General features: G+C 35.0%; 3 protein-coding genes across 3 annotated transcripts; 2 read left to right on the forward strand and 1 right to left on the reverse strand.

Annotated features, from left to right (window-relative positions):
- The first annotated feature begins 6,238 nt into the window (after positions 1-6,238).
- LOC143571911 (putative xyloglucan endotransglucosylase/hydrolase protein 6) lies at positions 6,239-7,892 on the forward strand. Its single transcript, XM_077057212.1, has 4 exons — positions 6,239-6,505; positions 6,640-6,740; positions 6,828-7,024; positions 7,336-7,892. Exons 1-4 carry the CDS (start codon positions 6,313-6,315, stop codon positions 7,724-7,726), a joined length of 882 nt encoding a protein of 293 aa, XP_076913327.1. The 5' UTR covers positions 6,239-6,312; the 3' UTR covers positions 7,727-7,892.
- A 9,759-nt stretch (positions 7,893-17,651) lies between these two features.
- LOC143571912 (uncharacterized) lies at positions 17,652-19,545 on the forward strand. Its single transcript, XM_077057213.1, has 3 exons — positions 17,652-18,084; positions 18,263-18,392; positions 18,518-19,545. The coding sequence occupies exons 1-3, from the start codon at positions 17,949-17,951 to the stop codon at positions 19,179-19,181; spliced, it is 930 nt and encodes a 309-aa protein (XP_076913328.1). The 5' UTR covers positions 17,652-17,948; the 3' UTR covers positions 19,182-19,545.
- A 6,204-nt stretch (positions 19,546-25,749) lies between these two features.
- LOC143571921 (uncharacterized) lies at positions 25,750-27,751 on the reverse strand. The gene is made up of 4 exons (XM_077057219.1): positions 27,643-27,751; positions 27,356-27,541; positions 26,373-27,128; positions 25,750-25,850 (listed from the first exon to the last, which is right to left on the reverse strand). The coding sequence occupies exons 1-4, from the start codon at positions 27,749-27,751 to the stop codon at positions 25,750-25,752; spliced, it is 1,152 nt and encodes a 383-aa protein (XP_076913334.1).
- Positions 27,752-58,168: the final 30,417 nt, after the last annotated feature.

The raw sequence follows: 58,168 nt of genomic DNA on the forward strand, positions 1-58,168 counted from the left end.
ATCTATCTCTTCTTTCTCTTAATCTATATTTCGCTAACCGCATATGGGTCCCTCTCAAGGGAGGATTGCGCGAGCAGGTATTGAACGAAGCTCACAAGACGCGGTATTCCGTACATCCTGGCGCAGACAAGATGTACCAAGATGTTAAAACGCTGTATTGGTGGCCCAATCTTAAAGGCGCCATCGCGACGTATGTCAGTAAGTGCCTGACGTGTTCGAAGGTAAAGGCTGAATACCAGAAACCATCAGGGTTGCTTCAACAGCCAGAAATTCCCATGTGGAAGTGGGAACAAATCTCTATGGACTTCATCACCAAACTGCCAAGGACACCTGGGGGTTATGACACAATATGGGTTATTGTGGATCGGCTAACTAAGTCAGCGCACTTCCTGCCGATCAAGGAAACCGATAAGATGGAAAAGTTAGCCCGACTGTATATTCGAGAAGTAGTTTCAAAACATGGAGTCCCAGTGTCCATCATTTCTGATAGAGATAGTCGGTTCACATCAAGGTTTTTGGAGATCGTTACAAGGGGCTTTAGGTACTCGTCTTGACATGAGTACGGCATATCATCCTCAAACGGATGGGCAAAGCGAGTGCGAACAATCCAGACATTGGAAGATATGCTACGCGCGTGCGCAATCGATTTCGAAGGTAGCTGGGATACTCATCTCCCATTGGTTGAATTTTCTTACAACAACAGTTATCACACAAGCATTAAGGCTGCGCCGTTCGAAGCTTTGTATGGGCGCAAGTGTAGATCCCCACTGTGCTGGGCTGAAGTAGGTGACAAGCAAATGACTGGTCCAGAATTGATCCAAGAAACAACAGACAAGATTTTTCAGATAAGGGATCGCCTTAAGACAGCGCGCGACAGACAGAAGAGAGCTACGCAGATGTGCGAAGGAAACCATTGGAATTTCAAGTAGGGGATAAAGTACTTTTGAAAGTCTCTCCATGGAAAGGAGTCCCCCGTTTCGGCAAGCGAGGAAAGTTGAATCCGCGCTTCATTGGACCATTCGAGATCCTGGAAAGGATCGGTCCGGTTGCTTATAAACTCCGTTTACCCGCCGAACTCAGTGGAGTTCATGATACGTTTCATGTGTCCAACCTCAAAAAGTGCTTATCTGACGAAACGTTGATTTTGCCGATGGAAGAGATTCACATCGACAAACAGCTGCACTTCATAGAAGAACCTATAGCAGTAACCGATTGGAAAGAACAAAAGTTACGCAGGAGCAAAATCAAGTTAGTAAAGGTTCAATGGAACTCGAGGCGTGGGCCTGAATTCACTTGGGAAAGAGAAGACCAAATGCGCAAGAAATACCCACACCTCTTTCAGAACATGGCTTCTGCCAGCAACGTCTCCTAAATTTCGGGACGAAATTTCGTTTAACGAGGGGGAGAATGTGACACCCGGTAAATTCCCAATCCCTTAAACTAAGTAATCAACCTAATAATTAGGTGATTGTAAATATTATGCGCGCCATGTTAGTCAGCGCGTGCATTTGTTATGTGCGCCCTGCGCGAGCGCGCCATGTTAGTCAGCGCGTGCATTTGTTATGTGCGCCCTGCGCGAGCGCGCCATGTTAGTCAGCGCGTGCATTTGTTATGTGCGCCCTGCGCGAGCGCGCCATGTTAGTCAGCGCGTGCATTTTTTTATGTGCAACCTGCGCGAGCGCACCATGTTAAGAACCAGCGTGAGCATATGTTATATGCGCCATGCGCGAATGTTTTGGCTTTATGTTTTCATGTAACTTAAACGTTATGTTGTCTATGGGTTGACCATCCCGCATGATGCTAAGGCGGGTGCATCCTACATCGTTTATGCGCGTGCGGAAGGGAACTAACCTCCCCGCATGGCGGGAACATTGAGAGCTAGTTTGTCTGAAGCTCCAAGATGGAATTGACTTCAACATGACTGATCACTATGTTGAAATACCAAGACCACCTGGAGAATCTACAAATGAAACTCAATATCCCCAACTGCGAGAAGGTTACGCACCTACCCGCAGCAAAGAAATGTCCTTCACGCAGAAAGCTATGCGCACAAAGTGATGCGCACAGAACACTTAGTCTATTCTCCAGACATAAGGAGATTACTCCGCCCCAAAAGGAAACAGTAGCGTGTTTCAGAGATTTTCCATTTTTTTACTGTACACTGACAAAAGTACCTGAAAAAGCACACTGTAACATGAAAAGTCAACTGTCAGCCACCCTATTCTCACCAACCCCAGACCTGCATGTCCTGTCCAAATCAAATCAAGATCTTTTGTCCACTCCTCCACTTTTAAGTAAACAATAAACAATAATAATTTCCATACTTTATCATCATTACACCTAGATATGAAAAGATTTCAATCCCCTAAAGCAAGGGATTGTGTTCCCTTGAGTTGCCTATAAATATGTAACCTAAACTATCACTCAAAACACACTTCAAAGAACTACAAACTTGCACTAATCCTCTCCCAAGCATCCGTTGTTTCCAGCTCCGATCCTGTTACTAGGTAAGCCGAGAATATAACCTTGAGACCTACTATCCCCACCCTTATATTCTCCTATTTCTTGATCTTAATATATATACTTGTTATTTAATCGTATTCTAGACCTTCGATTCCGAGGCCAACACCAAGAAAACCCGAATCTCGATTTAATCCCTTAACAAGAACCACAGGTGAGTCTCACAGCCCCTATTTTCACTGTTTTCACTATTTTTAAACTGTTTTCGGGGCGAGGGACACGTACTTAAATAATGTTTTATCATGGTATACTTACAAGCTATGCAAGCGATTATGTGTTTAAGTTATGTTTCATGATGAGTAATGCAAACGGTTATCTAAGGTTTTTGATGTATGTGCGCTAGAACTCGAGTAAGTGATCACTTTACCATTGGAACTCTAAGGGTAGGGACTGCTGGTTTGATCCACCCACTCGTAGGGGTCGCACCTCTTTGCGATGGACGAGTGCCTAGTATGGTCATGGGGCAGTACTATGGGTTTGAGCCCGCTCGTAGGGGTCGCGCCTCTTTGCATGGACGAGCGCCTTGTTTTCCGGCACAACGTCCGCGCGTAACCCGCGGGACGGAATTATTATTTTAGCTCGTAGTGGCAGCGCCACTTTGCATGGACGAGCACATGTTCCTGAAACGTTCGCGCGTAACCCGCGGGACGGTATTACTTATTTTAGCTCGTAGTGGGCAGCGCCACTTTGCATAGACGAGCACAGTTCCCAGAAATGTTCGCGCGTAACCCGCGGAACGATTTTATCAGAATATGTTGATATAACTATGTTTTACCAAGCATGTGTTTTAATGATGCTATCAGAATTATGTTTCAGAATGATTTGTATCAAGATTATGATGCAATACGATTTATCAAGTTACTAAGACTTGTGAACTCACTCAGTTTATACTGATTCAAATGTTTTTACGTGTCTTTCAGGAGATAACTAGGTAGCGCATGGAGTCACACTTAGAGCACCTCACGCTGAACATCTAAACTAGCTTTTTGGAAGATTTTAGTTCTATCCCTTCGATGCGCGTGGTTGTTCCCGCCGCGCATGGGGATATGGCGTGGAAATCTTCAACAATTTTTATACTTGGATGTTTTTATGTAAATTTTAAACAATGTAATGTATTTGTATTAAACTTTTCATGCGCAATGAAAATCTTACTTTGAATCTTTGCAATGGCCCGTGCTTAAGTATCAATCCCCACTCGTGTGCGCCCGGCTGTTTCCGCCGCTCAGGGCCGGGTGTGTGACAAAGAAGAATACAAATAACATATGTTGGCTTGAAATATAAAAGGAAATACTATAAAAAATGATCTCTCAGTCCCTTGAATGGAGCCTATAACGGTTACTAAAGCTGTCAATCATGCCTAAATGGGGAGATGTTGACCATTGTAATCTTTGTCTTTATTTTAGTTTTCTAACAATGTCTCATTATGTTAATTAGCCTCTCCATATATTTATATACATTTAAGGGGAAACCCTTTGATTAGTAAAAAAGGGTAATATGGTCCATCAATACTTACCTACCTAATATAATAATAAGGTATAATTTAATTAATTTGATCTATTATTATATAAATGATAATTATGACCATATATAAATTATATATATCCATATATTTACCCTTATCCTTCTTCGGAGGCGGATTTAGTGTCTTAATAGGGCGGGCACATACACCGTTCAAAACGTATTGATAGCTTAATTTTTGTGTTTTAGTTCAAGTGCACACCCTTCAAAATCCCACGCCTATACCAATTAAAAAACTAATCCTAATTTGATTTTCAATTGCATCGTCAAATCAGATTACAAACACTCACATGTCTTCCGCTTCCCATCAGGCATTCACAATTTCACGCAGATGTCCGCTGCCCCCACTGTCCTCTGCCGCATCCCATGTCATGTGCGTGGTAAATATGTTTTAGTTAAACCTATTCTAATTTTGCTACACATGATTTTAAGTATTTTTTATTGGTTTATAAATGATTCAATATAATTTAGTTAACTTCATTGGGTAATCTCGATGGCTTGTCATGTGTGTAACTTTCTTGTGTACATATTGTTTAGATCCTTTTGCTCAATTAGTGAATTGGTAGTGAGTTGGTGATGTCTTTACAAGTAAAACGAAAAGAATGTGTTATTTTTTACTCTCTTATTTAATTGTGTATCCGCTATTTTACTTCTTTAACGCTCTGTTCTTGAGTTCTTTAACTAAGGAAAGAAAAGGAAATGAGAGGGAGGAAAATTTTTTTAATTAGGTGTGTTCTTGAGTTAGAAGGAAATTAGAGGAAAGGAAATGATAACTATGTTAAAAAATAGTTATCCTTAGTAATCATCCCATTTTTGGGAGGATAACTTATTGGGAAAATACATTAATTTAATCCCTCCTAACTCCTCCTACTTATTTCCTTTCCTTTCTATAAAAAAACTCAAGAAGACCCATTTTTTAACTATTCTTAGTTTTCCTTTCCTTTCCCTCCTCTAAAAAAACTCAAGAACATAGCGTAAATGTCATCTTAAAAATTGATGTATGGGAAGTATATAAGCCTATGAGGTGTAGAGATAATCGGGCCTCTTCATGAATGCATTGGCCCACTATAAAATTGCCAGCCTTGCAAGGCCCGCCACTTATATGTGATGCCTGATGGGTGTTAAATTTAACCCGTCAAACTAAATCGAGCTTTCTCTCTTCTGTTAGAATAATTTGTCTATTTAGAAAAGAAAATAATTTTATTTGGAGACCAATGAATAGATCTTTGTCTTCATATACTTCCTAAATTGAACAAAAATCAGTTTCTTAATAACTTGCGATATATAAGATGAAATATGTGTCTAATAGTGAAAATTTTGTAATGGGTGTTTTACGGATATAGTGACAGTTAAAAAAGAGCGTATTAAACGGTTTTGTGAACGTCTTATATATTTCCATCTCAATCTAAATCCAAACACTTTTTCCTACTTTAATCCATAAATAACTAAACATTTTGATCTCGTCATGCATATCCGTAAATATGATTTCAAATATTTCCAAATTTTGAGCCTCAATCCATGCAAACACATATTATTATTATTATTATTATTATTATTATTATTATTATTATTATTATTATTATAGCTTATCGTACATTACGTACGCGACACTCTTGAACATTAATTTCAAATTCATGAAGTCGGGGATAAATATAAGGTCATCGGCTCTGACGGTATTGAAAAGATATTTTAATGTCATATACAGGAATTTCATGCATGCACGAGTCCGAGCGTTAGATTTAACTATTTAAAGTGGTCAGAGAACCTAAAAAGATATTTTTAATCTCAGGCTTTGCGTCTGGGTTTTATTACCCGTGGTCTTCGGGTGAGTGAGTTTTCTCTGAAACTGAAGATACACGCTTAAGGCTCCATACGGCTGGGTTAGGCCAGCTATTGATAATCTTTTACCATTTGATCACCTAATAGGCTAATACGGAGTACGTCTGCAATTATCTTTTTGTTGATCATTAAAAATAAATAAATATATATAGATATATACAGCTGTGTATTTACGGTTATTTAAACTATAAATTGCATTAAATACTCTTTGATAGGGAGAAGCTTGTTTGAATTATGTCCATATCCAATCAGAGTGAAGTTTTACCCGATTGGCAGCAGAAAGTGAGCTGTATGGAAAGCGAACCTAACTTTCAATACTATTAACAGCCCTACACTCTCTAAATCTAAAACTATATATATACCCACATATATTATCCAAGCATACATCATCACATAAAAACACACAAGACAAATATTTCGTTAGTGCATGGTCAAATGATACACTTGTTCACAATGAGTTTTAATAAAAGTGTTCTTTCTATTGTCCTCATAGTGGCCATGTCACTACTGGCTGTCCACGCTAGACCCGCTACATTCCTACAAGATTTTCGTATTACATGGTCTGATTCTCACATCAGACAACTTGACGGAGGTCGGGCCATTCAGCTTGTTCTGGACCAAAACTCAGGTGTATAGTTGTTAAACTAGCTTATATATATATATATATATATATATATATATATATTTGTTATTTAATATTTACATTCTTATAAGTTAAGTTAACTTGAAAACCGATTTCATTGATGTATTCTTATGATACAGGATGCGGGTTCGCTTCAAAAAGCCAATATTTATTTGGACGTGTGAGCATGAAGATTAAACTTATTCCAGGGGACTCTGCGGGCACTGTCACTGCTTTCTATGTACATGACTGTGTTTTATAAAGAAAAACAACTATTTATATAATTTTATTTCTCTATATAAGTATATATTGATTATTTTTTTGGTAGATGAATTCGGATACGGATCAAGTTCGTGATGAGCTTGATTTTGAGTTCTTGGGAAACCGAAGTGGACAACCTTACTCAGTCCAAACCAACGTATATGCTCATGGAAAAGGTGACCGCGAACAAAGGGTTAACCTTTGGTTCGACCCAGCTGCTGACTACCACACTTACTCTATCTTGTGGAACCATCACCATGTTGTGTAAGTAAATTGCCAATTATAATATTTGTTAAGTTAAATTTGTTTTTATCAAAACTTCGTATCATTAACATACTATTTTCTAAGAGCTCTACCTTTCAACATTAATTACTTTGCCGGCCTGTTTTGACCTGTATTCAATCACCATGCGCGTTGACCCGAACTTATTGTGTGCATTTTTGAATTATACTTATGTTGCTAAATTATTATATCAGTCATGCATTTTTTAATCAAATTTTCTTAAATACTAGTATCAAAGTTCATTCCATTTAGACCCGACTTGTCTAATCCGTTAATATCACCATTTGGCACAGATTTTCTGTGGATGAAGTCCCCATAAGGGTATACAAGAACAATGAAGCAAAAGGAATCCCATTCCCCAAATTCCAACCAATGGGAGTTTACTCAACATTATGGGAAGCGGATGATTGGGCAACACGAGGCGGGCTAGAAAAAATCGATTGGAGCAAAGCACCATTTTACGCATATTACAAGGACTTTGACATTGAGGGTTGCCCGGTCCCTGGACCGGCATCTTGTGCATCAAACCCTTCCAACTGGTGGGAGGGTCCAAGCTACCAACAACTCGACTATGTGGCAGCTCGTCGTTACCGATGGGTTCGCATGAATCATATGGTCTATGATTATTGCACTGATAAAAGTCGTTACCCAGTCACACCACCGGAATGTGTAGCTGGAATATGATTATGACCATTTGCATCAAGCAGGTTGTGGGCTGAGTGACAAGTTTATTTATCTTTGTGTGTGAAATATAATAAAAGTCAGTAAATATATAAAGTTAATATTGTATATGTAAATGTACCAATCAAAGCTTCCTCGATGGCGTGTTATATATATTATTGTCTACGCATTTACTACGACCTGATTAATCCGAATAATGTTTATTGTTTTCTTAAAAGCCATTTGCTTTATATTAATCTTTTTATATATAGTTGTTTTTGAATAATTATTGATTAAGACTTGTTTGGTTTTATTATTAATTTTAATTTTAATTTTTAAACGATATATTTACTTGACTAATTTTCTTGTTTTTTAAGTTTATTTATTATCTTGTGCTCTAAATTTTTCTACACAAAAAGAAAAGTCAGATGAAGTTAATATTATGTAAATATATACAAACAATCATTTTTTGTGTACTCAATTAGTATTATTTAGCTAAAACCTTATATATACCCGCCAAACCCGTGGGCTTGCCCCTAGGCGGATTTTAGGTCAGGTTTGCAACAAGGTTTTATAATCGGGGTATGGGTTTGAGATTACTTAAACCTAACTCATTGTCATCCTTACTGTTGGGACTTATATTTTAGACCGACGTATCGAATTAATCTTTGGGTGAAAAATATATTATTTTGGTCTCAACCAAGGGTGGATGGCTTGAAGACCAAGTCATGCTAGGCTAGTATAAATAGATGTTTTTATTCATTTGTCTAGTATGAGTGACTGTATTGTGTATGTGTGAGATTTAGGGTTTTATCCCTTTGAGAGAGTCTCTGCCGCCAGGATGAGCTCTCCTGGTGACGGCTGAGATATTTCTTAATTGATTGTATGTATGAATGTATGTATGAGTGTTTCATCTTAATGAGAATCATTCGGCTAATATTCCATACTACCATTTCTATCTTGTTTGTGTTTTGATTACAATTGTTCATCCTACTTTATTGTTGATTGTTAATCAAATCAGGCTCTCTCCCAATACACCTCATCCGTCCAACTGATATCATCATTCAAGAGTGAATCTGAGTAAGATTCGATCCTAACCCTAGACCCGAGCTCCACACCGTAGATTGGTAATGACTATTTTCACGCTTCCGCACCGGGGCTCGGGACTCACACTTACATATATACATACATACTACAAGGGTACACTACATTCCTTGAATTCCATACCATAACATACACATATTTAATAAGTCAAACAGGTTTAGTTATCTAAATATAGCAGCATTTCATTCAAGATCGCGACCCCCCCCCCCCCCCCCGGCAATGCAAATGACAATCGTCATCCTAATACACTACACAATTGTACAATTGCAAGCAATCAAGTTGTTGATAGCACATGCATCACAGTTATATATATGCACATACAAGGGCCAACATACGTCCATATGGGATAAAGTATATTCAGATCATTCATATTGTCTTTTCATGCTTTAAAACATACACACGTTTAGAAAACCAAACAACCCATGCATTAAACCTTCCCAGTATGCACACCACGTACCCCCCAAGTGACAATATAGCTAAGTATACTACAATCTCATATAATCTCTCTTATATGAAACTCTGTCAACTTTGTGCAAGGTTCAAACATGAAGCAATCAATCACACTATTTTGATCGAGTACTCTTATCAATCTGCGAATGCACATACATTAAAATTCACGCAACCTTTCACAATGACATGTGCATACTAACACAAGAGTACACACATACATTGAGTGTGAGAACCATTAGTGCGAAAACTTAACCATGCGAGAACTATTGAACGCCTATGCTTGGTCGGTGCATGAACTATAACGCATATAGATAGAGTACACGTAAACCATAAATGCAAGAAATATGCTACATGCATGAACCAACACTACATGCGCATACTCATACGTCATACATAGTACATTTGAAGTACACACACCCAAGGGATTAGAATGTGCAGGAGTTGGCTAATATTCTAAAAAAAACATGAGCACGTCAGAACCTTAAAAGAATTGTCAAGTGCCAATAGGCAACCAATTGGCTCAGTTGGTACATGGGATAATGGAATGGGCTTAATTGCTAAAAGGCTAAAACAATCGGCAACGAATTGACACGTACAGTTAGACAGTGTACTTTGGGCTTCATTTTCGGACTCAATTATTAAAAGAGAAAACTTCAAAGCTACTCACATGTCAATTCTCCAATCATTTTAAAACGACTATTACTTTTTCATATAACATTTTTTTTACCATAATAACAAACGTTTTTTTATCTTTATTATGAATATCATATTGTTATATAAGAATAAAAAAAACTAGTTGGTACACGTTTCTAGCGAGCTTCCACAGAGACCACGTTCCATATCCATTACGTTTATGCTTCTGTTGCAAGTGGCATTCGTGTCGATATACGATCCATAAGGCTTTCCATATAACGCAATTCACCTTAATTAATTTGTTCCAACACAAACTATGCCACCAATTTTCTCCCGCTATCGGTCTTTTGCATGATAGTGTCTTGTGAGCTGTGAACCAACAATTCTCGTCTCGATATTTCCGCCGTACGTTGAAGTGTGAAAACTCAACTCAAGAATATCTTGCAAACACTTAGTCTGGTCCATTATCTTTTGTAAGAACTGACCCAAATATTCAGAAGAATTACCTTTGTTTGGATAAGACTCAAAAATAAAACGTGCCCTCTCCTTTTTAAATGTATGATCCATTTAAATGTTTGGACCAAACAGTTTTATCCAGACCGATAAAATCAACTGGTCCATATTCAAATATCCTAGATGCCCAAAAGAGATAGCTACATGCTTGTTTGGTTCATGATCTGATTATGCAGCCGAAAGTGAATTAATCTAATTTAATAACGTTATCTTATGATTATGGTTTTATAATATAATTGAATACTCGTTATATAATTTTCTTATGTTTGTTTTTTGAATGACTATAGATGTTATATTATGGATGACCCTGAGGACACAATTAGAACGTCATAAAATTAAGTCATTTTAGTTTTTCCTAATGAAAATAGACGGAGGGACTCATAATGGTCCCATCAAAAAACCAAAAGGACTTAATCGGTTTGTTTTACTTTCAAGGGACCAATGTGGTTCTGCCCGCAAACTAAGAGACACAAATTGTAATTCTCTCTTTTAAATATATTAACTTGGCAAGATTATTTTTTGGGTTTAGTTCTATCACAATAACAAACCAAACTGACATCGTAACAAACCTACCTAATACCATCCGAATTTGGGTCTACTCGCCGCCACAATGCACAGATTTTACTGAACGAATAAATATCGTTTTAAATATGTTATAATTATTATTTTTGTAAAAACTATACATAGTATTCTGGGTCTTTAGTAATTAACTTTTTGGGCTTAGTGCCACCACCATAATAGGATACCAAATGAATTCGTGTCACATTGATCATAACGTATACATGTGCTGATAGTGTGTTTTTTTTTTGGGGAGGGAGGGGGTGTCTAAATATTTATCTTTTTTATTTATTGTTGGTACTGTAGCGAACGTAGCTGAAATCGATCCAATTCATGTGGTATCTCCATCGTAATGACGACTGGGGTTTACCTACCGAATAAATGTTGTTTAAATATGTTATCCTTATCTACTATAAGCTATACGAGTATTCTAAGCACTTGCAAATTTGATTTCTAGGTTTAGTGTCATTATCCTAACAAAGTTAACTGACTTCGTGTGGCTTTGCTCTTAAGCTGCATTTTTTTATAAATTATATGGGGGTCGTTTTTTTTTTTTTTTTTTTGCATTGATAGATATCGCTATCGTAACAAACTTAACTTATACAAACTGAATGCATGTTAATGAATGCATTTTAATGCATTGGGACAAACCTAGTTATTACAGACAATATTCATTATTTATGGATAAAAGAAAAACTTTCGCTTCCAATTAACTTCAACTTTACGGGCTTTTTAAATATCCCGACTTGGGAATTTTAAACTAGTTTCTTTTTTCTTATTGTCTTATATTGTCATTAATAACGTTAGAAGCTTTAGTGTTTAAAAAATATAATATTTAAAGTGGATAATTTTTAATTATTCGTATGCCATTGATATTGACACTAGCAACTTTTGATGCAATTAAAGATATCTATAAGTTTTAGATTTATCAATTTCGTGAAACATGAATTCAAATGTGTCCCTTTTTAATTCTGTTTAACAACTTTTACTTTCGGCCTCAAAAAATGACGTTAGCTTCACTTTTTTACTATGAAATTGTAAATGGCCAACTTCCCGTTTATGCCGCGTCAAAGTTTTTTAGAACGTGACTTTATATTGTGTTAGGTCATCATATTCTTCAATTTGGAGAGACTCGTTGTCCCACTTTGACAAAACTATGTTATTTTAGCCGGGCTCATGCTGGTTTCAGAGTTTGGCGTGGGCGTTCCCCTAAGAAACCATATACCGCCGACTGCTAGTTGACAGTCGTTGTGCCACCACAAGAGCAGAACTCTCTGGCGTAACATACGGTGGGACTAAAAGCCGGGTGGGCTGGAGATTCGAACTGACAATCTCGCAAGATTAGCTCAAACCTTTTATTTTCAATATCCGCCCAAAATACCAAAAGTGAGAATTGAACTTGGATCCCCATTAAAAATCTAATCTCCTATCAAAATCACAAGTGAAGAATTATACCGCGAAGTGACGAATACTTCTTGGCCTTATATTTTATTTGGTTGAAATTACACAGAAATTATAGAGAAAGGGACCCTCATATAGTCATATGTCTGTGATGACAAGATTTTCAAAGATAATATCATTTTAATCTAGAAATTTGAATTTTCTTCTTATTATTTAAATACCACATATAAAATTTGACCTCATTTAAATAATAGGTAGAGTTAAATTTTGAAAGACAGACAAAAATAAGAAGTGTGAGAATGATTTGTAATCACATAAAAAACTTTTTAAAAATAAATTTAAAAAATTATAACTCAAAACATAAATAAAAAACGAAAAAATTTTAAAGACATAAAGTTGAGATCAAATATATAATGAAAATGAATAAAAGATATAATTATAACTAAAAAGGATACAACAGATCACAATATATAACAAAATGTCGAACAAAATATAGCATGTTGTTGAGTAATATAACACAATATAAAGAAAAAAATGACAAAATATTAAGAAAAAAAGACACAATCAATGACGAAAATAAATATAAAACACAATGATAAACAAAAAGACACAATGATTTTTTCACTCATCATTGTGTCTTTTTTTAGAACGAGAAAGACGGTGGAAACATTTTTGTGTTTTTTACTTTTTTCGTTTTTTTATTAAATTTTAAGTTATGATTTTTTTATTAATTTTTTGAGGGATTCTTTGAGTGGCTACAAATCTTTCTCTTACTTCTCATTTTTGTTTCTCTTTGTAGAATAACTTGACACTTTAAACAATACATATACTACTTTTGTTTCAAAAACTTATATATCTTACGATACTAATAAACAAAAATAATAATGCTTAATTAGTTATCCTAACAACATTCAGTTTAGCATAAAGTTCCCTCCTAATCCTATAATCTTTCTTCTCCTTAATTCATGTTATCCTTGTGTCATGTGTGAGAGCGATTTGACCCATGAGTTACAACATTTAATCTAACTATACTAATAAAAGAAAATAATGAGACTGAAATGACAATATCACATTTATTCTTGGCCTAATCTCTATTCTCATTATCCTACATATCCATGGGTTATGGAGCAAAACCGTATTGGCAAATGGATTATAATTTCTTTTCTAATTTTCTAATCTCATGTCATTCATCCTAGCTATTCATGAGTTTATTGGTCAAAATAAATTTGACAAATGGGTTATAATTTTCTTTCCAATTCTCTAATTTCTCATCTTATTTATCTTACATGTCCATGGGTTATGGGTCAAAACAACTTTGACAAATGTGTTATAATTTTCCCTCTAATTCTCTAATCTCTCATCTCATTTATTAAAGTTATCCATGAGTATTGGGTCAAAACAATTTTGGCAAATGTTGTACATAAGAAGATTTTTTCGAATTTGTAAATTTGAGATCTAGACTTCTTATTGTTTGTACTATATATTTTATTTTCTTTTTACCTTTAATTTTGTTCATTTCTTTCAAAAAAACGGATCTTTTATATTTATTATTATAACTAGATAAATCTAATGTAATTCACGAGTTCAAAAGTTAGTTTTCAATATATTTCAACATATTATTATATATGCACACGTGATCTAAAATATAAATTCTACCCCGTACATATTATGTAACCTGAAGGTGCAATCTATTTATCTAAAGTTATAAAAACGGATTAACATGTAATACTCAAGTTATAAACTTGGTAATCGGAGTGGTGGATTGTAAAAAATGAGTAAAACGGGTCATAAACGAGTTAGGAGGGTTCACATGTTTAACTAAAAATGGTGACGGGTCAACTTGTGAGACTAAACGAGTTAAACATGTTAACCCCAACAAAACCTGTTTAATTGAACATGGCAAGCCGAACACATCATATTTTTAACTTTAACTGGGTTAGATATGCCAGGGACACCCGGTGGTAAAGCGTATGCCCCTCACCAAAATGACGAGATTTCAAATTCTCTCATGTCACTGTACAGGTACGGTATAAAAAACGTTGATAAAAACCTGATTATATTTTATATTGTGTTTGTATTGTGTTTTGAGTCATGTTGTAAAAGGCCACCATACTTTTATTTTGGTATTCCGCTTACAAGATCGTATTGGACATCTAAAAGAATTATGGGTTGTAATTAGCGTAGTATATTATGAAGTGCTTAAATGCAAATACACATAAAAATAACTTGTTTCTGAATCATTTCACTTTATTCTTGATTCATTGTAAACGTTTCTTTTCATTTGTAATAAATCCTAATCTTTTGGTATTGACTTTGTTTTTTATTTGTTTTAATTTCTTAATTTTGTAAATAGTTGTTCTTCGTTATCTTTCTGATTATCAATTGAATTCCGTTTAATTGATAACAATATCAATAGTTATATTATACTTGAAACTGTTACGTAAATACCATAGAAATTGATATAATCGAACAACACGAATGTGTATTATTGATTATGAGAACTAAACAAAATGACTTACAAAGCAATTGAAAAATGAGCGATTAATCTCACCAATTGAACCAAATGGCTATATGAACCTTAAATCTCCAAATCGTTTAGTAGTTAACAAACTATCATCGTAAGGTATATAATACACCAAACAAGGGCAAATTAAGACACCAATTTTTAAGTGATTTACAACACTTAAAGCACGAGGTACATGTGTTAGTAAGGGTAAACATGTCTTTTAAACACAATTCATTCAACTTACAAGTTTGGTCCCTCATCTTTAACCATATTATGTTTTTAATTTAACTTGTAAACTAACTTCCCACCCATGATTTTTGAACGACTATAGCGTTTTCATACGTTAATATTTTTATAAACAAATTGCACCATTATAACGAGCATTTTATTCTCTTTAATTTGGATATGATATTGTTGTATTTTTTTTTCATTTTAAATAAATTAATATGTTACGTAGGGGTGTTCAGTGTCGGTTTTGATGGTTTTTAAGTTAAACTTGTGTGTTTAACCGTTAATACTAATTTTTTGTCGTCCAAAACCAAACTCAACTATTGAAAGTTGAAACCGAATCGTTACTAACGGCCTGGTTCCAGTTTAGTTTCACAGTTTAAACTTTAATAATAAATTTAGTTTAAAATAATTAATAATTTAAATGTACCATCAATTTTAACTAAAAACCAAGATAATATGATACTTGAGATAATCATAAATAAAAAATGATAATTTTAGCCACATAAATGGTAAATATTAATGGAAGATCTAAGACGTGAAATAATAACAACAAAGATTACAAAAGGAATCAATTAGGTTAATTTACAGTCTTTTCTGGTTTTATAAGGCCGGTTGCCAATATAAACCAGCAACCAACCGTTCACTACGTTTTGAAAATTTTGAAACCGACCAACAAACCGAAAGTAAAAAAGAAAAAGAAAAAAGAAGTCAAACCAATGACCGATTTAAATGATTTCAAGGTTTTAACCGAACCATAAACACTTATATTTGTACGTGATTAACAGGTTCAAACACCCGCAACATCGCACGGGCACCCGTCTATAGTCATTGTAAGGTATAAGAGGATAGGTGAGCTTTTAAAAATAATAATAAAAAAATCATTGTAATTGCCACATATAGGCCTAAGGTATAAGAGAACTAATTATCCAAAACCAACCTATACTTCATATCTTTCACATAATGTCCAGACAACTAGTTAATTTGACTTCTATTCTAAAAAATACATTCTAAATATGGCAATTTTATATATAATATTCTATGCAAAAGTTTTTACCTTCATCTACTCCAGTGGCCGGAGTTCGGCATGAAGTTATTTAAATTTAAAGATCCAATATATAAAGAGAGAACTTAACCCAAGTGTTTATAGAAGGCTTGTTGGAAGTCTCATGCGCTTAACTGTCACTCAATTATGTTTTTTCGCAAGCTTGATAAGTAACTAATTCATAGAGGATGACTCACTCTGGATGAGCCATCAGGGGCAATGAAATTAAAGAATATTGAGGTACCTACCAACGACAATAAACAATGACATAACTTACACTAAATCATATGAATTGATCAAATTAATTAATAAATATATTAACACTTATTTTGGTTGAAATCTTGATTATCAAGAGCACTAGATCGACAAAATATATATTTAACATCAGTCGATCGAGAGGAGTATCTTGGTATTGTAAGAAGTAAAATACTAACATGTCGATAGCAGAAGAAGTGAGTGCATATCATTGTCCGCCATCGGGTGTCAATCTTTATGGTTAAAGGGTACATTATAGGAGCTAAAGCATTCAGAAAATAATGCTACAAAGATTCTTTGTAACAGCAATTTAATTATTGGTTTATCTAGAAATCCAATATTTCATGATAAAAGCAAGCTCATAAGGAGCACGTATCACTTCAGCAGGGAATTGGTTAACAATAAAGAAGTATAGATCGAGTATTGCAACACTAAACAACGTACAAACGGAAAACATTCTTACTAAAGAATTATAAGTTATCCAATCTGATGATAACCCTAATTAAAATGAGATGGTGGAAATCTAACATGACACTAATATAAAAGAGAGAATGGGTAAAAAAATGGTTTGAGGTGAAATGACTACTTCCACCACCCTTAATAACGTTAATGACGTGAGATAAATAATATATTAATTTATGTTCTTTTATTTTCTCTAGATATACCCAATAGAACGTTGTTCGAATTCATACAGTTCCATGGGACATTTTTATATTCGAATATCTGATTATGTAATATTTTAAGATAAAACTCACTCTTCTATTATGATAGTTGAAGTGATACAAGGATTATATTAAAAGTGGGAAGGAAAAATGCTAATGTTAGTCTTAATTACCTAAAATTAAAAAACAATGCAACATATAGTTTACTTTGAATTATAGTTTACGAATAGTCCAAGTTCAATACAATCTAAGTTCAATATAGCAGGTAAGGTGTGTGTACATGTATTTGAGGATAATATGCTAGATTTTATAATCATATTGGTTGAAAATAGATATGATTAATATTATGTTTTCAACTCTTTGAATACGTAGCTACAAAAGAATAATAATTCAGTTACCTGTGCATAGTTTAAGAAACAAGAATGCGTGTGTTGGATGAGGATATTATAGATACTTAAAATATGAAATGACAGAGATTCTGGAGGAAGAGAAAGACAAATGAGAAAATACTTGGTGCTAACGGTTGTGGCATTCCGGGTTGCCTCCTTATTCAATTGCCCTTAATTCTTAATTGCTTTAATTTAATAATATTATATATTATATAGTTTAATTAATATATCACAAAAGCTATATGCCTCTTTTTCCGAATTCACCTTTTTAAAAATCCAGTGATCATTCTCTTTAATCCCCGTCTTTCTTCTCCAGCTGCTTCCCCTAGCTAGCTAGCTCTCTCTCTATATATTTATATATCCATATATTGTTTGTTTTATATATTAATTTCATCATCATTTACCCTAAAGCTAACCATGGGTAGATGAGAATAAAGAGATAAAACCAAACACCAACAACTCCACTTTGATCCAAGCCGAACCAGAGGCATCAATAATTACAATGGGAAGAGCACCTTGCTGTGACAAAGCCAACGTCAAAAGAGGGCCATGGTCACCTGAAGAAGATGCCAAACTTAAGTCTTATATCGAAGAACACGGCACCGGAGGCAACTGGATTGCTCTACCTCATAAAATTGGTAATTATTCCTTATCTGTCTAGTTTACATCTTCAACCTTTTACAACATAAAATCACACCCAAAGATGATGATCTAATAAACATTTTTATACTTTTGATCATAGATGTTAATTAATTATAATCAAGATCAACTTGTTTTAAATCTCATATAATCAATTGAAATTTGTTCACCGATTAGGTCTCAAGAGATGTGGCAAGAGTTGTCGCCTTCGGTGGCTAAACTATCTTCGCCCAAACATCAAGCATGGATCTTTCTCCGAAGAAGAGGATCACATCATTTGCACCCTCTATCTCAGTATTGGCAGCCGGTAACATATGTTTTATTTGTTATTCGAGTTATTGCAATATTTAGTGTTATGATTGATCTCATATATAATATTATTCCTTATTGATATGTCAACCAAATGCTAAGGTGTTGATATATATGCTTTAGGTGGTCTATTATAGCTGCACAATTACCTGGGCGAACTGATAACGATATCAAGAACTACTGGAACATGAGGCTAAAGAAAAAACTTATGGGAAAGCAAAGAAAAGATCAACAATCATCAAAGAGGGGTGGCCAAATGAAACAAGAAATGAAGAGAGAGGTTCTTGAAGATTTAAAGGCACCATCTTTGTGCATGAGCATGATGAATCTTTATCAATCTTATTGGCCTACAGATTTCCCTTTGATACTCACAAACCCTAATCAGCATCATCATCAAGAACTTCATGTCAAAAACCAAGATCCCAACTTTGAGCACTACCACTTTGACACAACCTCAAATCAACCCGAATTGCTCAATCAAAACAGCGACAAACCAATCATGACCGCTTCTTACCAACCTCAGTTGCCAAACACACCTTATTTTCTGACTGGGGATGGTATAAACCTGTTTCAAGATTTCAACAATTTCCCATTTGGGATCAATGAATTTAGGTGCAACCATACACAACTTGAGCAGTTTGATGGGTTGGTTGGTGGCTTGGATAACCTTGTCAATGGAAGCAATTGCACAAGTTCTTCTGCTGAAAGCACTACTAGCTGGGGTGATCCTCTTGCATGTCCCCCTCCTCCTTCGATCGCCTACCAAGATTCCAGACGGTTTCAATAAGATTAGCATCATGCGCTCGGTGAGTGTTGATTTCGTACCCATTTGAGGACAACCGTTCTTGCCATTTTCCTGGAGTATATTTATTTAATTGGTTTTTCTTTATTCACTATCTCTTTCATTCTGATTTACTGTGATTTCTTGTTATCCACTACATTCATGCAAACGTTGTTTTCTTGTATGCTACTTTCTATAACTTCAATTTTATTAAGTATTTTATATGTATGCATGTAATACAAATATATTGATTCATATATATATTGTTCACCTACCAAATAATTAATCAAATGGGATTGCGATGAATTCGACTAGAAGATTGGATGTTTACAAGGAAAATCCGACTAAATATATGATCACACCAAGATCATACTAAAATATCATGCCATGTTTAAAACTTTATCGACGAGATTTAGGTAACCTGCGGTTATAGACATGAATAATAATTGTGAGTTAGTGTTATTATTAATCTCACGATAGTCAAGATCAGTAATTAAACAAATTTTATGTTGTTTCTTAAAAAAATGACGAGTTATTTACGGGCTATTTATCTTTAGCCATGTGAAAACAAGCTATTGGCAAGCAAAAGATTCTTGAAATGAACTGGTAGCAAACATACTAAAAGATACTTGATCAAACTTTTCGATGGCAGTTTATTAATTTGTTATTCTTTATCTAGAAAACAGGTGTATATAAGTGAATTGTACTACAACTAATATTAGAATCGACACATTTATATAAGTATATGTATAGTTAAAGACATAGTTTAAATGAAACTTATGTAAATGGCGAAATCTTGGAGGGCAAGTAGGACAACGAGAAAAGGCTGCATTCTTTTATATTTATCTTGATGGCCTTAAACACCAACACTCATGCCCCACTCATATAGTTAGTCAGTCCATTCCATGCACTGTCAATTTTATATATCAAGCCATATATCCAGAATTGGATTTCCCATAATGTATAATTATCACTACATAATGTGAATGGTTAACAGCTTTTGCGGCTCTATAATTCAATATGTTTGTAGTAAGGATGTAACTGATCTTCTTGTAGCATTTGATTTTGCATCCAATGTATGCATAATTTGCATTAAATTTTGGGAATTGTTTTTACAAAATGACTAAACGAACGAGTGGTGTAGAAGTTGTTTGGGGAAAGTCTGCAAATAATGATGTAATTAAGAGTATATATGAAATTCTTCCTTGATTAATTTGTCAATCCTGTAAAAAGAAATATTTAAGTTATGGGTCTAGTACTCAAAGTTACCATTGGATTGAAATTACAATATCAATGTGTTTGTGATTTTGTGGTAAAATGAACTTTATAATGGTTGGCAAACTTTATGAGACAAGACTGGTCCCAGTAAAGAAAAAATCGAAAGGAAACAGTCACAAGCTTGCAAGAATACCCCTTGGCACTTGATGGACTTGGTCTTGTAGGTACAAGCAGAAACTGTATCCACAAAGGATATGTTTCAATTGATTGAGTTTCTATGTGCTTGTGTTAGTGACTTGTGTAACCTATATATGAAATACAAACACAACCCTACAAATATATGCTGAAAACCCGTCTAGCTCAATCGCTAACGCGCGTACTTGTGGCTCTATATCTATCGGTCTTGAGTTCGCTAACTAGGCCACGTATTAAACTTCTTTACCGAATAGCAGAAACTTGTTTATGTGGTTTTCTTTCATTTTCTACTATGAATAAGAAAAAAACCAATGGTTGAAAAGTTGAAATTATATATGAAAGCTTGATTATATTTGTGAAAACATGGATGAAGCAATAGTATTTGTGTGATCCAATCCAAGTGAGATCATATGTAATATTGTGTGAGGTCAATAAAGGGGTTTGTGCTAGTGGAGTACAAAATCAATAATAATGCTCATGAGCTCAACTTACAATATGGACCAGGTCAAGTGTGCCCAGTCAATAACAATTTAATTAATTATAAAGGTTCTAAAAGCATGAAAGGAACTAACCTGCAAGTTACATAAAAATAATTTTATATAACTTTCTTTTTTCTTAATACATCGTGTTGTGAAAAAGGAATTTAGAAATTTCGCTTGGCTGCTTAAGAAAAAGGAAATTTATATAAAATTAATTTATATAAAATTATTCTTAAGCAGCCAAGCAAGAAAGGAACTAACTACCTATTTAAATCGATTTATGGCTATGATGATGTTCGGTTTTTGGCGTAGCGATGTATACTGCGGCCGTGATACCGAACTAACCTCAGGTTGACACTTGAATATTCGTTTATGGTTTGCGATGATGCTTATGGGCTATGGTTATGATGATGTTCGGTTTACATTTTAATTGCATCATCATATTCGATTAAGGTATTGTGATGATGCTTATGATGGGTATGTTTACCATTCCGCCTATTCAGATTGATTTATGGCTATGATGATGTTCGGTTTTTTGGTGTGGCAATGTATGCTGCAGCCATACTGACCTAAGCCTCGGGTTAACAATTTAATATGCTTTTGTTTTGTTTGATCTTTCTGGCACATCATTTTTACTTACAGAAGTTATGTTGAAGTCAAATCTAAGTGTCATTTGATTTGTATGGCTAATTTATTTTTTTTAGTGGTCAAAGTGTCATCTAAGTGGTCAAAGTTAAAGAGAGGTGTGCTTGGAAAAAAAGAACCAACACAAGTGTTTGATCACAAATGAGGGCATTTTCAACTAACCCAATTGGTAAATTTTATTGAAATGAAAATGATGGATGATTATTTCTTGATAGAAAATAGTGCTTTAAGGTTGTAACTTTGGCTTCTTTTGTTGTATAATATTATCTATGATTTTCTTATAGTTAATATTTACATTTTTTTATCTCTAAACTATTATTTAAATGTTTTTCAAGTTAAGTTGTGAAATTACTTGGAGCGTTACTTGGACACCTGAGAGTTCGTTGAGTGCTGTTGCAGTCTTACAGATGCGTTGTATCTTTTTCCAGACTCTACGCCACCCGCCGCAATACGGCGGGTCTATATACTTGTTAAAATAAGTAATGAATTCTAAGATACTATTGTTAAAAGTGGAATTCAATAACACAAGTACAAAAAAATCGTCGAGGAAATAAAGATGTTAACTTTTTTATGGGTGATTACTAGATCGAGTATCGTTAGAGTTGATTGGCCCAAATGTGTTAAATATGCAAATTAAGTTTTTTGTAATCTTGGTGACTAGTTATCTGTTGGTTGCCGTGTTTATAATATACCGCCTTTCTAGAAAAAAAAAGTGGAATTCAATTAAGCATTATTGAGGCGTGTTTTCATAAAAATAAGCTTTGATGTACAAAATATGACAGTTACTTGTATGGTGTACGATCTTGTTAATTATAACTAATGAATGATTTAAATATGGTAGGGTATCAAAAGATATTTATCTCACTGATATTTTTGTGAGTTATAATGTCTTCTACACATGGAGTGTGAAGCACATCAGATGTGTGTGTGATTATGTGAGATGTGTATCTAAAAAATATAAATACAGGGGAGTGTGTTTTTAATTGGTATAATTATAAACAACAGTTATTTTTATGATTCACATACACAATTTTGTTATATATTTATTAAAATGTGTTAATACAATATAATTTGTTTAAAAATAATTAGTAAATTATGATTTTATAAATCCATATAAAAGAGTGAAGTGTCACATATCACATGAAAATGTAAAGATACGAGATTGAAGTAGAAGACTAGGATATATGTAGATATGTGATGCCAATAGCCTCCCGACATTCCTTAACAGTCTTTTTCTATTTGATTTCCTATTCATTCTCTTTTGTTTATTCAGTTCGACTGTGACATCCACTTTCTATAATAAAACAAATCGGAATATTTTTTCATTTAAACATAGAAATAATATCTTAAAAAAAAAATAAAAAATTAGCATGGTAACCTACCTTTCTTTCTTTTTTTTTTCTTCTTCTTTTTTTTCTTAAAGCATGGTATATTATGTTCACCACTGTTCACTTTTACATTATAGGATGAATTAAGTTACGTATGTAAGAATGAATGAGAACTAAACTTCAGTTAACCACATTTAAAGCATTCTCAACTCATCCCCTAAAACTATGTAAAGAGTTATACAGATTGTAGGGTGACGTTATTATTGGTTGTGAGTGCAAATTATAGGGTGGAGAGAGACATGTATTGATATTTTGTAAATTTAGGAAAACTTTGTTATCCCTTATTTACTTTTTAATATTTGTTGAATTGGTTGTGAGTGTATGAGAGATAAAACTATAATGATAAAGATATAAAAAAGTTATATTGTAACATCCGACATTTTCAAAAATAATAAATTAAGAAATAATTAAATAAATTTTGTTATTTAATTACGTATATTCAATTGTCATCAACAATATAATAAAATAACTTAGTTGATGGTAGGCTTAAATGAGTGGACTAAGAATAAGTATGGACTTGAAGAGGGCAAATGAGCCTAAATTTCATGAGCTTAGTGTATAAATAGTTAAGAGGACATTCTCTTATATCAAAAAAGAACTACGACCTTGAATCACATATAAATCTCTACAAAATAAATGATCAAGATTAAAACAAACTTTACTCCGAAATGCCTAACATAGTTATGCTAAGATTAAAATATTGAACATATATATGAATACATTGCCAAAATTCAACAATCTACCTCATAAGTCGAATGCTAGCTGGGTCACCAAATCAGTGGAATAATGAAAAAATAAATTATGATGTAAACTATTTTCTTGTTTAACTTAAACAAGTCAATCTATGATCAACTTGAACTTGGATTGTTTATACACTGGGCTGTACCGAGTCTGCTTGTTTATAACCGATTCAAGTTCCAGAGCGCTGTGTCCAAACATTTTCGGGCTTCTGAATTACTTCATGAGCCCTCTGGCCTGCGTGATTAAAGCGTTTTTTATATTTGTAATGTTACTGGCATTTTCAACTGAAGTTTTTAGTTAACTGGGCTTATTGAACTTTTAACGGTCTTCGTAATCTGGCCCAAGATCTTAACAAGCTTTAGGAAACCCATTTACATTTCTCTAGGCCCTTTAGTTATCTTTCAATTTGGTTAAGAAACAGTTTTATGTAGTTTATTCTATTATTATTATTATTTCTTATGCACTCTCTCTAATTCTACCAGACATGAATCCATCCCTAAATTCCTCTAAAATTAGCTTGAGATTTTCATGATGCATTTACGGCCCCCGACAACGACTATGGGAGCGTTTATGTAGATTTTTATAATTTGTTTTAGTTGTACGAACTCGTTGTTTTGTATAAAATACATGTTTTGGTGTATCTATGAGTTTATTGTTTGAACGAACTCCTAGAATCGAGTTGATTGTTAATAACAACTCTTTAATAATAATAAATAAAAAAACAAAAAAAAGGAAAAAAATGATGGGTTTTTCTAAAAACTCAATAGTACGCAACGCATAGCCCTATACGCGACGAATCTATGGGGTTTTTTTAGCAAAATGAAGCGGGGTCCCTAGAAAACCCGTTTAGAAAACATTTGTAAATATTTTGTGGCACGGCTAACAATTACGCAAACGCGCTGCATCATACGGCGTTAACATATGATATGCGTTTTTGTACTAATAAAATTTATTTTTGAAAAATAATAAAAAATTTAAGAGCTAATGTTTGTGATTGAGAAGGATAGTGGGGCCGAATAATATTTGATGGTTGATGGGTCCAATTGACGTAGATGGCTTGTATTTATGTCATGTTCATATGGCCAAGCTTGTCCTCACCAAATTCAGCATGGTCATTCCAGGCTGCTCCTTCACTTCGCCCATAAACATATGCATGCGTGATCTATATAACGTATATATATTGCATATATATACTTGATGCATATATATATGGTAGGACCCACACTATGTTTGGATATAATTTAACCCAAGCCGTTAACACGGTTTGGAGAAGACGTTAGTCTTGTGAGTTCTCTCCTCTTGCCATAAACATGTGCTTTTGCATGCAAAAGTTTTCATGTGATACCCATATGACACCCTACCCCACTCATCATCTTTTCTTTTTATTAAATATTTGAATAATTTGTACATATATTGTTGGTGAAGAAAAAGTTTCACTTAAAGTATTACTTATGTTGTTCGATATTGTAGGGAAAACTCAACGGATTAGCAAAGGTAACCATGGAATTGAGGAAAATTGATCATAAAAGGAGGTCTGGTGTAATAATCTGAAAAGGATAAAAGATATAGTAAAATATTTCAAACAATAATTTAACGTACGAGCCAATTCCGAGGAGGTCGAGGCTTGAGATTAGACGAGTTTATAATGCTAGCAGTTGATGAATCGACAACTTAAATTAAACAATTTTCTTTGGAAGACATTAAAGACGCAATATGGAGTTGTGGTAGTGATAACACGTCGGGCAAGATGGCTTCACTTTCAAATTTGTAAAAAATTCTAAGAGGCATTCGAATAGGATTTTCAAAATGTATATATTTAACACTAGGTTATTGACCCGTGGGCGCCACAGGTGGAAAAATATAAACTTTTTAACATGAACCGGTAATATAAAACGGGAAAACATAAGTTCATACATACATGTCGAGACGATAAAGATAATACACAATGGTTAATAACGTGGGTAACAAAATAAAAACTTTACTAAAGATAACTTCAAAAGCAAAAGAAACTGCATTTTACAATCATTCTATAGATTAAAAATAACAATTTCATATATTACTAAAGAGTTCCTTATAAACAACATTTGTAGTTTTGTCTGTCACTTTTCCTTACTTGTCTAATATAAGCATTTTAACACCGTCTCTACTCTTCACTCGTGATAAAGCAACATATAGTTGACCATGCATAAACACCGGTGCTCGTAGGTATATACCAACTCTTGCGAGTGATTGACCTTGACTTTTGTTAATGGTCATTGCAAAACAAACCGAAACAGGAAACTGTCGTCGTTTTATTTTGAATGGCAGTTTCTTATCTGTAGGAGTTAGACCACTACGAGTTATATAAGTGCGAAACCCAATATTGGTACATGAAATTACCTTGACTTCGATAAAACGCCTTCCCAAACTAATAACTTGTAATATGGTCCCATTGCATAAACCGTTCTTTTGATCAATATTTCTTAGTAACATTATTGGCACACCAACTTTTATAACCAATCTATGATTAGGCATACCAGAAATCTTTAAACCATTTAGAAAATCCGGTGAGTGTAATGCTGCATCGAAACCAGGACCAACACTTTCAAATTTGTCTAAACTATCAGAACTAAGATATTCAACTTCTTCTCCAGGAAACATACACAAAAATATGTCATTAATTTCTTCGACAACCTCATTTAAAGGTGCAAGCATGGCCCTTTCTTGGAAATATGAAATATCATTACATTTTTCCAATAACAAATCAATCAAATCAGAAAGAGGATCGGAAGAATCACGAATCAAAAGATCATCCGGTATCTCTATAATGGCGTTACCGTCAATGCCACCACCAAGTTTTCCTTCACCGAGCTCCAACAACCATTCAGCAAATCTAATGGTGTCTTCCAATTTTGATGATTGACATCCGACAGTTAACCTCATATTTTTGGTTAACCTAAGAACCTTGCATTTGGTCCAAATGTGGGATGAACTAAGTGAAGCATTAACAATGTCACTACGTGACCAATGTTGTACCACGGGTAGGATTTGTCTGAAATCACCACAAAAAACAATCACTTTACCACCAAATGGATGTTGACAGTTGCTACGGTTACCATCTTTTATAACATCTTTTAAAGTCCTATCCAAGGCTTCAAAAGCATGTTTATGTATCATAGGAGCCTCGTCCCAGATAATGAGATCAGTTTTGTTGATTAACTTGCAAATATTTGGATTTCGTTTTATTGAACATGTAGAATCCTCAGTTAGATTTATAGGAATTAAAAATATAGAGTGAGCGGTTCTACCTCCCTCAAGTAACAAAAATGTTATACCGCTGAAGGCAACGTTTAAAACAATTTTACATTTTGATCTTATGGAAGCCGATAATGTCTTCCATAAAAAAGTTTTTCCCGTCCCTCCATAACCGTACACAAAAAAATACCACCTCTCTTTTGATCAACTGCTTCCATTATTTGATTATATACATCTCGCTGCTCATCTGTTAATGAAATAAAAAGACGTTCAAACTCACCAGTCATGACTTCAGTGTCATACGCTAGCTCCTCATTCATAAAACGATTTGTTGATGCCAAAATACTATCATCATCAGGGAAAGGCATTGTAGGAAAACAACGGAGAGTACAATTATTTCTGAGAAGGAAGTTCTCAATTTCAAGTAACGCGATGTTCTTTAATTGTGTCTCTGAAAGCACCAAAGCTGTAACGATAGATAAAATATTTAAACTGACTATTTAACTTAACATTTTTATGAATGTGTGAAAGAAGTTCAAAAAATAACAAATTAAAAATAATTTGTACCTAGATTTTTCTGGTCATTTTGTTGTTTGTAAAGAATTCCATCAATTAAATAATGCCAACACTTTTCCCATACGTCGTCCGGTCTAGATAAACTGTATGTGATTAACATTGTAGCAAATAAACTACATAAATAACAACCACTTGCAGTATGACTTGTTTCTTCAATAGCTTCTATATACTCGTTGTCATCGTCTAGAAGCCCTCTTTTATAACACGCATGTAACACCGTGAAAATTTCGAGTTCAAAGTATCAAATTTCCAAAGTCTAGGGACTAAATTACCAAAATCCAAACTGGAGGGTTAAAAATGAAAAATTGGTTTTTCTGACCCATCGCGCTACGCAATGAGTCAGAAGAGACACCCATCGCGTACCGCGATGGGATGTCTGACAACGTGTGCCACGTGGCACACAGTGGCACCATGTGATGCCACGTGTCACCACGTGGCAACACTGCCGCCACGTGTCGCCACGTGGAGCGGCGACTGCCACGTGTCAACACGTGGCAGGCCTATATGGGTGACTCAGCTGACCTATATCGCGGTATGCGATAGGTCAGCCCAGGGAACGCCTATAAATAGCAGCCATGGGATGTTCATTTCTCACAACCAAAACCTGCTCTCACATCTCTCTACTCTCTCTAGAATACATCGATATTCGTGCCTCGTTTTCTCGATAAGCGTGCCTTGACTTTCGTTTGTGTAACCAATGTTTCCTTAGAGTTTGTACCACCCTCCACCCACATATACCAAAAAGGTGTTGAAATGGCAATGAATCTCGATAAACGTGTCGACGGGTACAGAAGTTTGGCGTAATTGTTTGACGATCGAGAAGTAAAGCGGCGTCGGAGTGCTGCTCAAGTCCCTAGGATTTCGGTACGCCACTTAAGGTTGGCGTAATATCGAATTCAATATAATCTAATATTATATTCAAGGCTTAAGCCTTAAGTCGAGGTTATACTCGATACCTCGATAAAAGAAAAGAAGAGAAAACATAACAAAGAAATGAATGAAAGATTGAATGTTGAATGTGTGATAACATATATATGTGTGTAAGTATATATGTATATATTCTTTGTTATGAAAATATTATTTAATGAATAAAGAGTATTCTTAAATAATAAAAGAAAAGATTACGTTTCTTGGAGAAGAAGAAACGTCGGGTTTTTAATATAAACTAAAGGTTTATAATTTACTTTTAAACAAGAGGTTTTTAAGTAAATAAAGAATTGAACTAAAGGTTCAATCGAGGATTGAGATATAAGACTAAAGGTCTTAAGCCAGATCGTGTATCTGACTAACAAATATTTATACTCGTATTATAGGTGCGAGATAAGAAAGGGAAAGACCCTTGGACGGTGAGTGAAGGCGATCCTAAAGAGACAATGTGAATACGCCCCCAAACTTTTAAACTTGTTTTCAAATGAGTCAAACTTGCTATGTGAAATTGTTTACAAGGAACTATGAGTTCCTAAAACCGTTATAACTATGGATATAAACCTAGCCCTCAGGTTGTGGTATACGTATGTCTGGATCCTTACATAGGTGGTACTATGCGATGTATGGGCATGATGGCACCACTCTTGGTCGTAGGATGCTCTCCTGCAGAGAGTACGACCTTATGTGTATATTTACGGGTACTTAACTAAGTCGAACGCTGCGGTGTTTGCTGAGGTGACCTAGCGTAGAGGCTCTAGTTTATAATGTGTTATTTGACTTTGTTATTCCTAAGCCACGTTGGGCCGAGGCAGGCGTAGTCTCGAGGGGTAATAAAGTAAAAGAAGTTATTTTGGTCAGCGTGTTCACCAGCATTCGTTGCTGACGTATTTTCTTACATTTTGCAGGTGAACAAGTTTAGCACTTGGAGTGACGAAGTGCTTATATATCCGGTGGCTCGGATTTTATTTTGTAAAACTTAATATATGGTGGTTTTGTAACATAAACAAGTAATCTTTTGTTAACTCAAAACGGGTATTCTATAATCCCGCCTTTTATGTAAATATTATATTTCGATCCTTAAAATTTATAAGTCTTCCGCAAACTAAACGTAACTCTGATTTATTTACAATTACGATACCAACTTATGGGTCATACTCCTAGGCCTTAGATGGGGGTGTGACAACGCATCCCTGTAAGTAGCACATACTTCACCATCAACAGTACGGATATCTTCAAAACATATAGGGCCTTTAACCTTGTTCAACAAAATTCTTAGATAGTATGCTTCATTGAAAGCCGGAGGGACATGATGAACACGACCAGTTGAGAAACCTCATTTACGTAGGTCCCAAACCCTTTCATCGGTTTCCAAACAAATTTTGTTGGAAACTCATCGTAGGTTAGCGTTCGAGCAAGACCATATTGCTGATTACACTCCATCCAAGCAATGAATTTTGAAGAACCAACACTCGATTTGTTTAAAACGTCTTCCACGTCATCATCATCTGCGAAAACAACTGTTTGTTGTCCAGGTAAATGAAACGGAAGCCGAGTCACATAAGGTATTATGTAATGGATGTCAAAAGCAAAAATTCTCCATGCAGAGAGATATCTGCAATCATAAAACGCCTTAACTTCGTCGACCACTTCTCCTTGATTGTCAGTCTTGTCTTGTGCAAGTGATATAGTAGCACGATCCGGGCCTTTATTAATGTACTTAAACAAATACTTAATCGAACCCTCTTGATTACACCATTCAAAATTGATATGGGCCTGATATTTTTTTAACACTCTGCAGTTATATGGAATAACATGTCTGTTGTTTAAATTCACCGCAGACTTGACAACAACATTACCCAAATCTCTTCTTCGGTAAACAGGAAACCCATTCGAATCAATTGACCTCTCGTTCGGAAATTTTTTTGGGAATTTTTTAGAACACGAGTTATCGTCCATACACGAGCATTTTGGATTAGCCACACCGCAAGGACCATGCATCATGTGGTCGTTTACAAGAGAATACAACTCTGGATCTTCATTCGGATCTGGAATTTCTGCTGAAATAAATTTGTCTATATTCTCAGGATTATGAATTTTATGTTCGAAATGCAAAAACAAAGTCGTAGGAATTTCAGCCCCTAGGTTATATACACGTGTTACACACGGGTGGAAAAACATGTTAACAAACATAATAAATTTAAACAACAAATTAAAGCACAAAAAACTTCTTTAACTTTTGGATCAAAACGTTAACCATTTACAATGTCTAGATATTAAAAGTTTAAAGTTACTATAAGTTAGTGTACACCGAACCACAAAAAAAAAACATTAACAAAAGACCGATATATGTTCTTACATATTAAACCACCATCAACTTCTTCAAATATTATAACAAAAGAAACTCATTTTGCTTCACCGCCTTAAAATTAAAAAAAAAACAATATAATCCAAATTAAATATACCATTAAAATAATAACATGTTTAATAATGAAAGCACGTGTTACACACGATTGAAAATTATAATAAAAGTAAAAAAAATATATAGCATGTAATACGTAAATTGAGTTATATTATATAATGATTTTTATTTATGACTTTTAATAAGTTTTTGATATATTTATACACTACTAATTATAAACTATAATTTGCAAACAAAACATTGGTGTTTGATTTATTTTAAAATAAAACATTCATACCGATATTATTATACATTTTATGTGTATAAAAATGATTTTTATAACAAAATGTTGTCACATATTAAAAAAATGTCTTTCTATAATGTTGGAAGAATTGAAGACGAAGACTCAAACAATAATGTAAGATTTCAATATCTTTCAATGGCTAGTTACCTGTATATCATACGCGTGAAAATTGTATATAAATATATATAGCGACAATGATAATAATAGTAGTAGTAGTAATAAATTGATAGTGTAATATTTATAAGAACAAATACTTTTACATTCATTAGAAGGTATTATATTGTTTTTATTAAAATAAAATAACACACAACAACAAATTAATAACGTAAAATGCCAACTTAAATACATCTTTCTAATTTAATCCATGAAGCCAAAAAGATATATCAATAAAAACTGCATCATGATATATGAAGTCATAAAGTCTTGTTTATTAAACAATCATCGAAATAGTAAGAAATATGTTGTAATTTTTTATACTTATAAAGAAGAAAACTAAAATCCCTACAAAATCAAATTCAATGTATTGTTAATAAGAGAAATAAAGGTACAAATACAATTCACAAACTTATAAACAAATCATAAATATCTATGTACATTCTTGGAATGAAAGAATGAATTTTATAATAAGAATTATATAGAGATAGTTATCATATTATCATACGGTTAGTAATAGAAGTTGTTTGATAAAATTATTACACGATTTTTTTTATAAATGATTTAGATAAACTTTAAGGTTGTAATCTAATTAATTATTATGTCAGTTTTGTCTAAATTTGAATATTAAAGTGTGTAAGTTTCGGTTTAATTTAAATACTCATATTTTGTCAAATTTGGTTACGAAATAAATCTGAATATTAAATTTGAATATTAAAGTGTGTAAATTTTGGTTTTATTTAAATATTCATATTTGTCAAATTTGGTTACGAAATGATTTATATATAAAAAATGAATATGTCTATTTAGTTAAAAAAATGGTATAACTTGAAAATAACTTGTGACGACACGAATTCATACCGAACAAATTTGATACTTTTTTAAAATTAAAACAACACGTTTCGAAATAGTTACAAAATATTTAAAAAAATGGTTAATTGGTCAACTTCAAAAAATTATGGAAAAGTTTTTTATTTTTGAAATATTATAATCGGAGGTTTATTTTTAGACATTAATTTTAACATTTAGACATAATAAAAATGGTCAAATATAAGGAAATGAAAAGTTTGTTGAGATCGAAAACTATGTAAAGCTTAAAAGTTTGTGTTTAATTTGTAAAATTCCATATTTAATAGGGTTTAATTATGTTATGACTATTAACCATAAATTAAGCAATTATAGTGACTATTTAAAATTTGAAATATAAATATAAATTCTTAATGATTTATTTCAAATTCCGTATTTAAGCAACAACTTACTATATTTTCAGTAACATTAAAATTAAAAGTATATGACTATCTAATTATATAACTATAAATACAAATATCACTATCTAATTATATAACTATAAATAAAGATAGAAGTTATTATAAACCACAGATATGTTCAATATTATATACATAGTTATGCATAAACTAAGGATCAGTTAAAAATATTTGTGTTTATTACATTTATTTTGACATAATTAAAAGGTTTTTAACTTCTTACCACTATTATATGCACAAATTAAGGACCAACGGTTTTTATTTTAAGCCATAATTTTGACATAATTAAAAGATTTTATTATAATCTTGCATTTAAATTCTAACAATATTATGTAACGATTAATTGGTATTTAAATAAAAAAATGGAAAGTATTTTGATAATAGAAAAGTTTTAATACGAGTTTTATTTTAACAATTAATTTTGGCATAATCAAAAGATTTAAATTTTCATTTTACCGCAATTATGCTCATAACTATGCATAAATTAAGGATCCGAGAGTTTTATTTTAAGCAACATTTTTAACATAATTAAAATATTTTAATATAATCTTGAATTATAACAAAAACATTAACCTACAAAGTATTTTAAGATTTAAAAACTTTTAATGCGAGTTTTATTTTAAGCATTCATTTTGACATAATTAAGATGTTTTCATCTTACAACTATTATACTCATAATTATGCATAAATTAAGGAACAAATGGTTTTATTTTAAGCAATAATTTTGACATAATTAGCATATTATTATAATATAATATTGAATTCAAATTCAATTAGAATCGTATAACCATTAATTGGTATTTTAAAAAATCTTGATAGTATTTTGATATTGGAATATTTTAATAACGGATTTTTAACTTCAAATAACATTATGTAACAATTAATTTGTATTATAATGGAAGTTTAACCTTAAACTGGAAAGTATTTTAAGATTGAAAAATTTTTAATGCAGAGTTTTATTTTACGCACTCATTTTGACATAATTAGAAGGTTTTAATATTAGAACTATTATATGAATCTATAATTATTAATAATTTTAGGACTAAAGAGTTTTATTTTTAACCAATAATTTTGACATAATTAACATTGATAATATAATATTGAATTCGAATTCAAATTCAAATAAAATCATGTAACGATTAATTGGTACTTTAATGGAATTCTAAAAAAAGGTTGGAAAGAATATTGAGATTGGAAAACTTTTAATGCGATATTTTTAACTTCAAACTGTATACAAAATGAAAAAATTAACATCACAATTCAAATTTAACATTGTATTATGGCAATAGTTCAAAAAATAACAAACAAATACAAGAAAATATCAATACTTTACATATTAAAAACCAAGAGAAATTAAAAAAACTGGTTAATTACAATACCTTTCTTTGATACAACCTATTAAAAGAAAAAGAAAATATGATTAATTACAACCTATCAAAACATACATTTTTATCATATCTGTTAACAAAATATTACAAGACGACACCTTATAATGTCATCAAAACTAACAAATTTCAGCCCATACAAGTGGCCTTCAAATTCGTAGGAATTTGATAGATGTGTCTCGGCTGTGAAACAAAGTTTGTGTGGGCAGTCGATGTATTTGTAAGTAGACATATTTGCATCGAGTGAGGCCTTCCGAACAATCAAAGATTTATTCTCTGCAAGCCAAACATCATGTTTGGGAATGCAAGACTTCCTTACATAGGCTTGCATTTTGTTGCCCTGCCACATTATTATTAAGATTAGTAAATAGTTGTATGAATAATATAGTAAATCAATGAATGTGTTAAAAATACCATTTCGTCTTGAACAATCATTTCGATGGACCAATCTTGCCCGGGCTTTGAGTTGTCCTTCAGCCGCCAAAGTTTCAAAATACCTACCTTTAGGATACACTCACTGTTAAGAACATCGAGTTGGTTCAACATGGTGATATTTGTTGGCTCCATCTTTCTAGTGGTGAAAAATTTTTAAAAACACAAAAAACTTAAAATTAAATAACAATAACACTTTTAAGCCTCAAAAATGAAATATAAAAATGGAAGATATATAAACAACAAAAACTAAAAACCTTGCCACACAAAACTACTCGCTTTTACTAAAGAGCCTTTGAAGGTGTAACAATTAGGCTATCAAATGTACATATTTATACGCAAAGGATTTAGGGTAGAGTAAATTATAGAAGGAAGGTATAAATGTAATTGATTATAAAAATAAATTTAAGAAATTTCAAAAATTTTCAAAATAAATTATAGTAAGAAGGAATAGAATTGATATCGTAATTAATGGATTTTCAAATAATATGCAATGTTACATAATTAGATTCGAAATACAAATAATATATTTCCAAATTTTTGAATTTTATGTAATGGTAGTTCTGTAAAATGCAATGTTACATAATGTAAAAATGTAAGTTACTAATTATATATTATGTATTGTAATTCATATAAGGTGTGCAAATAAAAAGTTACTAATTTATTTATATATATGTAACTCAATTGTTAATTAGTAAATCGTAATTCTAAGTCAATGTTTACAATAATAAGTGAATGGGTCAACAATGGATTTGTAACTCAATTGTTATTGTTAAACAATAATAAGTCAATAGGTTTGTATTTTAATTCTTAAAAGTAAATAACTGTAATTAAATCAGTGGGTCAATGGTCAACTAACATAATTATAGTAAAACTTAATGATTGTTAATTAATTAAAATTTACATTCAAATTTAGACCATAAGTTATACAATAATTAATTCAAATAGGAAGGGGGGATATAAAATTTAAAAATTTAGAAATACATAATTAAACCTTTCCTTAATAAAATGGGTCATCCTTTCCTAATTTCCTTAATTTCCTTACGAATTTGACAAATTTAATTTAAATAATATAATATTTTAACAAAATTATAATATTTTAAATCGGTAATCTCTATATTATATATATCTATATATTAAATACGTAATCTCTTATATATATGAAATAAAAAAATAATTAATTAAATTATTTATTTTATATCATCTATAAAATTAACACAGGTTTCGAATGGAATCAAACAAAAAATTAACAAAGGGGTGAATGAAATCAACAAAAAATAATAAAATTTTAAAAAATAAATTTTGAATATTTCGTATTCAAACTATAGCTATGATTTTAAAATATTACATTAATTAGAATATTTTGTCTTGTTATTTAATTAATCTAAATTTACACTTTTAGGTAAATGTAATATTAAAATATTATATTATTACATTATTATTTAAGTATTCAAAATGAAAAATTAAAGATTAAAGGAAAGAGGAAAGATAATAGTTTAATAGCATTGATGAATCTTATTTTAATATATTATTGATTTATTTTATTCACTTGAAAATTAGAGAATGTATTGATATATTTGGAAACTATGAGAATCAACCAATAGGAAGGAGGTATATGGACTTAAAGCTTATTGCTTTAATAGTATAGTTAGATAGGCTATAGTTGATTGTAATCATTTTCCTAAAAATTAAGGTCCCAATGGTAAAATCCGATTTTAGGCCCACAAATCTAATAGGTTGCATTAAAAAAGATATTTCCCAAAGGTGTTGGCAAAACAGATTAAAACGGTAGTGAGTTGGTGGTATGCAATAGTCGTTTGGTGTTTGTTCGAGGAAGAATCGTTTTTGATGGCCTAATGATCACCGATGAAACAGAGTAAAGGCATTGTCATTTGGCTAAGTGCACTTCATATGCAAAGGTTCAAAGGCAAACTCCTATCTATTATATGCAAAACTCAACTAGTGAAATTTAATTGGAATATTATTGTTTCGACCTCTATTCATGTAGTTGATTGTTGAATGTTATGGGTATAAGGCGAATGAAAGTCTTAAATTTGAAAGTGGTAAATGTTTGTCCCACATCGGTGTGGGAATAAAATAAGTAGTTGTTTATAAGGTAGCCTTTAATACTATATTGAAGCTTTATGATTATGATATGTTTTACCACAAGTTATACCCGCATGCAGGTGGGGTGCAAATCTTGGTTTTTGGATTGGAATTTCTTTGAACTCGTGCGTCCGAAAATTCAGACCCGCGTTAAGCTGTTTTTTGCACTCATTTTTGGGACCACTAACTGATGAGTTTCTTAACTGATGAGCAATGATTATTATTAATGATCATGATCATTATTTTCGGTTTAAACTGTTGCACTAATGACCATTATTCAGTATTAATTATATACATTAATGGTCATTATTCAGCAATGGTTTCAGTTATGTGTTTCATAATTATAAAACTATATCAAATGCATTAGTTGAAAACACACCATATACCAACATCTCTCTCTAACTCTCTATCCAAACATTGTTCCGTTTTCATTTCAGGCAAGTGATCAAGTCCGGCACTACGTTGTTGCTGCTTTCAACCGGCGTATCCTGAGAACAGACTGTGAATTTATTTAAGGGAATTGTGTCAAACACAAGCCCAGCTCACTGTTACAGTTTCTTGCTTTATTTTGTTTCTTGTTTCAGATTTTCATATATGCTTTCTAACACGTGGTTCATATGATATATCTTCTACTTTAGACTCTCACTCATTGTTTTGCAATCTATCTACAAGTTTACACAAAGAAAATTTCTTATAAAAAATTTTGATTAATAAATTATGAAAACATGCATATTATTTTGGGGGGTTCTTACAATTTGTTTGAGTAAAAATGTAATTAAAAATAATTTTACAAAAGTTTTAAGTTACTTCTATGATTCAAAGAAAATAATTTAGATTTTAAATACTACACCTACACCACTCGAGTTCGTATATCACAATTTCAACATATCAGTACTCCGTAAAATCAATAGAATATGACATAATTTATCATTGATGAAAATTATTTTGATAACAGTTATTTAAGTAAATAATTATCAACTAAAAAATTTATACTAAGAACTTCAACTACGAAGAAAACATGAAAACTTTCTTATCCATGAGTGCGCAAAATGACTTTAGGGTAATTTGGGAAATCTTGAAAAACATGAAACAAACAAAAGTAAAGAGAAAGAAAGATTTAAGAGAAAAATTTGTTTAATCTGCTTCCTATAGAGAAAACTTAACAAATATTTCTTTAATATTATCTAGAGCTTTAACTACATTTTCCAATAATAACCTTGCCCAATTTGTCGCAAGGTCTGTTTGGATTCTTTTGGTAATCATGCGGTGCATTGCAAAGAATTGTCTGGCTTTAAATACATACATGATTTGGTTAGGGATGTTCTGTATGATGTTCTTAAACGAGCAGGGATTTCTGCTAAAAATGAGGCCCCTGTTAACTTTCTCACGGATCCTTTTGAAGGGAGGTCCACTTTACATGTAACATCCTGAATATTATGATGCTAAATAAAGAAAGTTGCGTTTAGTGATTTCGCGTTATTTAATAATTAATATCGAGTAAAGAACGGATCATGGACTTAGATTAATTAAGGTGGGTTAAATGGGAATGGGCCTTAGGTCCATGGGCTTTAAGGGATATAAATATCCCCTAAGCCAACCTAAAACCCTAAACCCTCATTCATTTTCATCCTAATCTCTACACACTCAAAAACACACACATACACTTACACCTATATACGGCCGAGAGCGAGAGTAAGATCCAAGGCCAAGCAAACGATATTCTTGATAGATCCTTCAATACGCAAGATAAATACAAGATCCAAGGTCCGTGACTAAGCCAAACAAACACGAAAATGTACGTTTTGATCTTAAAGTTTACGTTTTTATAAACGTTTAGCCTTGAAATTTAAAACGGGAGTAGATCGAGTATAGACGAAACGTAAAGTTGTAAACTTGATGATAAAATGAACCTAACGAACCCGCGAACCTAAACGACTCGTTTAAAATGAAACCCTAGATCCATTCTCTAAACGTTCACTATAAAGGTTCGTGCTTTATGTTATAAACGGGTCAAGATTGGACCGCAAATGGTCAAGGGAACGTTTAGGACTAAGGCCGAATCATAAAATGAGTATCGAAGTTGTGAAATGTGCGACGAAGCGAACCAGTGAGCAGCATACCATGAACTTCGCTTACTGTATAACTTCGCTGCATAAGTTCGTTGTAGCTAAACTTCGCTTACAAGCCAACTTCGCCAAGTTAAGTTCGCTTGTAGATAAGTTCGTCTAAAGGTCAAGTTCGCCGATAGTCAAGTTCGCCAGATACTAAGTTCGCTGGCCAACTTCGCTAGTTATAAGTTCGCCAAGAAGTGAACTTCGCTAGTTATAAGTTCGCCAAGCTGTGAACTTCGCCTAATACATGTTCGCTAATGTTAAATTCGCTTAATATTAACTTCGCCAAAAGTTAAGTTCGCTGAGAAATGAATTAAAATCCTAATGAAAAATGTGTTAATGCAGTTAATGAAAATAAAATTTTTCCAAGCTGACCTGTCAGCTCGACCCCAGCCAGGGGCTCTGCCCCTTGGACCCTGCTAGGGGTTGCCGCCCCTGGAACCCCGCTGTCAGGGGCGCTGCCCCCGGACCCCCGTTCGTTATGGGTAATAACTAAGACTAGAAAGAGGATATGAGTAGTGATAGTTAATTGATACGTGTAATTATTATACAGTTAGCCATGCACAACTGAAGAAAGGGATTACCATTAATGGTGAACGTAACCGCATACAGGTGAGTTTCTAGCCCCATTTCCTTGTTATGTTTTCGGGGTTGTGTGCATACTCGATGTGAATGTTAATACACTTACCTTAAATGGTAAGTGTATGTCTTATTGACGATTGTGATAGTTAAGTTTGTATGCTTGACTGTACGTGAACGACCTTCGGGTATTGCACGTATTGTTAAGGTAAGTATAGTATATTATGTATGAAATTTGTATGTGAATAAGGGAGTATGTACGATTATGTTGTGTATGGTATTAATTGCACGGATATGATAATGAAAGGTAAGATAGGGTAAGGTTAAAGGGTTGCATACCCTAATAATATATGCGAAGGATAAAGGGTTGCATACCCTAATAATATATGCGAAGGATAAAGGGTTGCATACCCTAATAATATATGCGAAGGTTAAAGGGTTGCAGACTCTTCGAAATTATGCGAAGGTTAAATGGTTGCATACCCTAATAATATATGCGAAGGTTATAGAGCGTAATGCTCTCTAAATCGTAAGGTAAGTATATGAAAGAAAGAAAGTGCGAAGGTAAGTATGTTATAAACAAAAGTATGAAAACACGTAGTTATGGATATATTGTATGTTATGTGATTAACTAGAACTCACTCAGCGTAGCTGAATTTTAGTATGCACGCAGGTGAGTAGAATGAGGCAGCTCGCTTGAGGGGACATGTGGCATTGAATAAGAGGCTGGCATCGGAAGACTCAAGACGTGTTATGTTTTAATTACTTAATTTTTGAAAGACATGTTGTTTGGATTGTTATGAAATGTTTATAAATGTTTTATATTCCGCGCTAGGTTTTTAATTAACTCTGATATTAAGAACTGTGTTTATGAGTAAATCCAACACCGAAGTAGGGCTATCGGTAACGGGGCCTTACATTACGACCAGCTGATATTCTTGTGTCCGGGTGGGCAGGGGGGGAACATGCCTGTGTGGATCTTACAGGAGTGTCTCCTCTTGTTGGGCTCAGAGATCGTGGGTTTGTTGTGGTTCAGGTTGCGTTGAAGGCTGAATCGGGCAAAGTTGTTAAACACGAGAAAGCTTGTTTAGATAATCAACATATCTTTCTACCATTTGCCTTTGATACATTTCGTTTTCTGGCCCCAGAGGCTGTGAAATTTTTTAGTAGGGTTCAGCGCGTCGTACATGGAACCTCTTCAGCTTCTAGGTCCCAAAGCTTCGTTTTAGCAGAATTGGTTTGGCTATTCAAAAGGGAGTTGCGACGCAGCTTGTTGCTTGTTTGCCTGCCACTTTATTGTAATCGTTTTATAATAAATTATATATAAAATAATATAATAATAACAATGGAAAGGGAAGCACATGCAAAGGATCGAGTCAACAAGAACATGGCATCAAATCAACTAAAATACCTAACTTTGTCATAAACAAAGCAAATATACTTTGTTCATTTTCCTACCACCTTAATATATTTGAATTTTTATAACTAAATTGTATATGTTTTCATCAATGCCTCTAGAAATGTGGCAATTCTAATCAACAACGTAGCTATATCATCTAATAATCATTTGGTCATCCTAAAATACCGGTTGAATCACTACAAGTTTTATTATATATAAATATAGATATATATACACACACATTAGCTCAGGGTAAACTTCTACACATGCAACTTCGGCACAGTAATACAATATGTCTTGTGGGCTTACATGGGGCGTTAAACATTTACCACATCAGCCTCTTGACATCCTAAACATCACGTTGTGCTTGTTGAGGAAGCATTACGTTAAAATGTTGGTTAGCTAATGGATTTTTGCCTATGTGATGTTGTCGTGACGTTTTAACTACAGTTCTTTAGTTAGTCCGTAATACATAACCTAATAATGAAAAACTATCATTGTTATATTTGGCAGGTTTTAGAATATAAACGAAGCATTGGTTAAACTTTAGGTTATTGGGCCCAAACCAAAATGGCAAAATCAATAATAAAAAAAGTAATAATCCGGTAAAAGAAATAAAATAAACTGTCGATCAAAATAAGGCCCCTGACAACGCTTCGTTGTTCACATTCCCCCTTCTAAGTTCCAACCCTCCTTCTTAAGTTCTCGACCACTAGTCATCACCATCTCAAGCAGTCCACTACTGCTGGCGCCACATAACAGAACACCAGCCACCGCCATACAAACTTTGTGACTCGCCATGGTATGATTTTAAGTTAGTGTTATTAACAAAATTAGCTTATATTTCGTTACTCGTTTGAGCCTACAAACTTTTTTATTTTAACTCGATTGAGATATTAAAATTCTCCAAGATAGTCATGCATATCTTGTCACGCAAAGAACGCAACATTGAAATTCATCTAATATGATTATAATAAATTATGTAATCACTTGGTAGGTGTATTTAAAATTCTAACTACATATTAAATAGAGGGTCAAAACATAAGGCATTATGGACTAGAAATAATTGAAATAAAATATTTGGAAGAAACGGAACATCACATGCAAGAAAATATATGATCATTAATTTATATTTTATTTTTTGGACCCTACTAAATAATTCAACTGACTTAATCAACAAACGCATACGTAGAATATAAGACTAGACGAGTAATCGCGCGATGCAGCGGGAAATACAGGCCTTAATAATCATATAAGAGATTTTTGGGTGCTTATCGTTTCATTTAAAACCGTGGATTAAGAATTCTTATTTTAAACTCAATTTAGTAGCGAAGTACAAATGAAACCGAAATCTTACCATTGTTAATCGTTTGTTTTTGTTGGGTTATAATTTTCAACGGTTTGGTTTCAGTTTTCGATGACAAAAAACGGCTTGGCTCACGGCTTAGTTAAAACAATCAAAACCGGACCACAAACGACTATACGTAAAATGTTATTTTTTAACTGAAAACAAACTATGACAATATCATACTCAAATTAAAGAAAATTAAATTTTCGTTTTTATGGTGCAATTTTTTATAAAAAAATATTAATGTATGAAAAAGTTATGACCGTTTAAAAATCGTTGAGGAATTTGGATTAAAAGTGAAATTATAAGTAATATACAGTTAAAAGATGGAGGATCAAAGTGGTAACTATTCTTTAAATTTCCAAATGTTGATTAAAGTTGAGGGGGCATTATTGTAAATAATTTGAAGAAATATGAAAGAAACTTTAAATTTAGTGTTAGAATGTATACTATGCCCCTATTTAAGGTTGTACAATATGTTTGAAAAATTGTAAATCCCTTAAAATTGGGTGTCTTAATTTGCCCATGGGTGGTGCATTATATATAGTACTAGACGGGTGCCCGCGCGATGCAACGGGTGTTTGAACATGTTAATTACGTAACAAATATAAGTGTTTATGGTTCGGTTAAAACCTTGAAATCGTTTAAACCGGTCATTGGTTTGACTTCTTTTTTCTTTTACTTTTTTTACTTAAGGTTTGTTGGTCGGTTTCAAAATTTTCAAAACGTAGTGAACGGTTGTTTCGCGGTTTATACTGGACACTGAACACCCCTACGTAACATATTAATTTATTTAAAATGAAAAAAATTATAACAATATCATATCCAAATTTAAGAGAATAAAATGCTCGTTTTTATGGTGTAATTAAAAAGGCTATAGTCGTTTAAAAATCATGGGTGGGAAGCTAGTTTACAACTTAAATTAAAAACATAATATGGTTAAAGATGAGAGACCAAACTTGTAAGTTGAATGGACTGTGTTTAAAAGACAAGTTTACCCTTACTAACATATGTATCTCATGCTTTAAGTGTTGTAAATTACTTAAAAATTGGTGTCTTAATTTGTCCTTGTTTGGTGTATTATATATAGTATAGATAGATAGTTAAATATGTAAAAAAGAATATTAAGAAAAAAAATAAAAAGATATCATGCATTTTAAATTATTTTTCTCCAAAGTGAAAACTTTTATTTTATGTAATCTTTATTCAGTTTCAGTTTTATTATTATTATTATTATTATTATTATTATTATTATTATTTATTAATACTACTAATTTATATACATATATACATGGTTAGTTTCATTTCGGTAGTCCAAAAAACTTAAGAACTTTAAAAACTCTTAACAATAAACTATTTTTTTTATATTATATATATTATTATGGTTAGAGAGTACTTTTAACATTTTTATATAAACATTTTTTATTACATATATGAATTGCGGGTTTACATATGTGTAAATTAACAAATCAGATACAAATTTACATGTGTAAAATTTTTTTGATATGTGTAAAAAACTAATTTTATGTGTTTAAGCGATCATTCTATAAGTTAGTCTTAGCCCTAACTGTGGGATCAATATATGTCCTATATGTAGGAATAGTTCATGTGCTATCTATGGAAATAGTTTAGGTACACGTCTTGGTGGTCGTGCCAGTAGTTGGAATTACTTATGCCATGACAGGAAGGCTAGCTTGATTGACTATTGTAGTTTGATTTGCTGTAAACACGATAAGTAAAATATGTGTTGTGCTCCGGCACGTAAGATGCTATTGTATTTGTGTAATAACTGTCAAGTAGTGTAAAACTAGAACTCACTCAGTGTGTAGCTGACTTTTGTATGAATATCATATACTCAATGTAAGAGTTCATCTATTCTCTTTATATTTTCTCTATTATAATACACATATGTGATGTTGCTATTAGGCCATTGTTTTACAAGATTAATGTATCTATAATTTATATAAAAGAATAACATTTTTATTGACTTGTCGCTCTCAAGTTGCCCCTCATTTACTTTTGCTGATGTGTCGCTTTCACATTGCTCCTTAGCCTTTTTAACCCATTTTAGTTATTTGGTTATCACATGGGTTAGGCGTGACCCATTTTCATGAAATGGGTTATAACATTCTTCAACTCATAACCCGCTTCAATAAACTGTAAACGCAACCGTAAATCTTCCAGCCATACTCCTACCCGCGACTCTTCATTCTCACGGACGCTCGAAAGAATTTTGTAAGTTTATCAAGAAGATGTTACAAGTTTCAAGAATTTTTGTTTTCAAATAGTTACGTATGATTGATTAATTTGTTTTACTGATTCATTTCGTTCTAGAATCATTACTAATTCGGAAATTACATAAATGTTGTTATCTTAGGTGTTGTTTGTTTTTCCTCAAAAGCACTTCTGTACCTCTTTTGTCTGCACTGAGAAGAGGACGCGCAGACGTTGTGTAACACCCCGACCAAAGGCGGATTATACATCGGGGCGCCACATATTGTTTCACTACTCGTGACACTTATTAGTGTCAATATTTATTAATACACATTTTATCGCGCACGCGCAGCGGGGAAAATAAAGAACATAAATCAAACATAAATCAATATATTATAAATTATAACATTCAAACAACATTAACTTGTCTTGATACATTTTAATTCTAGGTCCAAAAGTAAAAACGTCCTACGTGTCCACAAGCTCCAAAACAGCTACTGCAAACCTGAACATGTGTTAAAATAAACGTCAAACACTTGCGTGTTGGTGAGAAATCAAGTTTAATACAATACATAGATAACAATAAATCTGCGCGCAACATGTGTATGTCTGGTTTTCAACAAGGGTGTAATCTGATCGGGACCAACTCTAAGAGACAAGACTGCCAGTGCTCACAATTGAGCTCACAAACAAGACTAACTGTGCATGTGTAAACAAAAGAGAAAATCATAAACGAATGTTCTCCCGTGTTCATCTAATGGTACCATGAAAACTGCGGAATAGACCGACAAGACGGTTAATGATCCACACATACAAATAAACAGCCAAGTCTACGTCCTCAACACATGGGATACTGCGCGACTAAAGTTCATAAACAGTTTAAGACTCAAGTTTTGTATGAACACATGAACATCCCAAAGCATTTAAAATAAAAAGGGATTAGATACGAGATAACTCACTTGATAAACGATGCGGTGAAAGATATGCAAGAATCAACTCTTAAACAAGCAAAGTTAACCTATAATTAAGATTATTGTTTTAACGATCTGTTTTAAGTCTTGATTATAAGTTAGCATAATTAATAAGTAAATTATTATATATAATATATATATATTACCGGAAAAGCAGGGAAGAACAGGGAGGAAGACGGAGGCAGGAGAGGAAGACGGCAGAGAGAGCAAGGAGCAAGAGAACAGGAGAGATTAAGTGTTTGTGTGTGATGTGTTATGAAAATATTATTATTATTTATAGGAAAACCCTAGGAGACACAAACCCTAGAAAAAGGGGAAAAGATCTCAAAAAGTAAAAGAAAAGATATCAACGGTAAAAAGTTCTGAAAAGTAAAGATATCAAAAGATATGGCAGCTGCAGGGGGCAAGATAAAGCTGACAGGGAACAGTAAAAAAAGGCATGGGCGGTTCAGATAAAGGTACTGGTCAAGCATGGCAAAAGCAGATCTCAAAAGATAATGTCAGTCACTTTTTCTATCAACCAATGGGGTTGGTACGCATGCTGCGCCGAAAGTAACTATTCAGACATTAGATAGGTTAGGTCAACGGCTCAAAAGATAAGACAACACAAAAGCAAACGGCTAGATTAAACAGAAGAAAACTCAAAGGGGTTTAGCGCGAGAAGGCTAAGTGCGCGAGCGCGAAGGCTGGCACAACAAACCTTAGCGCACTGCGGGAAGAATCACATCCTTAGCGTGCTGCGTGAACTAGAATTCTAAGCGCATCGCGGGAAGAACATACATTCTTAGCGCATTGCGGGAAGAACATGCATTCTTAGCGCGCTGCGAGAAGAGTTCTCTTCACGCATCGCAGGAACAAGATGTCTTCACGCAGGCTTCCATGTAAGGAGTCTGGCGCGTGGAGCTGCAGACAACCTTAGGCGGGAAGGAACAAAGGACAAGCAAAGAGAAGAGGAAAACAAGGCGGAAAGAGAGAAGGAGAGGGAGAAAAAGGCGGGAAGGAAAATATATATTATTATTAAAAGTAAAATATAAGTATAAATAAATATTAAATTATAAAAGAAAGAGATCGGGTCAGAGAAACGGGTACCTGGGTCGGGTCGGATCAGGGCAGATGTCACAGTCTCCCCTACTTTAAGAAATTTCGTCCCGAAATTTATCTCGAAGTAGGTTGCGCAGAGAACAGGTGCGGGTACTTGATCTTCATTTGATCTTCCCTTTCCCATGTAAACTCGGCTCCGCGCTTGGACTCCCAGCGAACTTTCACGATAGGGATACGACTGCGCTTGGTTTGCTTTACCTCGCGATCCATAATCTCAACAGGCTTCTCAACGAAATGCATAGTTTCATCAACTTGAACTTCATCAAGTGGAATGTGAAGGTTCTCGTCAGCTAAACACTTCTTGAGATTGGATACATGGAACGTTGGATGCACATTACTGAGCGCGGGCGGCAGGTCAAGTCTGTAGGCAACTTTTCCCACACGCGCGAGAATCTTGAATGGACCAACATAACGAGGAGCAAGCTTACCCTTCTTCCCAAAGCGGACAACACCTTTCCAAGGCGACACTTTGAGGAGAACAAGATCACCAACTTGAAATTCGAGAGGCTTTCGCCTACGATCTGCGTAACTCTTCTGTCGGCTTCTGGCAGTCAGCAGATGATCACGGATCTTGGCGATTTTATCGGTTGTCTCTTGAACAAGTTCGGGTCCTGTGATTTGAGTTTCACCCACTTCGCTCCAACAAATCGGGGAGCGGCACTTACGACCGTAAAGTGCTTCAAATGGGGCCATACCGATACTGGAATGATAGCTGTTATTATAAGAGAACTCGATCAAAGGCAGGTGTGAATCCCAATTACCTCCAAAATCAAGAACACAAGATCGGAGCATATCCTCAAGAGTTTGAATAGTTCGCTCAGACTGACCGTCAGTCTGGGGATGATATGCCGTACTCATGTCCAAGCGAGTTCCTAGCGCAGATTGGAGAGATTTCCAAAAGCGAGATATAAAACGGCCATCACGATCGGATATGATGCTCAAAGGAGTACCATGGCGGCAGACAATTTCCTTGACATAAAGCTGTGCGAGATGCTCAACACGGTAGTTTTCCCGAATGGGCAGGAAGTGAGCAGACTTAGTCAAACGATTCACTATTACCCAAATGCTATCATGTTTGCTTGCTGTCAAAGGTAACTTGGAAATAAAGTCCATCGCTACACATTCCCATTTCCACGTAGGAATTTCTGGTTGTTCGAGCAAACCAGATGGGCGTTGGTGTTCAGCTTTAACTTTAGAACAAGTCAGGCACTTAGCTACGAACACAGCAATATCCTTTTTCATACCGGGCCACCAATAAGTTATGCGCAAATCCTTGTACATCTTATCAGCGCCGGGATGAATAGAATACCGAGATTTGTGCGCTTCACTCAGGATATCAGCGCGAAGATTCTCATCAAAGGGAATCCAGATGCGATTAAGATAGCAGAGAATTCCACTCAGATTAGGGACAAAGAGTGCTTCCGCGCCACACGCTAACTCGGCGCGAAGGTTACCATTACTGATGGATGCGCGCTGCGCGTCACGAATACGCGATTCAAGGTTGCTTTGAATCGGCGCGAAGTGAAGCTGGGTGCGCGGCAAGATACAGTTAAGTTGGCAGGGTTTTCGGCTGAGCGCATCGGCTACCACATTAGCCTTACCAGGATGATACCGGATCTCACAATCGTAATCGCTGATGAGTTCGTTCCATCGGCGTTGCCTCATGTTAAGTTCCTTTTGATCAAAGATATGCTGAAGGCTTTTATGGTCAGTGTAGAGGATACACTTAGTACCATAAAGGTAGTGTCTCCAGATCTTCAAGGCAAAAACAACTGCACCAAGTTCGAGGTCGTGAGTTGTATAATTCTTTTCGTGAATCTTAAGTTGCCTTGATGCGTAAGCGATAACCTTGCCTCTTTGCATAAGAACACAACCGAGACCTTGGTTGGATGCATCGCAGTACACGACAAAATCATCATTACCCTCAGGTAGCGCAAGAACAGGAGCTTCACACAACAAACGCTTGAGCGTCAGAAAGGCTTCTTCTTGCTTCGAGCCCCAAATATACGGTTTACCTTTGTGCGTCAGAGCTGTTAAAGGCAAAGCGATCTTCGAGAAGTTCGAAATAAAGCGCCGGTAATAACCAGCTAAGCCTAGAAAGGAACGGATCTCAGAAGGAGAGGATGGCGTAATCCAGTTCTTGATTGCTTCAATCTTGGATGGGTCGACATGAATACCCATCTTGTTTACAACATGACCAAGAAACTGTACTTCATCAGACCAGAATTCACACTTGGAGAGCTTGGCAAAGAGCTGCTCAGCTCTAAGCTTCTGCAACACCAACCGAAGATGTTGCTCATGCTCGGCCTTGGTCTTAGAATACACCAGAACATCATCGATAAACACGATCACGAATTTATCCAAGAAAGGCCTACACACCCGATTCATTAGATCCATGAAAACGGCGGGTGCGTTGGTTAGACCGAAGGACATGACCAAGAATTCAAAATGGCCATAACGAGTTCGAAAAGCAGTTTTCGGAACATCTTCATCGCGGATGCGCAACTGGTGATAGCCAGAGCGGAGATCAATCTTCGAGAAACAAGAGGCACCTTGGAGTTGATCAAAGAGGTCGTCAATACGCGGTAAGGGATACCGGTTTTTAATGGTGAGTTTGTTCAACTCGCGGTAATCAATACACATGCGAAACGATCCATCTTTCTTTTTAACGAACAACACCGGAGCACCCCAGGGCGAAGAGCTAGGGCGAATGAATCCTTTAGCAGTCAACTCTTGAAGTTGGCTTGCCAATTCTTGCATCTCAGCGGGTGCAAGACGGTAAGGAGATTTAGCCACGGGGGAAGCACCAGGGACAAGATCAATACGGAACTCGACTTCACGAGCGGGAGGGATACCAGGAAGATCATCAGGAAAAACTTCAGGGAAATCACGCACAACAGGGATATCGCGAAGCTTCTTCTCTTCAACAGGCTTAACCACATGGGCTAGGAATGCAATACACTTCTTCCGCATGAGTCTTTGGGCTTCGGCGCAAGACATAAGTTTAAGACCACTGGAGGGTTTTTCGCCGTAGATGTAAAGATCACCATTTTCTCGAGGTAGGCGAATCAATTTCTTGGCGCAAATAACTTCGGCGCGATTATGCGAGAGCCAGTCCATACCAATAATAACATCAAAGCTTACAAGAGGCATAGGGATGAGGTCGATCAGAAAATCGTTTTCGTTAAGGTTAAGCGTACAATCTTTAATCACCGAGTTAATTAAAACAGTTTCACCGTTAGCCAATTCAACTGAAAAATCTTCTTTTAAATCGCTGCGCGGTCGCGCAAGCTTCTGCTCGAAGGCGCGAGAAATAAAACTTCGATCGGCGCCAGTATCAAAAAGTACAGAAGCATAAAATCCGTTAAGTAAAAATGTACCATTAACTACGTCATTATTCGCTTGCGCTTGGTGCGCGGTTATGTTAAAAGCTCGTCCACGCGTCACTTGGTTCGAAATCTGGTTCACCGGATTCGCTTGCGTAATCTGAACTTGTAGTCTTGGGCACGCGTTCCGGAAATGACTGGGATCACCGCAGTTAAAGCACGATCTGGGTCGTGGGTTTTGGTAGATTGATTGTGGGTTCTGCGGGTAGACTGGTGGTGTTGGCGCAATTGGATTGGCGGGAAGGACTCTACAGTTTTCAGCAGTGTGACCAGTACGGCCACATCGGGTACAAAGTCGACACGGGGTTTGGGTTGGGTGGTGAAATCTACAGGTTGGGCAAAAGGGATGGTTTCCTGTGTAAGGTTTCTTAGGAGGCGGGGCAGGGAGTGCTGGATTAGTTAAGGCATAGTTATGGACTGCAGGAGGTGCTGGGTAGGTTGACAGAGGGTTAGGCGCGTAAACTGGGGGTTGGTAAACGGGTTGCTGGACAATGGGCGGGTTGGTAAGCGCATAGGCCTTGCGCCTGCGCTTGAGGTTGTTACGGTTTGAGGGTTCTGGTTTGGTTTCTGCGGGTTCAGGGACAGTTTTGGTGGTTTTGGTCTTCTCAGTTCCCCGCAGGAACAGGGTTCCTGCTCTGACATGGTTGTCGCTAAGCACAGCGGCCAACTCGATGGCGTCAGAGAGGGTAACTGGGTTTCTGGCCCATACAGAATCTTGAATTTCCATGGGGAGACCCCCAAGGAATTTCTCTATGGCTCGGCGGGAAGGGGTAACAAGGTGAGGGACCAGTAAGCTTAGCTCGTGGAAGCGCGTCGCGTACTCGCGCGCTTCACCGCTGTATTGCTTCAAGTTCCAGAATTCTTCCTCCAGGCGCTTAATTTCGTTGGGAGGGCAGAATTCTCGCGTAAGAATCTCCTTGAATTCCTCCCATGTCATGCTAGAAGCAGCCTCTGCGCCACGCGCATGAGCTACTCCATTCCACCATGTAAGCGCTCTAGATTCCAGGACACTGGAAGCATATAGGGTTCGTCTGTCTGAGGGGCATTGGGTGTGAAGGAAAGTGTTTTCTATCTTCTCAAGCCATTGGAGCATCACGGTGGCTCCTTCAAGACCTGTGAACTTCGGAGGGTTACCCGCATTAAAGGACTTAATGTTATAACTCGAGGTGTTGGTATTGTTTTGGCTCAAAGCTTGGGCTATTGCGGCGGCCATTTCCTGGGAACGTTGCTGTCTACGCATGCGCGAGGCTTCTCTTCTCTGAAATCGGCGAGATAGCGGAGGCATTCTATAAAAATTTTAATTTTAGTTAATATCTTGGTTTTTATCGCAAAGTTTTAATCTTATAAAGCTTGGTTTCACGGAGTTAGATGCTATCAAAAGTTAAAGTAGATTAAATGACCCTAAATGCAGACTTAATAAAGGTAACAAATTCGAATCAGAAATCGACAATTCATGTATCACCATGACTTTCCGAATTCCCAATTTAAAATATACGAGTAAACGAGTATTGGAGATTGACGATTCATGTATCACCATGACTTTCCAATCTTCAATATAAAATATACAAGAAAATGAGTATTGGAGGTTGACAATTCATGTATCACCATGACTTTTCAAGTCTCCAACCTCAGAACATAATCGTAAATGGAAATTGAAAATCAACTATTCATGTATCACCATGACTTTTCGGATTTTCAATCCCAACAAACGAATATGTAAGTAAAATCAATAAAAATCGAAATTCACAAAAATCGAAATATCGCGGAATAAAACATAAAACCATATACTGCGCAAGTGCGAGCATATTCATAAATAACGAGTAATTAACAATAAGCGCGCAAACATGAGATTTCTCTCATGCGCGAGAAGGGACTCTTAGGTATTCTAGGCCGTTACGTCTAACCACCTATCCTAAAGTCAACGAGCTCTGATACCAATCTGTAACACCCCGACCAAAGGCGGATTATACATCGGGGCGCCACATATTGTTTCACTACTCGTGACACTTATTAGTGTCAATATTTATTAATACACATTTTATCGCGCACGCGCAGCGGGGAAAATAAAGAACATAAATCAAACATAAATCAATATATTATAAATTATAACATTCAAACAACATTAACTTGTCTTGATACATTTTAATTCTAGGTCCAAAAGTAAAAACGTCCTACGTGTCCACAAGCTCCAAAACAGCTACTGCAAACCTGAACATGTGTTAAAATAAACGTCAAACACTTGCGTGTTGGTGAGAAATCAAGTTTAATACAATACATAGATAACAATAAATCTGCGCGCAACATGTGTATGTCTGGTTTTCAACAAGGGTGTAATCTGATCGGGACCAACTCTAAGAGACAAGACTGCCAGTGCTCACAATTGAGCTCACAAACAAGACTAACTGTGCATGTGTAAACAAAAGAGAAAATCATAAACGAATGTTCTCCCGTGTTCATCTAATGGTACCATGAAAACTGCGGAATAGACCGACAAGACGGTTAATGATCCACACATACAAATAAACAGCCAAGTCTACGTCCTCAACACATGGGATACTGCGCGACTAAAGTTCATAAACAGTTTAAGACTCAAGTTTTGTATGAACACATGAACATCCCAAAGCATTTAAAATAAAAAGGGATTAGATACGAGATAACTCACTTGATAAACGATGCGGTGAAAGATATGCAAGAATCAACTCTTAAACAAGCAAAGTTAACCTATAATTAAGATTATTGTTTTAACGATCTGTTTTAAGTCTTGATTATAAGTTAGCATAATTAATAAGTAAATTATTATATAATATATATATATATTACCGGAAAAGCAGGGAAGAACAGGGAGGAAGACGGAGGCAGGAGAGGAAGACGGCAGAGAGAGCAAGGAGCAAGAGAACAGGAGAGATTAAGTGTTTGTGTGTGATGTGTTATGAAAATATTATTATTATTTATAGGAAAACCCTAGGAGACACAAACCCTAGAAAAAGGGGAAAAGATCTCAAAAAGTAAAAGAAAAGATATCAACGGTAAAAAGTTCTGAAAAGTAAAGATATCAAAAGATATGGCAGCTGCAGGGGGCAAGATAAAGCTGACAGGGAACAGTAAAAAAAGGCATGGGCGGTTCAGATAAAGGTACTGGTCAAGCATGGCAAAAGCAGATCTCAAAAGATAATGTCAGTCACTTTTTCTATCAACCAATGGGGTTGGTACGCATGCTGCGCCGAAAGTAACTATTCAGACATTAGATAGGTTAGGTCAACGGCTCAAAAGATAAGACAACACAAAAGCAAACGGCTAGATTAAACAGAAGAAAACTCAAAGGGGTTTAGCGTGAGAAGGCTAAGTGCGCGAGCGCGAAGGCTGGCACAACAAACCTTAGCGCACTGCGGGAAGAATCACATCCTTAGCGTGCTGCGTGAACTAGAATTCTAAGCGCATCGCGGGAAGAACATACATTCTTAGCGCATTGCGGGAAGAACATGCATTCTTAGCGCGCTGCGAGAAGAGTTCTCTTCACGCATCGCAGGAACAAGATGTCTTCACGCAGGCTTCCATGTAAGGAGTCTGGCGCGTGGAGCTGCAGACAACCTTAGGCGGGAAGGAACAAAGGACAAGCAAAGAGAAGAGGGAAACAAGGCGGAAAGAGAGAAGGAGAGGGAGAAAAAGGCGGGAAGGAAAATATATATTATTATTAAAAGTAAAATATAAGTATAAATAAATATTAAATTATAAAAGAAAGAGATCGGGTCAGAGAAACGGGTACCTGGGTCGGGTCGGATCAGGGCAGATGTCACACGTTGGGCTCTGCAGTGTGTTTGTTTTTCCGAAGACGTTTCATTAAAAAACGTCTGCACGTCCTCTTCTCCTAGAAGCATTGTTCAACCCACTTCTCACCTCTTCTCCTCTTTTTCTTATTTTTTTCATCATTGTTCAAGCATATTTCAAAGCACTTCCAATCAATTAACAATAACAATAACAATGGCTACAATCAGTTGTAGGTATCTTTCACTAACCTGCACAGCAACACCCATCAATCAACAAGACTCCAATTCAGCCACTTTGCCGACCAAGATAATCTTGCCCAACAAGAAGCCCCGGAAATGGTCCACCGGCGTTGCTCCGGGAGACTACGGCGGACCACCCACCACCAAGCTCCGTAAGTACCGGGCACCGGTGTTGCTCCGGGAGACTACGGCAGACCACCCACCACCATCAAGCTCCGTAAGTATTGGGGCGGTGAAAAGGAAGACCCTTTAACCTCTGATGAGTTGATCTGGAACAATGATTTCATGCCTCACATGAACGATTGATTGGAGATTCGAACTCGGACCCGACCATGTCCCCTGTTCAGGTTTTAACTTTTAATCCCAATTCAGTATTATTATTATTATTATTAAGAATTATATTTATATAATAAAAATGACATTTTGATGAGTTACCATGCATTTTGATGATTACCATTAGTTTGTTCGATTCGGTTTGTTTAAAAACACTCTGTTTTATTTTATCAGTTTGCAGACGTTAAAAACAAACAGTCTATTTCTTGCAGATTGCAGAGGTTTGGTCCACCTCTTCTGCTACAGATGCTTGCAGATGTAGTCCGCAGACTGCAGACGATTTACCTCTTAAAAAACAAACAGCACCTTAGTCTTAGCTATTGAAGCTGTAAGAGGAAGCTACTTTGATTGAACATGATCAAAACTCTTAGATCAGCCCAACGTTGTGTCTGTCAACTGTGCCTGAAGCCTCGCTAGATTCTGTGGTAGCAGGAGTCGAGCTTTGCTTTTGTCTTATGTAGCATCAATTGAGGTGTGATTTTTTTTATTTTTTTTAACAACTTTAATCAATTTTTAGAATTCATGCTTAGAGTTTTCATGTTTGCTTTGATATGCTAATAATTTGCCAATTTGATAATTGGAGTTGTGATTTACCCACCTTGAAAAGGCTTTCAGCATTTAGTTCATGACTAAATTAGATTCTAGCTATCCATTTTGTGATTTTGACTTTTGTTTCAAGTAGCATAAATTGAGGAACAATTTTAGTTTTAAAAAACTTTAAGTTTTATCTGGTTGACACGATCATGAAGAAGCCATTCGTGAACTCAGTTGTTATATTGATTGGGTTTGCACTGGTCGAAGGGCCTGCAAAGCAATATCACCCAAGAGCGGTTGAGGCGTGATGAAGCTTGATGTACGTACCATATATTGTGGCATTGTGTTTGGTGTTCCAGAGCTTTGTAGGTTTCACTTCCAGAGCTTGATGGAGGCATGGAGCCTACCGTGTTTGTAGGACGTCATCTAAGAACAAGTAAATAGATGCATGTTTTACGCTTTTATTTAGGGCAAATATCATAAAAAACCAACATACTTTCTGTTTTTTTCTCGTTAAAGTCCCTTAACAAATTTTTTGCACGTTAAAGTCCCTATACATGTTAAATTTGAACAAAAAAATGACGTAACTTATAAAAACAATATGGAACTGACATATTGGTTTTTCTATATATTTCTCATATATGCTCATCTCTCCAAATTAAAGTGCAGTTCTCTTGGACACTCACTATTGAGATTTTTTTTAATCCATTTGTAGATCACTCTTCGGGTCGATAGATAATACATGTACCAACAAACACACAATACCCATTTATTGCAGCCAAAGTCACCAAGAACCGAATAAAATAGCGTTTCTTAGGTTTACTCGAGTAATAGGCTACCAACTGTCCTTATTGCAGATTTTGTATGTTTTGTATCGGTTAGAGTTTTCATTTTTTTAATCATTAGTGTTATCACTCAAGAATATAAATTCTACAACACCGCTATTGATTTTGAATTAAACGATTGATTTGTAACTGCTTAATGCTTTGAGTATTATTCTTACTGTGAAATGAATGACAATATTTTTACAATCACTTACATTGTCATGCATAGTTTTATTAATAATAATCTTAGTATAGTTCCATAAGCGAAAAAAAAATTCATATTGTTTATAAAAGTTATGCCATTTCTTTGTTCAAATATAACATGTACAGAGACTTTAACGTGTAAAAAATTGTTAAGGGACTTTAACGAGAAAAAACAGAAAGTATGTTGGTTTTTTATGGTATTATCCCTTTTATTTAACCTTTAAATCTTCAAGATTTATGTGTTGTAAAAGTTACCTACCGTTTATGACTTTTAGTTTATGTATGTGTTTTTACCTATGGTTACGTAAAAAGCATTCAAGTACATGTTGTAGGACAAGCAGTAAATGACTTTTAGTTTCGTAGGAAAATCACATGCTCTTCACAAGTGAGCAGAGCGGTTGTGTGCTACAACAATTAAATGAGCAGAGTTGAAGAGGAAAATAAATAAATAAATAAAAAAGTAAGTTAATATAGTACATATATGTAATAGTGTTGTTGTGCATATATGCACTAGTATTAACCGACGGTGTATTAACTGTGTTTAATAGATTTATCATTTATTATATATCGATTATTTATTAAATGTTGTATTTTCATGAATTATCGGCACGAATAATTTCATGTGGATTAAATAATATATTAGTTACTAGGAAGTTTATTTAGTTGGGGCAGGGGCAAATAGAAAATATTGCATAGATCATTTGTAGTCAACGCATCAAAACTTCTTTAAGCCTCCTAAATTTTGAGGTACGTAGTTTACAAAGTGATTCCAAAGAGATGTTAGTTAACAAGGTAATATAATATAAATAGACAATAAAGTCGGAACACCCCAATTACGCGCTTTGCCTCCGCCGGAAGAAATCAAAATAAAGTCGGTTTGACAAACATATATTTTCAGTTAACATTGATTTTATTAATTAAAAATAAAAAAACGTTATTAATTAAAAATAAAAAAACGACCGGCCAACGTCGGCACCAGAGAAACTGTAGCCGCAGGTATCGGCGCTCCTAAATGATGTCCCACATAAATACTGCGCTGCAAAATAGATACCAACATTATCATTAGTGCCTTTTGACAAAAATTCTTTTCTTTTAAGTGAAATATAATATAAATTGAATTAAATATTTAACTTTAAAATCATATCGTATCAACATACCATGTTAGTTCAGTTTTGGTCAAATTAACATAAATAAGCCATCATTAATAATTAACGTTATTTTAAAATTTTATATTGAAAGAACCCCAAATAATTATTTAAGTACTTTAATTGTGTTTTTACATGTTGATGGAGCTCTTAGCCTCTAAAGAAACACTAATTGACCCCAGGCAGATTACGGACAATCTGGGGGTTAAATAGATGTTTCCCACGAGGATGAGGTCCAGCAAAGAAAGTTGTTCTTCAGGTGACCTGCAAAACAGACACCGTAAGCTCATCACTGAGAAGGGGGGGTTCCTCCTTGTGACCACCCTCCGGCGTGAGAATCAGACTAGATTGCTCTGAATATAAGTGTATATTAAGAGATTGCTAGAGAAGATAAGATAATGAGATATCAGATGATGTCCTTACCATTCCAAGGTGTTGGAGTATTTATAGCCGAAGGTAGGTTTCCAAGAAGGTACAGCCGGCTGAATAGTATCCCTGTTCTACCAACAGTGGGCTACGCACAAGCCATGCTGGTTGGTGGATAGGCTGCGGCCGATAGTGACAAGGCCGGCTGTATACTGTTCCTTTACTGCCGGCTATGCACTGTTCCACCAACTGTAGGCTACGCACGTCCACAGTGAGGGTTGGTGAGTAGGCAGCGGCTAATAGTGACAAACAGTACTAGAGGGTGCTCCTCCTCGTACTGTTGTCGGTGAGCTGTCACCCTGTGATTGGTTCATGGGCTGTTTTGGTCAGATCGTCTATTTTGCCCATACCTTGGCAGGTATAGTACAAAAGATCTTCCAGAAGCATACGGACTGGCTCATTTGGGCGGGAGTATTCCCGCCTTGCTCATTCCTTCAGGTGACATTACTGAAGTATCGAGTTAGTGCCTTGTGCGTGTAGCCTTGCTATCAGTGCGGGTAGCCTTCCCTGATGGCTTGTATCCGCAGCTGCGGGAACAAGCGGGATACTTCACCATTGGGAGGCTTTCCCTGCGGGAACAGCTGGCGTACTGCGCGTAAGGTCTTCTTCTCTGAGCATGGTGGGTCCTGCGGAAGCAGTTGGTCCTTGCGCAGACGTCCCTCATCAAGGTGAGTCTTGCGGGTCCAACTGGGCTCTGCTGGGACCTACCTCTTCAAGTCCCCCCAGTCCAATGTTCTTCTCATGAATTATTAATAAGTGAGGTGAACTTTTGGACTTTAGCAAGGGGTTTTGAAAAGGGTTTTTAGTTTTAAGGTTTTCCGTGGGGATTCTTCCCGCGGTTTTCCTAATGTCACGCAGAAATTCCCGACTTTTCTGCTTGATCTTTGGGTATGAAGCGGGTAGGTATGTAACCTCCTCGCAAGTCAGGAGCGTTGAGTCCCACTTGTGTGGATTCTCCATGAGGTTTT

Source organism: Bidens hawaiensis, unplaced genomic scaffold, assembly GCF_021521415.1.
Source record: "Bidens hawaiensis isolate Kalapana, Puna unplaced genomic scaffold, B.hawaiensis_p1.1 tig00025623_1, whole genome shotgun sequence".
NCBI classification, from domain to species: Eukaryota; Viridiplantae; Streptophyta; class Magnoliopsida; order Asterales; family Asteraceae; genus Bidens; species Bidens hawaiensis.

Excerpts from the sequence above, each read along its gene's own strand:
- LOC143571912 (XM_077057213.1), top strand. The coding sequence starts at position 17,949 with ATGGGAAGAGCACCTTGCTGTGACAAAGCCAACGTCAAAAGAGGGCCA. Across the intron at positions 18,085-18,262 it reads TGCTCTACCTCATAAAATTG|GTCTCAAGAGATGTGGCAAG; the intron begins GTAATTATTCCT and ends TTCACCGATTAG. Across the intron at positions 18,393-18,517 it reads TATCTCAGTATTGGCAGCCG|GTGGTCTATTATAGCTGCAC; the intron begins GTAACATATGTT and ends TATATGCTTTAG.
- LOC143571921 (XM_077057219.1), bottom strand. The coding sequence starts at position 27,751 with ATGTTAATCACATACAGTTTATCTAGACCGGACGACGTATGGGAAAAG. Across the intron at positions 27,542-27,642 it reads AAATGACCAGAAAAATCTAG|CTTTGGTGCTTTCAGAGACA; the intron begins GTACAAATTATT and ends CTATCGTTACAG. Across the intron at positions 25,851-26,372 it reads CTCACCGGATTTTCTAAATG|TTTCTTTTGCTTTTGAAGTT; the intron begins GTTTAAAGATTT and ends TGTAAAATGCAG.
- LOC143571911 (XM_077057212.1), top strand. The coding sequence starts at position 6,313 with ATGATACACTTGTTCACAATGAGTTTTAATAAAAGTGTTCTTTCTATT. Across the intron at positions 6,506-6,639 it reads TGTTCTGGACCAAAACTCAG|GATGCGGGTTCGCTTCAAAA; the intron begins GTGTATAGTTGT and ends CTTATGATACAG. Across the intron at positions 7,025-7,335 it reads TGGAACCATCACCATGTTGT|ATTTTCTGTGGATGAAGTCC; the intron begins GTAAGTAAATTG and ends CATTTGGCACAG.